At 41.7% G+C, this 72,089-nt stretch overlaps 1 protein-coding gene and 2 pseudogenes across 1 annotated transcript; 2 read left to right on the top strand and 1 right to left on the bottom strand.

The window, feature by feature from the left end:
* Positions 1-31,525: 31,525 nt before the first annotated feature.
* On the top strand, positions 31,526-71,195 carry Bbs5 (Bardet-Biedl syndrome 5). Its single transcript, XM_045148076.1, has 12 exons — positions 31,526-31,674; positions 35,390-35,472; positions 40,104-40,169; positions 41,015-41,064; positions 41,192-41,319; positions 45,696-45,831; positions 48,208-48,303; positions 65,490-65,552; positions 69,465-69,599; positions 70,094-70,177; positions 70,699-70,722; positions 70,872-71,195. Exons 1-12 carry the CDS (start codon positions 31,616-31,618, stop codon positions 70,971-70,973), a joined length of 1,026 nt encoding a protein of 341 aa, XP_045004011.1. The 5' UTR covers positions 31,526-31,615; the 3' UTR covers positions 70,974-71,195.
* LOC101596602 lies at positions 33,286-34,829 on the bottom strand (annotated as a pseudogene).
* Positions 55,842-57,029, top strand: LOC123460084 (annotated as a pseudogene).
* Positions 71,196-72,089: the final 894 nt, after the last annotated feature.

Genomic DNA, 72,089 nt, shown 5'->3' with positions numbered 1-72,089 from the left:
GAGGCAGAAGGATTGCTGTGAGTTCAAGGCCATCCTGAGAGTACATAGTGAATTCCAGGTCAGCCTGGGCTAGAGTGAGACCTTACCTCCTCAAATAACAAAAAACTCAGTGTCAGAAATTTCATGCCAGGAACCAGACACATAGATCAAATTTATATTTCCTTTCCTTTCCTTTCCTTTTTTTTTTTTTTTGAATTTTCGTGATAGGGTCTCACTGTAGCCCAGGCTGACCTGGAATTCACTATGTACTCTCAGGATGGCCTTGAACTCACAGCAATCCTTCTGCCTCTGCCTCCCAAGTGCTGGGATTAAAGGCATGTGCCACCATCCTGGATCTTTTCTCCTTTTAAATTTGAATTTATTTGCAAGTGTGGGGAGGCACAACAAGCCTCTTACCACTGCAAATGAATACCAGATGCTTGGGCCACTTTTTGCATCCAGCTTGCTCGGAAATTGAACCTGGGCTGGTAAGCAAGCAAGCCCTTTCAACTGCTGAGCCATCTTTGCAGTTCCCATAATTTGGAGGGGCCATTTTTTTGAGGTAGGGTCTCACTCTAGCCCAGGCTGACTATGTAGTCTCAAGGTGGCCTTGAACTTATAGCAATCCTCCTACCTCTACCTCTAGAGTGCTAAGATTAAAGGCGTGCACCACCACGCCTGGCTTCCCATATATGACATTCTTATATTTTATTTATTTGAGACAGAGAGAGAAAGAAAGAAGTAGAGAGAGAGAGAGAGAGAATGGACGTGCCAGGGCCTCTAGCCATAGCAAACAAACTGTAGACACTTGTGTCACCTTGTGCATCTGGCTTACATGGATACTGGAGAATTGAACCTGGGTCCTTAAGCTTCGTATACATGTGCCTTAACCACTAAACCATCTCTCCAGCCCCTATACTTTTTCTTTTCTTTTCTTTTCTTTTCTTTTTTTTTTTTTTTAAGGTAGCATCTTGCTCAAACCCAGGCTGACCTGGAACTCACTATGCAGTCTCAGGGTGGCCTTAAACTCACAGCAATCCTCCTACCTCTGCCTCCAAGAGCTGGGATTAAAGGTGTGCGCCACCACGCCCAGCTACTGAGCCTTTTTACTGAAGAAAGAACTGTGTTATGTGAAGTCAGACCTCAACTCACTGAAGTAAAGCTTTGTAATAATTCAAGTTGGAAAGAAATCAAATGCCTGCGCAGAGAAGTGGTAAGCTTCTCCTCACTGGAAATCACTGAAAATGTTCAAGCAGATGTTAAATAACCATACATCAAGGTTATTGTCAGAGGAATTACTTCACTGAGTAGGAGATTGGTCTACTTAACCTCTAAGGTCTCTTCCAACTCGACCTCTTGTATTCTAAATGATCAATGATGGTGTAAATCATCGTCACCCTGTGTATCTTCAACTCCCTGCAATTGCTTCGCTGTACATATATCCGGAGCTCACAAAGTCCCCACAGACCCCCAATGCTCACTGCCCCCTACAACCCTCAAGCCTGTTTTAATGGTTTCCATTCAGGACTGGGGGAAGAAAGCAAGCAGCAGAGGAGAAAAGCTAAACATTGTGCAGGGAGTAGATAACTTCTAACAAGGATAGGGGATTTTGACCCTGGCCTACAGGGAGTGTGTGTGTGTTTTGGCGTTTCTTGGCTTGGAGTTTTGTTGTTTTTAATTTTGTTTGAATTTTATTTGTACTTGGGGTGTAGGGGACACAAGGGTTTCTTACCAGTGTAAACAAATGTCAGGTTTACATAAGTGGCCGGGGGTTGAACCTGGACTAGCAGGCTTTATAAGCAAGCACCTTTAACCATCAAGCTGTCTCCCCAGACCCTGTTTTTTTTTTTTTTCAACTTTATATATTTATTCATTTATTTTAAAATATTTTATTTTTATTTATTGGTTTGAGAGAGGGAAAGATGCAGAGTGAGAGAGAAAGAGACAGAGAGAGAGAGAAAGAATGGGCATGTCAGTGCTTCCAGCCACTGCATAAGCCACCACACCAGGTTGGGAATGTTTCTTTTTTTTTCGAGGTAGGGTCTCACTCTGGTCCAGGCTGACCTGGAATTCACTCTGTCATCTCAGGGTGGCCTTGTTTCTTGATTTAGATCTATTCCATTTGAAAAATGTAATTGTATTCTTGTGATCTTTACACTTTTCTGTATTGTGTTATAGTTCAATAAAAAGTCTTTCAGAGACAAGGAGAATGCCCAGTACAGAGGCTTCCTAACTATCTAGCAATGTAATTGCTAAACCTTGGCTTCATCCTCAGACCCCTTTCTTCCAGCTCAGATGTCTGTGTCACATACTAAAGACATCAACAAGCACACTCCAGTGGGGATTTGCCTTCAAACCTGGCTTAAAAACCCAGCCATGGGGCTGCAGAGATGGCTTAGCAGTTAAGGCACTAGCCTAGAACTTCAGAACTTGCATTCCTCCCACCTCAGTCTCTACAGCACAAACATCACAGATGTGTGCTTTTTTAAAAAAAAAATTTTGTGGGGCTGGAGAGATGGCTTAGTGGTTAAGTGCTTGCCTGTGAAGCCTAAGGACCCTGGTTCGAGGCTCGGTTCCCCAGGTCCCACGTTAGCCAGATGCACAAGGGGGTGCACGCATCTGGAGTTCGTTTGCAGAGGCTGGAAGCCCTGGAGCACCCTTCTCTCTCTCTCCCTCTATCTGTCTTTCTCTCTGTGTCTGTCGCTCTCAAATAAATAAATAATTTTTAAAAAATTGTGTGTGTTTTTATTTATTTATTTGAGAGAGAGAAAAAGGCAGAGAGAGAGAGAGAGAGAGAGAGCACCAGGGCTTCCAGCCACTGCAAATGAACTCCAGATGCATGTGCCATCTTGTGCATCTAGCTTTACATGGGTCCTGGAGAATCGAACCTGGGTCCTTTGGCTTTGCAGGCAAGCACTTTAACTGCTAAGCCATCTCTCCAGCCCACTTTTTTTTTGTCATTCCCATTTCAGTATATATATTTGTGTATATATATATATATATATATATATATATATATATATATATATATAATTTTTAAAAGATTTATTTATTTATTTAAGAGAGGGAGAGAGAGAAAGAGAAAGAATGGGTGTGCCAGGGCCTCCAGCCACTGCAAACGAACTCCAGACACATGCACCACCATGTGCATCTGGCTTACATAGGACCTGGAGAATTGAACCTGGGTCCCTAGGCTTCGCAGGCATGCACCTTAACCTCTAAGCCATCTCTTCAGCCCTCCCTTTATGTATTTGTTTGTTGTGTTTTGAGACAAAGTTCTGTACAGCCCCCAGATTGCCTTGAAATTCAAGATCCTCCTGCCTCTACCTCCTAAGTGCTAGACTGATCAAATAGGGCTCTGGTGGATGGCCCCTGCACCTGGGTAAGGAGGAAGGCCATGCCTTTTATATGTGGTTGTGTAAAATTATTATGTTTATATAGTACACTATTGTTTTCAATCTTATAAGCATGGACTTTATTATGTATTTTGGATATAAGCCCTTTATTGGATGTTTTAATTTTTTTTTCTCAGTCTTTGGACTTTAGGGATCCAGATTTCAACTATTTTGTTTTTCGTGTGTGTGTGTGTGTGTGTGTGTGTGTGTGTGTGTACATATGTGTATGGTGTGTGTGGAGTGCAGCAAGCTTCTGAGCTTCCTGGAAATTCTTCTGTTTCCAACCTCCACCTTGAGGTCAGCATATGAGGATTTTAGAAGCTGACCATGGAGTCTGGGTTTTTACATGAGGAATGGGGTTTGAACTTGGATACCCAAGCTTGAGCAAAAATGGCTTTATACATGGGAGTGAATACATCCCTGATACTGAAAACCTACAACAGGGGTAGTCATGAGCCCTAGGGGTGTGACATCTGCTGCTCTCTGGCTAAATGTATATACTATGCTCACCAAATTGCCCAGTCAGCACTTCTCTTAATGTTCATACCCATATATTAATGCTACTCTCACTTTTTTTTTAAATATTTTTTAATGTTTTATTTATTTTCTTTTTATTTTTTTTAAATTTATTTATTTATTTTATTTGAGAGCGACAGACACAGAGAGAAAGACAGATAGAGGGAGAGAGAGAGAGAGAATGGGTGCGCCAGGGCTTCCAGCCTCTGCAAACGAACTCCAGACACGTGCGCCCCATTGTGCATCTGGCTAACGTGGGACCCGGGGAACCGAGCCTCGAACCGAGGTCCTTAGGCTTCACAGGCACGCGCTTAACCTCTAAGCCATCTCTCCAGCCCCCTTAATGTTTTATTTATTTATTTGAGAGCGACAGAAACAGAAAGAAAGACAGATAGAGGGAGAGAGAGAGAATGGGCACGCCAGGGCTTCCAGCCTCTGCAAACGAACTCCAGACGCGTGCGCCCCCTTGTGCATCTGGCTAACGTGGGACCTGGCGAACCGAGCCTCGAACCGAGGTCCTTAGGCTTCACAGGCACGCGCTTAACCGCTAAGCCATCTCTCCAGCCCATACTCTCACTTTTGATTAGAGAAGCTTCTCTTTTCAGATGGCAGTGACCTTGGGATGACTCAGAAGGTACCATGATGCTAAGTAGAAGTGACAGAAGAGTGCTCAGCACTGAAATATCTCTATCCCACCTTCCAAGGCTCAGAAGAGGTGGCGGAAAGAATGTAAGAGCCAAAGGAAGGGTAGGACTCCTTACAACGTGCTCCCTCCAGACACAAAATGGCCTGGATATCCATGACCTCACAGTGCCTGACACTACCTACACAAGACCATCATAATAGGAGGAAAAGATGATGACATCAAAATAAAAGAGAGACTGATTGAGAGGGGGAGGGGATATGATGGAGAATGGAGTTGCAAAGGGGAAAGTGGGGGAGGGAGAGCATTACCATGGGATATTGTCTACAATTATGGAAATTTAATTGCTTTATACACAGAGCTACCTCCCAGTCCCATCAATTTTCTTTTTTTCTTTCTTTTCTTTTATTTTTATTTACGGATATGAGAAAAAAAGAGGAAGACAGAGAGAGAAGGAGGGAGGGAGGTAGAAAAAGAATGTGTGCTCCAGGGCCTCTAGCTACTGAAAATGAACTCCAGATGCATGTGTCATCCTGTATATCTGGCTTAAGGTGAATACTGGGAAATCAAAATTGGATCTCAAAACTGTGTCCTTTGGCTTTGATAGCAAGCACTTTAACCACTAAGCCATCTCTCCACCCTCTTAATTTTTTTTTTAATTTTTTTTAAATTTATTTATTTGAGAGCGACAGACAGAGAGAGAAAGACAGATAGAGGGAGAGAGAGAGAATGGGCGCGCCAGGGCTTCCAGCCTCTGCAAATGAGCTCCAGATGCGTGCGCCCCCTTGTGCATCTGGCTAACGTGGGACCTGGGGAACCGAGCCTCGAACCGGGGTCCTTAGGCTTCATAGGCAAGCGCTTAACCGCTAAGCCATCTCTCCAGCCCTTTTTTTTTTTAATTTTTTTTTTAAATTTATTTATTTGAGAGCAACAGACAGAGAGAGAAAGACAGATAGAGGTTAATTTTTATTTATTCACAGGTAGAGAGAGAAAAAGAGAGAATATGGGTGTGGCAGGACCTCTAGCTACTGCAAATAAACTCTAGATGCATGCACCACTTTGTATATATGGCTTTTATGTGGGTACTGTGGAATTGAACCCAGATCATTAGGCTTTGCAGGCAAGTGCCTTAACCACTCTGCAATCTCTCCAACCCCCCACTGATTTTATTTTCTTTTATTTATTTGAGAGAGTGAGAGAGAAAGAGGTTTTTTCAAGGTAGGGTTTCACTCTAGCTCAGGCTGACCTGGAATGGCTTTTTTTTTTTTTTTTTTCCAGGTCAGGGCTCAGTCTAGCCCAGGCTAACCTGGAACTCACTATATTGTCTCAGGTTGGCCTCAAACTCATAGCTATCCTCTTACCTCTGCCTTCTGAGTGCCAAGATTCAAGATGTGCACCACCATGCCCAGACTAGCTCAACTTTTAAACTTTTTAAATTTAATAAAATCCAACTTTCCAATGTTTTCTTTCACATATAATATTTTTGGTGTTGCCCTTAAAAGTTCATCATCTTAAGCAGGGTGTGCTGGTGCATGCCTTTAATCCCTTTAATCCCAGCACTTTGGAGGTAGAGGTAGGAGGATTGCTATGAGTTGGAGGCCATCTTGAGACTACATAGTGAGTTCCAGGTCAGCCTGGGCTAGAGCGAGGCCTACACCCTGAAAGCTGTGGCACTCATGCGCGCGCACACACACACACACACAAATTCCCTAATGATTATATATTATTGATATGATTTGGTGTCTATGGTAGAGCAATAATTCTCTGCTATATTTTTTTTTGTCTCTGCTATTTTTTTTTCTTAATTTACCTATTTATTTGCAAGCAAAGGAGAGAGAGCATGAGTATATCAGGGCCTCTTTACACTGCAAACAAACTCCAGATGCAAGTGCCACTTTGTGCATCTGACTTTATGTGAGGGTACTGGGGAACCCAACCCAGGCCGTCAGGCCCTACAAGCAAGTGCCTCTAGCCACAGAGCCCCCTCCGTCCCCTGCCATGCTTTGTTGTTGTTTGTTTTGCTTTTCAAAGTAGGGTCCCACTCTATGCCAGGCTGACTTGGAATTTACTATGTAGTCTTAGGCTGGCCTCCAATGGGTAGTGGTCCTCCTACCTCTGCCTCCTGAGTGTTAGGAGCAAAGGCATGGGCCACCACACCTGGCTTGAAGTTAGTTTGTAATTTAGTGTTGGGCCACATTTATAGCTGTCCTCGGCCACATGCTAGGATATTCCAAGTCTAAAATCTAGACAGTGTTAACCTTATGAATGTCCCCAATGCAGCAGATAATTAGATGCAATCTTGTCAGTGTGGTGGGACTATAACTTTATGAGAATTTTTTTTATTACTTTTTTTCAAGGTAGGGTTTCACTTCAGTATATAGTCTCAGGGTGGCCTTGAACTCACAGTGATCCTACTACCTCTGCCTCCCGAGTGCTGGGATTAAAGGCGTGCGCGACCACACCCGGCAAGAATTTTTTTTTTAATTATTTGTTTATTTTTTGTTTCATTTGAGGTAGGGTCTTGCTCTAGCATGGGCTGACCTGGAATTCAGTATGCTGGCTCAGGTTGGCCTCAAACTCATAGTGAGCCTCCTACCTCAGTGTCCCAGTCAGGTTAGCATTACTGGTAGAAATCACTCAGCCAAGAGCAGCTTGTGGGAAAAAGAAGTTTATTTTGGCTACAGGCTCGAGGGGGAAGCTCCATGATGGCAGGGGGAAATGACAGCATGAGCAGAAAGTGGACAATAGCAACAGGAGGGTGTGCCAAACACTGGCAAGGGGAAACTGGCTATAAGACCGGTAAGCCTGCCCCAACAATACACTGCCTCCAGGAGGCGTTAATTCCCAAATATCCATCATCTGAGAACCCAGCACTCAGAACACCTAAGTTTATGGGGGACACCTGAATCTAACTCCCACCCTCAGCCTCTCAAGTACTGGATTAGAGGCATGTGTGCCACCACACCCAGGGAGGATTTTATTTTAATTTTCTGTTTATTTTTTAAAATATTTTATTTATATCTATTTGAGAGAGAGAGAGAGATACAGAAATAGGCAGGTAGAAAGAGAGAGAGAATGAGCATGCCAGGGCTTCCAGCCACTGCAAAGAATTCCAGATGCATATGCCCTCTTGTGCATCTGGCCTACGTGGGTCCTAGAGAATCAAACCTGGGTCCTTTGGCTTTGCAGGCAAGTGCCTCAACTGCTAAGCCGTCTCTCCAGCCCCTTAATTTTCTGTTTCTTTATGTACATATACTTAGTTTTGCCTAACGCCTTCCCTTCACCTTTCATTTTTGTTTTTGTTTTTCAAGGTAGAGTCTCACTCTAGTCCAGACTGACCTGGAATTCACTATGTACTCTCAGGATGGCCTCAAACTCATGATGATCCTTCTACTTCTGCCTCCTGAGTGCTAGGATTAAAGGCGTGCACCACCATGCCTGGCTATTCTCTTTTTTGTTGTTGTTTTGTTTTTTCTTAGTTTTTTCAAGGTAGGGTTTTGCTCTAGCCCAGGCTGACCTGGAATTTGCTTGTAGTCTCAGGCTGGCCTCGAACTCACACTAGTACTTTAGCATCCAGAGTGCTGGGATTAAAGGCATGTGCCGCCATGCCCTGCCTCTGCTATTCTTTACCTCTGCTTAATAAATAAAGAAACCTAGACTCCCCAAGGAGTCTGAACTCAGCATGCAGGGTCTGGATGATCAAAACACAGTGCTCTTCCCACTGGACACCTCCGCGGTACTGTCTATCCCAGCTGGTTTTCTCTGCCTTTATATCCTTTTTTTTTTTTTACCAGAACATCACATAAATTTATTTCAGATGTAACAGTAATGTTAAAATTGACAAGTCTGGGCTGGAGAAATGGCTTAGCGGTTAAGCGCTTGCCTGTGAAGCCTAAGGACCCCGGTTTGAGGCTCGGTTCCCCAGGTCCCACGTTAGCCAGATGCACAAGGGGGCGCACGCGTCTGGAGTTCGTTTGCAGAGGCTGGAAGCCCTGGTGCGCCCGTTCTCTCTCTCTCCCTCTATCTGTCTTTCTCTCTGTGTCTGTCGCTCTCAAATAAATAAATAAATAAATTTAAAGAAAAAAAATTGACAAGTTTAATTCTGAACTGCACCAAATAAATGTAGCCATTTAAGTATTTTTAAAGTTTTCCCTCCAAAAACTGAGGGAGGTTTTGTTTTCCACCACCATATACCACTGTTTCCCAATAGTTCTGTTATTGGAGGACTTTCAATTAATGAGCAAACTACTTTGAGATACTTCAGAACTCTTTTCCTTTCCTCAAATGAAAACTAATCTGGACAAATTATATATTGCATAGATTTCTCTATAGTCTTTTCTTTAGAACCCAAATGCAAATACCATATAGTATAATTTTAACCTATTTGCCCCACAGTAAAAACTATTTGTCCTGAAAAATATGACAGATGTAGCCTTCCAGTTAATAGAACTACTGTGGTTTTTTTTAATTTTTTTTTTTGTTCATTATTTATTTATTTATTTGAGAGCGAGAAAGGCAGAGAGAGAGAGAGAGAGAGAGAGAGAGAGAGAGAGAGAACGGGCATGCCAGGGCCTCCAACCACTGCAAATGAACTCCAGACACATGCACCCTCTTGTGCATCTGGCTAACGTGGGACCTGGGGAATCGAGCCTCAAACCGGGGTCCTTAGGCTTCACAGGCAAGCACTTAACCGCTAAGCCATCTCTCCAGTCCGAACTACTGTTTTACCTCAAAGATTTTTTTTAAATTTTTATTAACATTTTCCATGATTATAAAATATACCCCATGGTAATGCCCTCCCTCCCCACTTTCCCCTTTGAAATTCCATTCTCCATCATATTACCTCCCCATTACAATCATTGTAATTACATATATACAATATCAACCTATTAAGTATCCTCCTCCCTTCCTTTCTCTTCCCTTTATGTCTCCTTTTTAGCTTACTGGCCTCTGCTACTAAGTATTTTCATTCTCACGCAGAAGCCCAATCATCTGTAGCTAGGATCCACATATGAGAGAGAACATGTGGCGCTTGGCTTTCTGGGCCTGGGTTACCTGACTTAGTATAATCCATTCCAGGTCCATCCATTTTTCTGCAAATTTCATAACTTCATTTTTCTTTACCGCTGAGTAGAACTCCATTGTATAAATGTGCCACATCTTCATTATCCACTCATCAGTTGTACCTCAAAGATTTTTATCATTTACCAAAAAACAAAAATATGGGCCAGGAGTCTTTACTGACTCATAGGATCCTATATGGAGCAATGGCCAGCCTCTACCTCTTCTACACCGGCCTCTTCTGTAAGAGGATGGAATTATTTAATAATACAAGTGTGATGAAGGATAACTGACCTTTACACACACCTAAAATTTAGGGTAAATCACTGAGTACTGTGGAGAAAGAAAATGTAGTGATAGGGAGCCTACACACTCAATTCAAACTTTAATATTTTCCTACCTTTAAATAACATGTACTTAACTGTCATGAGGCAGCTATTTGGTTTTCAATAACCACATTTAGGGATACATTCATTGGAGTATTTTAAATAGCCCAGGTGAAATGATTATAGGAATAGGGGCAGTGTCATCTCAGAAAATTTATCAAAATCTGTTTTGATAGCTGGAAGTTTACAAAATGGCTGACTTCTTAAAACTAATTATGCTTTCTGTAACTTTTAAGCACTCTTCTCTTGGCAAGATCGCTTATTTGTGAATGTAAAAGAATTTAAACACTAAATTTTTCTAAGCTTAGATTTCAACTGTTTATGAAACTGATATCCAAGAAACCAGCATGTCCTTTCTACATTTTCACTACTTTAAGATTAGAACTCTACAAACTCATTTATCAATCATACTCCCTTTTCTATATTGTTCTTGGCACTCAAGCCTCTAAAAAGTTCATTTTACTCTATACTTTCACATTCTCAAATAAAAACTTAAGGTTATAAAGTGTGCACAAACATTTTGTAAACTTTTTCTCACTTAACCTATTTGGAAATGAGACTTTTATACCACAATTTTACATAAGAGGACAAATATTGTGAGTCAAATATTTTTAAAGTTCAAATGACAGAAAACTCAAGCTCTGTGTACAGTTATAAAGTGTAATGAGAACATTTCTTGAGCTATAGACAACCACTGACAATCTAAACCACTAATGACTGGAGATGTGACAATGGGAAGAAAATATAAGTATTTCATGTGTCACTCATCCTACAAAACACTATCAGTCTGTCAAAGCCACTCCCTACGTACCAGAAAATGATCTGGCATAAACTAGACCTATCAGTAGAGGAGGCCACAGTGATATTTGTATCAACACTTTATACATCTACCTGCCCAAGAATAGAAGCAATTTTTTTTAAAGATTTTTATTGATTTATTTGAGAGTGACAGAGAGAGAAAGAGGCAGATAGAGAGTGAGAGAGAGAATGGGCGCGCCAGGGCTTCCAGCCTCTGCAAACGAACTCCAGACGCGTGCACCCCCTTGTGCATCTGGCTAATGTGGGACCCGGGGAACCAAGCCTCGAACCGGGGTCCTTAGGCTTCACAGGCAAGCGCTTAACCGCTACGCCTTCTCTCCAGCCCTAGAAGCAATTTTTTAAAGATTCCTCTTATTTCAAATTTAAGCTTAACATTGTAGGCACAGAGTGTAAGCAAATCTGGGATGTTCTCCACCAGATAAGCAATAGTATAGCTATGTAATTTTCAAAACTACTGTCTAGAAATTCTTTCATATATTATCAAATGCTCAGTAGCCATACTTTTCACAGCCTGAATTAATTGACATTAAATACAATTATTGTGCCACAAGTCCATCTAAGCTTCTTATGTACTTTTAAAATATGTCCAAGAGAAAACACCTGCTTCAGATTTATTTAGGGGGATTAACCTATAAGGACCTAACTCCATTTTTTAAAATTTCACTATTATTGGGGCTACTGGAGGAAAAAAATTAATAAGAAACTTCTTTAGGTCAGTTAAACTCCTTATCTCTAGCTGGGAAATTATAACAAAATTAACCTCACCAGCTCACACTCTAAAAGTTAAATGCCTTTAGTAATAATGAATGGCAAGAAAAAGAAACCTGACAGAAAGCAGACCACTCATTAATAAAAATGCAGTTTAACTCAAATACTTGACCAAAGTGTGACGATACCTACCCAAACTGCCTCACCCATCAGCAAGTAGAGAAAAATGCTTTAAAAACCTAAATAAGCTTAGCATTTCTTACAAGGATAACAATGGTCCAACTCTGGACAGAGTGCTCAGAAGGACTAAAGGCAGAGTGAAGGCAATGTCTGGCGACCCCACCAAAGCACTAGCTACTCCAGTTCTCCTTGCTTTGGTTTTCTCTGCCTTTATATCCTTTCTGCTTTGTCTTTTTATTTTGTTTCATTTCATTTTGTTTCGTTTCATTGTTTTGGTTCAGGTTTTTTTATTTTTTTGAGGCAAGGTCCCTCATGTAGCTCATGACTTCAACTCATCATGTATCTGTGGATGGCCTTGAACTTCTCATTCTCCTGTCTCTACATCCCAAGTGTTGGGATTGCCGAAATGCACCTCCATGCCCAGCTGCTACTGTTATTTTTCTTAATTTTATTTATTTATTTGAGAGTGGCCGACAGATAGAGAGAGAATGGGCGAGCCAGGGCCTCCAGCCACAGGTAATGAACTCCAGGTGCATGCACCACCTTGTGCATCTGGCTTACGTGGGTCCTAGGCTTTTCCCACAGGCACTTTAACGGTCAAGCCATCTCTCCAGACCCCCAGTGTTGTTTTTAAATGTTGTTTCAGGCTAGAGAAATGGCTCAGCACTTAAAGGGTGCTTGCTTGAAAACCTGACATCTTGGGGTCAATTCCCCAGTACCCATGTAAAGCCAGGGGCACAAAGTGGCACATGTGTTTGGAGTTTGTTTGCACTGTCAGGAGGCCCTGGCATGCCCATTCTCTTTCTCTCCTTCTTTTCTCATCTTTTGAATAAATAAGTAAAAATAAATCAATAAAATACACCTTAAAGTTGTTATTTCAACTAGTGTGAATGTGGTTTTTTCAGAAGAAATGGAAACTTCCGGAGAGGGCAGGGGGATGAAGGAAGCTGGTCCAAAGTTTATCCCAGCAGCCTTTAGAGTTCACTCTCAGGTGATGGAATCAAGCATTGGTGGGGGAGGTCCCAGAACCCATGGAGAACATGTTAGAAAGGCGGAGCCCACCAGACATGGTAACTTATGCCTATAATCTTAGCTCTTGGTAGAGTGCAGGAGGACAGACAAGAGTACAAGATTTGCCCAGCCAATGAATTCTAGGCCAGACAAGGCTCCTGATCATCTGAGGAAAATGTCAAATAATTCCAGAAAACATGTATGAAAGCACTAGCTTAGATCCTGGGCACAGTAGGTACTCAGTCAAGTTTCTGAACTTAATGTTTGATTAATGTAGTTAATAGTAATTTTTGCAATCGAATAGGCAATCCACAGTCACCTGGTTTAATAGCTCTTTTCTAAGAGCTGGCCACAGGATGTCACTATTGTTCTAGGGAAAACATTTAACAAACCTACCCACCGTTCACCTATTTTTATGAAGTCGTTTTGAAAGGACTAAGTGATGTCCATGAGAGAAGGAAGATTCAGGATGTCAGGAAGGGCACTAGATACTTATCCCAGAGTCTGGTAGGCTTTAGAAATATTTTTAAATATATTTTATTTATTTATTTGACAAAAAGAGGCAAAGAGAGAGAGAGAGGAATGGAGAGAGAGAGGGAGAGAATAGGCACACTAGGGCCTGTAGCCACTGCAGTGAACTCCAGATGCATGGGCCCACCTTGTGCATCTGGCTTATGTGGGTCCTGGAGAATCAAACCAGGATCCTTTGGCTTTGCAGGCAAATACCTTAACCACTAAGCCATCTCTCCAGCCCTTTGAAAATATTTTCATTAATTTGTTTTCAAGCGGGGAGAGAGAAGACAGAGAGAGAATAGGCCTCTTGTCAATGCAAACTAACTCCAGACACATGCACCATTTTGCATCTGGCTTTATATGGATACTAGGGAATCGAACCCAGGCCATCAAGCTTTGCAAGCAAGTGCCTTTAACTGCTGAGCCATCTCTTCAGCCCCCTTGTGGGCTGTTTTTTTTTGTTTGTTTGTTTGTTTGTTTGTTTTCTCCTGAGGTGGGGTCTCACTCTAGCCCAGGCCAACCTGGAATTCACTATGTAGTCTCAGGGTGGCCTTGAACTCATGGTGATCCTCCTACCTCTGTCTCCCAAGTACTAAAATTACAAGTGTGCATCACCACATTCCCCCCTTTTTAATTTTATTTATTTATTATGGGAAAGAGTGAGGGTGACACACAGAGAAAGAGAGAGAGAGAGAGAGAGAGAGAGAATCGGCATGCCAGGGTCTCTCACCACTGCAATCGAGCTCCAGATGTGTGCACCACTTTGTGCGCATGCATGACCTTTTGTGCATGTGTCACTTTGTGCATCTGGCTTACATGAGTACTGGGAAAATGAACCTGAGTCCTTGGGCTTCACAGGCAAGTGCCTAAACTACTAAGCCATCTCATGCTAAGCCCTTTTAAAAACTTTTTAAAGCACGCTTCGTGTTTAGAAACATTCCAACCATGATATCCATGAGAGTCTTTACCCATTTATCAACATCTGTTATGTGATAAATACTGTGCAAATCACAGTATGCACAAGAGCTGCTCATGTTCACAAAGTGTTCTGTCATTAGGCCCCGGCTTAGAGTAGCAATAGAATAGGTATGAAATATAGACTACTACAGAGAACCTGGTCACCCCAAAGAGCTTATAGCAATAACTCATTGTGAGAAATGCTATAATAATTCCAAATATGAGGAATACTAGGAGTATGCTCAGCTATTACTGCTAAACTGATTGTCAAACAAACATCTTCCTCCCTTTATTTTTTTTTGGTTTTTCAAGGTAAGGTCTATGTAGTCTCAGGGTGGCCTCGAACTCACAGTGATCCTCTTACATCTGCCTCCTGAGTACTGGGATTAAAGGTGTGTGCCATCACGCCCAGCTAAAAAGGAGTGAGATCCTACCTTGAAAAAACAAAATAAATAAATAAATAAAATAAAATAAAATACCATTTATTTACAAGCAGAGAGAGATAGAGAAAAAAGAGACAGAGAGAATAAGCATTCCAGGCCTCTAGCAGCTGCAAACAAATTCTAGATACATGTGCCACTTTGTACACCTGGCCATAGATGGATACTAAGGAACTGAACTCAGGTCCTGAGGCTTAGCAGGCAAGTACCTTAACCACGGAGCCATCTCTCTAGCCCTGAAAACTATCTTTAACTGGGGGCTAGAGAGATGGCTCAGTGATTAAGGTGTTTGCCTACAAAGCCCAAGGACCTGGGTTTGATTCTCCAGTACCCACATAAAACCAGATGCACAATGTGGCACATGTGTCTGGAGTTCATTTGCAGAGGTTAGAGGCCCTGGGACACCCATTCATTTATTTTTGCTCTCTCTCTCTGTCTCACTCTCTGCCTCTCTCTCTCTCAAATAAATAAATTAATTAAATTTGGGCTTTTTCCAAATATAAAAATATTTTTAAAATTTATTTATTTGAGAGAGAGAGAAAAAGAGGCAGATAGAGGGAGAGAGAGAATGTACACACCAGGGCCTCCAGCTACAGCAAAGGAACTCCAGACGCATGCGCCCCTTGTGCATCTGGCTAATGTGGGTCCTGGGGAATCAAACCTAGGTCCTTTGGCTTTGCAGGCAAGTGCCTTAAACACTAAGCCATTTCTCCAGCCCTTAAAAAATATTTTTATGACTTCCGGTTAAGATGGCAGCGTAGGTACCACGCCAAAGCAGCCTAGGGGGGAAAAAGACCAAAAAAACTCAGCAAAATACACGTTTTTACTAAAAAGTGAGGTGTATAGGAAATTGAGGCGGCAGCAGAGAAGTAGAAGAGTTATAGAGCATCCAGAGCCTGCACAGGCGGGAACAGCGGCTCCAGCGGCTCAGGCAGCTCGGCCAAACGCAGCAGCCGCGGCGCAGCAGAAAACCGCCAGACCAGCTCGAGCCGCAGGAAAATCCAGGTGCGGGATTTTCCCCTCACACCGCACTCTCCGCAACTCGGGACACGTGAGGGGAGAGCGGCAGCGAGCAGGGGAGGAGCAGACCACGAGGTAGAACACGTGGAGCAGCGAGACAACCAGAGCAGCCGCGGCTCCCTCCCCTCCCCCACTGCCTGAGCCCAGCTCCAGCGAACACAGCAGTGGCCCGGGACCAGCCACGCCAACTTGGGCTGACAGCGGGACCCAAGCAGGAGCAGAGTTCAGCAGCAACTTCAGCGGCTCCAGCACCGGTACCAGCGGCCCCAGCAGCAGCGGACCCAGGAGCGGCAGCGGCGGCAGATCCCGCAGCAGCGGCTTCGGGGGGAACAGCGGCGGGGGTCATGGCAGCGGCAGCTTCAGCAGCGGTGGTGGCTCCAGCAGTGGCAGCTATAGGAGCAGCAGAGGCAGCAGCAGCAGCTCGGTTTGCCCCGTAGGAAAAGCAAGTGCCCAGCTCCAGAAATCAGAACAGCAGCCCGACGACCCAGGCAGCAACTTGACTGAGACCAAAATCACCCAAGGTAACTGGGATTGCACCAGGGAAGGGTCTCACTTGGTCACAAGCTGACTTGGATCCCTCAACAGACCAGAAATCTAAACCTCTTTGTTGATAGAAGATCTGGTCATTATAATAACCTACTCTTGCATACATACTCGGGGCTGTTTTTGATTGAATGTGTACAGTGTTTAGTTAAATTTTAGAATCTACCTATATTTTATTCCACTCAGCCTGCTTGAATACTCCTATAGCAGGGAATCTCAACCCCTAAGAACATCTTTGTAGATACTCTGAGAGTCTTAAGAGCCACACCTAATACCTTAAGGTCCTACCCTGAAAATATATTACATCAAATCAATTGATACAGCTAAGAATACACAGCTAGCTAGAAAATCCAAGCATTAACTTAATCCAAGATGCAAAAATATATACATTATAACACAAGAAACACTAAAAAGCAAGATGATATAAGTCCACCTAAAAGTATTAATGCATCAGAAATGTCCTCCAGAGAGAAAGAGTTAGAGGAAATGCCTGAGAAAGAGTTCAAAAGAATAATTTTAAATATGTTCAAAGAGGTCAAAGAACACATGAAAACAATCAAGGAAGAAATCAAAGAGGAAATCAAAGAGGAAATCAAAGGAATCAAAGAAGAGGCAGGACACCAATTTAATGAAATAAAGAAGGCAATACAAGACATAAATAGGGAAATAGAAATAATAAAGAAAAACCAGTCAGAATTACTAGCAATGAAGAACACAGTTAATGAAATAAAAAACTGTAGAAAATCTCACCAGTAGGATGGATGAGGGAGAAGACAGAATATCTAAGCTAGAAGACCAGGTGGCAGACCTAATGCAGTCCAACAAAGAGAAAGACAAACTTATAGAAAAGTATGAGTGGGAATTTCAAGATATTCGGGACACTATGAAAAGATCCAATATAAGAATTCAGGGCATAGTAGAAGGAGAAGAACTCCACTCCAGAGGCATAGTAGGCATCTTCAACAAAATCATAGAGGAAAATTTCCCCCAAATTGGGAAAGAGGTGCCAATACAGATACAGAAAGCCTTTAGAACCCCAGCCAGACAAAACCCAGAAAGAACCTCCCCTCGCCATATTATAATCAAACTTCCAAACACACAAACCAAAGAAAAATTATTGAAAGCAGTTAGAGAGAAAAATCAAGTTACCTACAAAAGCAAGCCCATCAGGATTACAGCAGATTATTCAACACAAACTTTTAAAGCCAGAAGGGCTTGGAGTGATATATTCCAAGTTCTGAAAGATAACAACTGTCAACCAAGGTTACTTTATCCTGCAAAGTTATCCATTCAAATAGATGGAGAAATAAAGACATTCCATGACAAAAGCAGGTTAAAGGAGTATTTGAAGACAAAACCAGCTCTACAGAAAATACTTGATAGAATCCTCCATGCTGAACAAAAGGAAAAGCACACATATAAGGAACCTAGAAAAAACAACCTATACTCAAATACCAGTTAACAGAAGAGAGCACAGGTAGAACCAGTAACACACACACACACACACAAAAATGGCAAACATAAATACACACCTTTCAATAATATCTCTTAATATCAATGGTCTCAATGCCCCAACGAAAAGACATAGATTTGCAGGCTGGGTTAAAAAGCAGGATCCTACAATTTGTTGTCTCCAAGAAACTCACCTTTCTACAAAAGATAGACACTATCTTAGGGTGAAAGGTTGGAAGACGGTGTTTCAAGCAAATGGGCCTAGAAAACAAGCAGGGGTTGCGATCCTAATATCAGACAGGGTAGACTTTAGTCCGACGTTAGTCAAGAAAGATAAGGAAGGTCACTTTATATTGATTAAGGGCACACTCCAACAGGAGGACATTACAATCCTAAACATATATGCACCTAACATGGGGGCTCCCAAATTCGTCAAACAAACACTATTAGAACTAAGGTCACAGATAACACCAAACACAGTGGTGGTGGGTGACTTTAACACCCCACTCTCATCAATTGACAGGTCATCCAGGGAAAGAATAAACAGAGAGGCATCTGGACTAAATGAGGTCATAGAAGGAATGGACCTAACAGATATATACAGGACATTTCATCCAAAGGCTGCAGAATATACATTCTTTTCAGCAGCACATGGAACATTCTCTAAAATAGACCATATATTAGGACACAAAGCAAATCTTAACAAATTCAGGAAAATTGAAATAATTCCTTGCATTCTATCTGACCACAATGGAATTAAACTACAAATCAGTAGCAAGAAAGGCTATAGAGCATACACAAAATCATGGAAACTAAACAATACACTACTAAATGATGAGTGGGTCAATGAAGAAATCAAAAAGGAAATCAAAAAATTTATAGAGTCAAATGATAATGAGAACACAACATACCAAAATCTCTGGGACACAATGAAGGCAGTTCTAAGAGGTAAATTTATAGCCTTAAGTGCCTATATTAAGAAATTAGAAAGGTCGCAAGTAAACGACCTAATGCTTCGCCTTAAAGCCTTGGAAAAAGAAGAACAAGGCAAACCAAAAATCAGTAGACAGGAAGAAATAATAAAGATTAGGGCAGAAATTAATGAAATAGAAACAAAAAGAACAATCCAAAGAATCAATGAAGCAAAGAGTTGGTTCTTTGAAAGGATAAAGAAGATTGATAAACCCTTAGCAAATCTGACCAAAAGAAAGAGAGAAGAGACACAAATTAGTAAAATCAGAGATGAACAAGGTAACATCACAACAGATTCCAGAGAAATTCAAAAAATCATAGGGACATACTATAAAAGCATATACTCCACAAAGTATGAAAATCTGAAAGAAATGGATGATTTCCTTGATCTATATGACCTACCTAAATTAAATCAAAATGAGATTAATCACTTAAATAGACCTATAACAAACATGGAGATTCGAACAGTTATCAATAATCTCCCAACTAAAAAAAGCCCAGGCCCGGATGGATTCACTGCTGAATTTTACCAGACTTTTAAGGAAGAGCTAACACCATTGCTTCTTAAGCTTTTCCAGGAAATAGAAAAAGAAGGAATTCTACCAAACTCCTTCTATGAGGCCAGCATCACCCTGATACCAAAACCAGGCAAAGATAGAACAAAAAAAGAAAATTACAGACCAATCTCCCTCATGAACATAGATGCAAAAATTCTCAACAAAATATTGGCAAACAGAATACAAGGGTATATCAAAAAGATCATTCACCCTGACCAAGTAGGCTTTATCCCAGAGATGCAGGGATGGTTCAACATACGCAAATCTATAAATGTAATACATTAGATAAACGGGTTGAAGGACAAAAATCACATGATCATCTCATTAGATGCAGAGAAAGCATTTGACAAAATCCAACATCCCTTCATGATAAAAGTCCTACAGAGACTGGGAATAGAAGGAACATATCTCAATATAATTATGGCTATTTATGACAAGCCTACAGCCAACATATTACTAAATGGGGAAAAACTGGAAGCTTTTCCACTAAAATCAGGAACAAGACAAGGGTGTCCACTGTCCCCACTTTTATTTAATATAGTTTTGGAAGTCTTAGCCATAGCAATAAGGCAAGAGACACACATAAAAGGGATACAAATTGGAAAGGAAGAAATCAAGTTATCATTATTTGCAGATGACATGATTCTATACATAAAGGACCCTAGAGACTCTACTAGCAAGCTGTTAGAGCTGATCAAAACCTACAGCAATGTAGCAGGATACAAAATAAATACACAGAAATCAGTAGCCTTCATATATGCTAACAACAAACACACAGAGGATGAAATCAGAGAATCACTCCCATTCAAAATTGCATCAAAAAAAATAAAATACCTTGGAATAAACCTAACCAAGGAAGTAAAGAATCTATACAATGAGAACTTTAAAACCCTCAAGCGAGAAATTGCAGAAGACACTAGAAAGTGGAGAAACATCCCTTGTTCCTGGATTGGAAGAATCAATATTGTGAAAATGGCAATCTTACCTAAAGCAATCTACACATTTAATGCAATCCCTATCAAAATTCCAAAGGCTTTCTTCATGGAAATAGAAAAAACAATCCAAAAATTCATTTGGAATCACAAAAAACCTCGAATATCTAAAATAATACTGAGCAACAAAAAAGAGGCTGGTGGTATCACCATACCTGATTTTAACCTATACTACAGAGCCATAGTAACAAAAACAGCATGGTACTGGCACAAAAACAGATATGTAGATCAGTGGAACAGAATAGAGGACCCAGATGTAAGCCCAAGTAGCTATAGCCACCTGATATTCGATAAAAATGCCAAAAATACTCATTGGAGAAGAGACAGCCTCTTCAGCAAATGGTGTTTTGAAAACTGGATAAATATCTGCAGAAGAATGAAAATAGATTCTTCTGTCTCGCCATGCACAAGAATTAAGTTCAAATGGATTAAAGACCTTAACATCAGACCGGAAACTTTGAAACTGCTAGAGGAAAAAGTAGGGGAAACCCTTCAACATATTGGTCTTGGCAAAGACTTTCTGAATACAACCCCAATTGCTCAGGCAATAAAACCACAGATTAACCACTGGGACCTAATGAAATTACAAAGATTTTGCACCACAAAGGACACAGTGAAAAAAGCAAAGAGGCAACCTACAGAATGGGAAAAAATCTTCGCCAGCTATATATCTGATAGAGGATTAATATCTAGGATATACAAAGAACTCAAAAAGTTAAATAATAAGGAATCAAACAAGCCAATCAAAAAATGGGCTATGGAGCTAAATAGAGAGTTCTCAAAGGAAGAAATACGAATGGCATATAAGCATCTAAAAAAATGTTCTACGTCACTAGTCATCAGGGAAATGCAGATTAAAACTACATTGAGATTCCATCTCACTCCTGTCAGATTGGCCACCATCATGAAAACAAATGATCATAAATGTTGGCGGGGATGTGGAAAAAAAGGAACCCTTCTTCACTGCTGGTGGGAATGCAATGTGGTCCAGCCATTGTGGAAAACAGTGTGGAGGTTCCTAAAACAGCTAGAGATTGATCTACCATATGACCCAGCTATAGCGCTCCTAGGCATATATCCAAAGGACTCATCTCATTTCCTTAGAAGTACATGCTCAACCATGTTTATTGCTGCTCAATTTATAATAGCTGGGAAATGGAACCAGCCTAGATGTCCCTCAACAGATGAGTGGATAATGAAGATGTGGTACATTTATACAATGGAGTTCTACTCAGCGGTAAAGAAAAATGAAGTTATGAAATTTGCAGAAAAATGGATGGACCTGGAAAGTATTATACTAAGTCAGGTAACCCAGGCCCAGAAAGCCAAGCGCCACATGTTCTCTCTCATATGTGGATCCTAGCTACAGATGACTGGGCTTCTGCGTGAGAATGAAAATACTTAGTAGCAGAGGCCAGTAAGTTGAAAAGGAGACATAAAGGGTGGAGAAAGGAAGGAAGGAGGATACTTAATAGGTTGATATTGTATATATGTAATTACAATGATTGTAATGGGGAGGTAATATGATGGAGAATGGAATTTCAAACGGGAAAGTGTGGGGGTGGGGAGGGAGGGAATTACCATGGGATATATTTTATAATCATGGAAAATGTTAATAAAAATTTAAAAAAAAAAAATATTTTTATGGGCTGGAGAGATGGCTTAGCGGTTAAGCGCTGGCCTGTGAAGCCTAAGGACCCCGGTTCGAGGCTCGGTTCCCCAGGTCCCACGTTAGCCAGATGCACAAGGAGGCACACGCGTCTGGAGTTCGTTTGCAGAGGCTGGAAGCCCTGGTGCGCCCATTCTCTCTCTCCCTCTGTCTGTCTTTCTCTCTGAGTCTGTCGCTCTCAAATAAATAAATAAATAAAAATATTTTTATATTCGAGGGCTGGAGAGATGGCTTAGTGGTTAAAAAAAAAAAAAAAGGCACTTGCCTGCAAAGCCAAAGGACTTTGGTTCGATTCCCCAGGACCCACGTAAGCCAGATGCACAAGGGGGCGCGTGCATCTGGAATTCATCTGCAGTGGCTGGAGGCCCTGGCGTGCCCATTCTCTCTCTCCCTCTTTCTCTGTCAAATAAATAAATAAAAATAAAATATATTTTTAAAATACATTAAAAAATAGACTAAAGCCAGGCATGGTGGAACACACTTTTAATCCCAGCATTTGGGAGGCAGAAGCAGGAAGATTGCCGTGAGTTCAAGGCCACCCTGAGACTACATTGTGAATTTCAGATCAGCCTGAGCTACTGCAAGACTCTACCTTGAAAAACAAAAAACAAACCAAACAAAGGGCAAGGGCTGGAGAGATGTCTTGTCAGTTAAGGCACTTGCCTGCGAAGCCTGAGGACCCACGTTCAACTCTTCAGCTCCCAGAGAAGCCAAACACAAAAGGTGATGCAAGCACAAGGTCACACATGCGCACAGGCGATGCACACACCTGGAGTTCAATTACAGTGGCTGGAGGCTCTGGCATGCCAATCCTCTCTCATTATCCCTCTCAAAAAAGGCCAGTCTGTTGGGCTTGCCTCAAAATAAATAAATAAATAAATAAATAGACTAAACTCAGAACTACAAATGCAATGTTTGTTTTTCCATATACAGAATCTCTCTCAATATATACATGATATAATACATGAAAAAGACATAATAAACTCCATCTTTTTTGTTTTTTTGTTTGTTTGTTTTTCAAGGTAGGGTGTCACTCTAGCCCAGCCTTACCTGAAACTCACTCTGTGGTTTCAGGGTGGCCTGGAACTCACAACGATCCTCCTACCTCTGCCTCCCAAGTGCTGGGATTAAAGGCATGTGCCACCATGCCCGGCTAGAAATGTTTGTTTAAAATGATGAGTTTAGCTGGGCATGGTGGCACATGCCTTTAATCCCAGCTCGGGAGACAGAGGTAGGAGGATCACTGTGAGTTCAATAACTTACAGAGTGAATTCCAGGTCAGCATGAGCTACAGTGAGACCCTACCTTGAAAAACCAAAAATAAAAAGGTTTCTGAGATAAATAGTGTTCACACCAATATCTACAAATAACTTAAAAATGGAAGTTAGATGTCCACAACCACTCAAATGGCCTTCGGATAAGTTTAGATATTTCTATCCCCCATCCCACATGCTCATGCAAGCAACCCTAATCAGACTCAGCCAGTGGGACACACAAAAAAGACATATAAGACAAGAAAGTCAGTGGGCTTGGTGGCTCATGCCTTTAATCCCAGCACTTGGGAGGCAGAGGTAGGAGGATCGCTGTGAGTTCCAGGCCAGGCTGGGACTACAGAGTGAGCAAGACTCTACCTCGAAAAACAACAACAAAGACATGAAAGTAGGAAAGAGACTCCTTGGGAAGAATGGGTTCAGCAGGAATAGAAGGGAGAAAAGAGAGGGTAATAGGGGGTGAATATGATCAAAATACATTGTATATATGTATGAAATGTGAAAATTTTTAAAATGGAAAAGTAAACTTTTAGTTCTGGAAAAAAAATCTATTTCTGTTTCATCACCCCCCCAAGGATATTTAGCAGCCTTCCAGAAAGCTTTTTTTTTTTTTTAATGCTGTTCAGGCTTTTCTTAGTATAGATGGTATTAGTTTACAAAATAAAGTTTCTTTCTTTTTTTAATTTATTTATGTTCACAAGGGGAGAGAGAAAGAATGGGCATACCAGGGCCTCTAGTTACTGCAAACGAAATCCAGACACATGCACCGCCTTGTACATCTGGATTACAGAGGTATTGAGGAATCAAACCTGTGTCCTTTGCTTTGCAGAAAAGTACCTTAACCACTAAGCAATCTCTCCAGCCCACAAACATGGATTTTCTTTTTTTTTTTTTTTTGTTCATTTTTTATTAATTTATTTGAGAGTAATAGAGAGAGAGAGAGAAAGAGACAGAGAGAGAGAGATTGAGAATGGGCGCGTCAGGGCTTCCAGCCACTGCAAATGAACTCCAGATGCGTGCGCCCCCTTGTGCATCTGGCTAACGTGGGTCCTGGAGAACTGAGCCTTGAACCGGGGTCCTTAGGCTTCACAGGCAAGCGCTTAACCGCTAAGCCATCTCTCCAGCCCGCAAACATGGATTTTCTAAGCTTTACTGTCTATGCTATAATCAGTAGATACCAAAACTTCAAAGAAATAGAAGACTTTTTCTTCTTTCTATAATTCTCCCTAATTTTAAAAACTTAACCTGATAGTTAATGTACTGTAAATAGTTCTAACATCATCCGTTTATTTTTGTGTTTTTGATTTGCATGAAAAGATAATATCAATTGAGCTCATTCTATTCATAATGTTGATGTTTAATGCTGTGAGGAGTTGCGCTTTTACCAGCTCATTGAGCATTAAGGCTCAATTTGAGTATACAAATCATGTAGAAAGACAAAATAATAACCTAACACTGTTGCTATGTGCTGTTAATGAACACTATTAAAGTAACTGGGCACCATAGTAAATCTACTCTAGAGACATGATTTGAAAATGTAAAATGTCTTTATAAAAATGAGTAACAATGGAATAGAAATAACAAAAGACATGTTCTTTATTCTTTTTTAGCTAGAAAATACACAGAAGTAGTAACATATACTGGCTTAAAACAAGCCATACTCTGCGTAACACAACAGTACCGCAGCCAATGATTGCACTTGGTCTTGGTAGGGTGGCTGCCATAGAAATGCCTATCATCCCACCACGGCTCAGGGAAATTTTGCGGAAGAGAGGGCGGAAAGAATGTCAGAACCACATGTTGGGGCATGATATGCAGAGACATTTATTGTAACAATGACTGTGGGCTAACTCCACAATGCACGACCCATATACATCAACAAAGAGGGACCATTGGGGAGGGGGTAGGTCAAGGATGAGCCTAATAATGGTACCAAACTGCCTGTATTTCCTGAATAGAAAACTAATAAAAAAAAAAATCCAATCAAAAAAAAAAAATAAATGCCTATTACATTGTCAGTAAAGGTCAACATAGAAAAGTCAGCCCATTTTCTTTTTTTCTTTCTTTCTTTTTTTTTAATTTTTAAATTTTTATTAACATTTTCCATGATTATAAAAAAAATCCCATGGTAATTCCCTCCCTCCCCACCCCCACAATTTCCCCTTTGAAATTCCATTCTCCATCATATTACCTCCCCATTACAATCATTGTACTTACAAATATACAATATCAACCTATTAAGTATCCTATTTATTTATTTTTATTAACAACTTCCATGATTATAAAAAACACCCCATGGTAATACCCTCCCTCCCCCCCCCCCCCGCATTCCCCTTTGAAACTCCACTCTCCATCATACCCCCTCTCCATCTCAATCAGTCTCTCTTACTTTTGATGTCATGATCTTTTCCTCCTCTTATGATGGTCTTATGCAGGTAGTGTCAGGAACTGTGAGGCCATGGATATCCAGGCCATTTTGTGTCTGGAAGGAACGTGTTTTATGGTGTCCTGACCTTCCTTTGGCTCTTACATTTTTTCCGCCACCTCTTCAGCATTAGACCCTGAGCCTTGGAAGGTGTGATACAGATACTTTAGTACTGAACACTGCAGTCATTCCTTCCATCACCATGATACCTTCTGAGTTGTCCTAAGGTCACTACCATCTGAAAAGAGACGATTCTCTACCAAAAGTGAGAGTAGCATTAATAGAAGAGTGTGAACATTAACAGAAGTGCTTACTGGGCAATTTGATAAGCATAGTATATACATTTGGCCAGACAACAGCAGACATTACACCCCTAGGGCTCATGACTACCCCTGTTTTAAGTTGTCAATATCAGGGATATATTCCCCCCCACACACACAGAGTGGGCCTCCAGTCCAATTAGAGGGCAGTTGATTTCCCCCATAACAGACGTGCCACTGTTGCACCCGTTAGGTCATTTGACCTGGCTGGCCAGATATAAGGCTTGCAGTGTCCACTGTTGAGTATCTTTGCTGGTGAGTTCTCTTTCTCCCATTGAACTGCATGCAGAATGGCTTCTTCCAGCTTTCTGTCAGCTAGTCTACATGGAGGAGGTTCTCAGCTAGGATCCAACAGGATTTCTCAGTGGTCTTGCAGCCCAATTATATGGAGTCTTCAGCAATAGGGTCTTACCATCTATTCCTGGTGGGAAACCAAGGGCCTCAAGTCTGCCCATTTTCAAATGGAGGCTGGCATAATACTATCAATGCAAATTTACAATATAACTTGATGGTCTGAATAGACAGGGAGAGAAAATGTATACAGGCAGAGAAGAAAGAAAAGAAGGGCCCAAGACATGTACTGTTAGTGAAGGTTGAATGTTTGGCCATTGGTAAATAGGGATCTGTCAGGCTATAATTCTGAGATGATGTGGCTTGAAAAGAACAAGGAAGAGAATAATTATACAGGGAATTCTGCCTTTTAAGGGTTAGAGAAGGGCTGGGGAGATTGCTCAGTGGTTAGATAGTGCTTGTTTACAAAACCTGTAAGCCTGGTTCAATTTCCCAACCACCCACATAAAGATGGACTGGTATTTATTTGCAGCAGCAACAGGCCCTGGTGTGCATACACACACACACACACACACACACACACACACACACACACACAGAAATAAGGAAAAAATAAAGGCTAGAAAAGAAGCTAGGTGTGGTGGTATACACCTGTAATTCCACCACTGGGAAAGCTATAGCAGGAGGAAGACAAATATGAGGCCAGCCTTATAAAGCAAGACCCTGGGCTGGAGAGATGGCTTAGCGATTAAGCGCTTGCCTGTGAAGCCTAAGGACCCCGGTTCGAGGCTCGGTTCCCCAGGTCCCACGTTAGCCAGATGCACAAGGGGGCGCACGCGTCTGGAGTTCGTATGCAGAGGCTGGAAGCCCTGGCGCGTCCATTCTCTCTCTCTCCCTCTATCTGTCTTTCTCTCTGTGTCTGTCACTCTCAAATAAATAAATAAAAATTTAAAAAAAAATAAAGCAAGACCCTGTCCCCACCCCTCGCACGCACAAATACATGCATACATATATACATACAGTGAGTAGAACAGAAGTGATTCATTTAGGATTCATGGATTTATTTCAGTTTACCCAGATTGGAAACCAATGGCGCTGTTGACAATTGGAAGAAAAGAGGTCTCATTCTTCCCATCTCTCCTAGCTATACAGCACAGGGGCCACAGCCACCACGAAAGCTACTCTTCTTCATGTCTCTACCTGACCCTCCACTGCCCCTCACACACCTGGGGTTCGAGTCCCCAGTGCCCATGTAAAGCCAGATGCAAAGTGGTATGTGCATCTGGAGTTCATTTGCAGCTTCAAAAGGCCCTGATCTGTCCAAATTCTCTCTCTCTCTCTCCCTCCCTCTCTCTCTCTCTCTCTCTCTCTCTCCCTCTCTCAATCTCTCTCTCTTCTATCTCTCTCTGCTTGCAAATAAATAAATAAATAATATATTTTTTTAAAGGGAACATAATTTTATAACAAAGCACATTTTATTTTTCTTTCTGGGTTTTTCTAGATAGTGTCTCACTCTAACCCAGGCTGAACAGGAATTCACAACATAGTCTCAGGGTAGTCACCACACCTGGCCTTTCTTGTTTTTATTAACAAGGCACATTTTAATTTTTTAAAATTTATTTATTTATTTACTTTTCTGGGTTTTTCAAGGTAGGGTTTCACTCTAGCCCAGGCTGACTTAGAATTCACTATGTAGTCTCAGGGTAGCCTTGAACTCACAGCAATCCTCCTACCTCTGCCTCCCAAGTGCTGGGGTGAACGGCATGCACCACCACACCCAGCTTTATTTTTATTTTTTAATTTAGTTTTTATTTTATTTTATTTTTTTGTTTTGATTTTTTGAGGCAGGGTCTCCCTCTAGTACAGGGTAACCTGGATTTCACTGTGGAGTCTCAGGGTGGCCTCAAACTCATGGCAATAGTCCTACCTCTACCTCTGCCTCCCAAGTGCTAGGGTTAAAGGTGTTCACCACCACTCCCAGCTTTAATTTAATTTTTTAAATTTATTTGACAGAAAGAGAGGGAGGGAGGGAGGGAGGGAGGGCGAGAAAGGAGCATGCCAGGGCCTGCAGCCATTGTAAATGAACTCCAGACGCATGTGTCACTTTGTACATCTGGCTTACATGGGTCCTGGGAAATTGAACCTGGATCTTTTGGCTTCTCAGGCAAGTGCCTTAACCACTAAGCCATCTCTCCAGCCCTATTTTTATTTTTTAAATATTTTATTTATTTTTAATTTTTTGTCAATTTTTATTTATTTGAGAGTGACAGACAGAGAGAGAGAGAGAGAGACAGATGGATAGAGAATGGGTGCACCAGGGCCTCCAGCCACTGCAAATGAACTCCAGATGCATGTGCCCCCTTGTGCATCTGGCTTACATGGGACTTGGGGAATCGAGCCTCGAACTGGGGTCCTTAGGCTTCACAGGCAAGCACTTAACCACTAAGACATTTCTCCAGCCCAAACATTTTATTTATTTAAGAAAGAGAGAGAGAATGGGTCCTGATGAATTAAACTCAAGTCATTAGGCTTTGTACCTTAGCCACTAAGCCATCTCTCCCGTCCCATTTTTTTTTTTTTTTTTTTTTGAGGTAGGGTTTCACTGTAGTCCAGGCTAACCTGGAATTCACTATGTAGTCTCAGAATGGACTTGAAATCATGATGATCCTCCTAGCTCTACCTCTGGAGTGCTGGGATTAAAGGTGTGTGCCACCACACCAGCTCAGTTCCACGTTTTTTTTATTATTATTATTATTATTATTATTATTATTATTATTATTACTTTGGTTTTTCAAGATAGGGTCTCACTTTACTTCAGGATGACCTGGAATTCACTGTGTAGTCTCAGGGTGGCCTTGAACTCAAGGTGGTCCTCCTACCTCTGCCTCCTGAGTGCTGGGATTCCACATTTTTATTTTTTAAATTTATTTATTTGAGAAAGGGGGAGAGAGGGTATGGACATGCCAGAGCCTCTTACTGCTGCAAATGAGCTCCAGAAGCTTGCATCACTTTTTTTGTGCATCTGGCTTTATGTGGGTACTGGGGAATCAAACCCAGGTCAGCAGGCTTTGCAAGCAAACACTTTTAACCACTAAGGCATCTCTCTAGCCTACAAGGCACATTTTTCTTTTCTTTCTTTCTTTCTTTTTTTTTTTTTTGTAACTCAAAAATTTTATTTATTGCCAGGCATGGTGGCACACACCTTTAATGCCAGTATTCAGGAGGCAGAGGTAGGAGAATTGCTGTGAGTTCAAGGCCATCCTGAGACTACATAGTGAATTTCAGGTCAGCCTGGACTAGAGTGAGACCCTACCTCGAACCCACCCCTCCCCACAAAAAAATATTGACTTATCTATTTATTTGATGGAGAGAAAGAGGCAGATACAGAGAGAACGGGTGGACTAGGGCCTCCAACCACTGCAAATGAACTCCAGATGCTTGTGCCACCTGTACATCTGGCCTACATGGGTACTGGGGAGTCAAACCTAGGTTCTTAGGCTTTGAAGGAAAACACCTTAACCACTAAGCTACCTCTCTATCACCACATTTTTTTCTTAACAATGTATATTAATTTCTGGTGAAGTTATTCAGAGATTGAGAATTTCCAAGTTTTATTCAGCAGTACATTCCTTTCTCAAGGAAATAAGAAGTCATTATTCCTTAGTGTTGCCTCTGTAATATTCCAGAATGCAATCCATAAGAACATCATGTACATCAACCATAATGTTTCATTGTATTTTGCATAAATTTGATGTCATTAAATGCATTTCTGTGAGTCCATGTGTTTGTGTGTAATGCCATGCAAATACTCTGCCAGCCCCATTGCATATTTATAAAAACAGTTTTTATAGTTTTGTTTTGTTTTCGAGGCAGGGTCTCACTCTGAGGTCTTTTTGTTGTTGTTTTTGTTTGTTTTTGTTTTTTTGAGGCCTAGCCCAGGCTGACCAGGAATTCACTATGTAGTCTCAGGGTGGCCTTGAATTCATGGCGATCCTTCTACCTCTGCCTCCTGAGGCTGGGATTAAAGGTGTATGCCATCATGCCTGGCCTTTTATAGTTTTTTTTTTTAATTTATTTGTGGGGGGGGGTGTATTCCAGGGCCTCAGCCACTGCAAATGAACTTGAGACACACGCATCACCTTGTTGTGATCTGGTTTACATAGGACGTGGGGAATTGAAAATTGGGTCCTTTGGCTTTGCAGGCAAGCACCTTTACTACTAAACTATCTCTCCAGCCCTTATAGTTTTTACTTATTTATTTATTTCTGGGGAGGAGGCAGAGAAAGAAAGAGAATCAGTGTGCTAAGGCAAACTGCCACTGCAAATGAACTCCAGATGGTGCCACCTTGTGCATCTGGCTTTATGTGGGTATTGAGGAATTGAACCTGGGTTCTTAGGCCTCACAGTCAAAAGCTTTAACCATGTTCAGCTCCTTTTTAATTTTTTTCTCGTTCTTTCTATTTTTTCTCCCAAGGTAGGTTCTCACTCTTAATTCCAGGCTGACCTGGAACTCACTCTGGAGTCCCAGATTGGCCTTGACCTCACAGGGATCCTCCTATGTCTGTGTCCCCAGTGCTGTGATTAAAGGCATACCAGGCATGGATTCTTATATCTGCTTCCACTATGCCTAATCTAAATAAAAACATTTTAAAATATTTTCAAGCAGAGAAAGAGAATGAGTTCCGCCAGGGACCCAGCTGCTGCAAGCACACTCCAGATGCATGCACAACTTTGTGGCTCTGGCTTTATGTGGGAAGGGGAAGGGAAGAGAAGGAAGGAAGGAAGGGCTAGAGAGATGGCTCAGCGGTTAAGGTGTCTACCTACAAAGCCTAAGAACCCGAGTTCCATTCCCTAGCACTCACACAACGCCATTTATATAAGGTGGCACATGCTTCTGGAATTCGTTTGCTATCTGCCTCTCTCTCTCAAAATAAATAAATAAAATATTTTTAAAAGAATATTTATTAGACCCACTCTTTGCAAGTAGGCATCTAGAGAGGTCAACTAGATGGATCAGGTGCCTGCTGCCCTTTGTTGGCTCGCCAGAGTTGCCGTGTGAAGTGGACAAGTGACAAGGAGCCAGGCTTGCACGCACTGTTCTCGGCAAGCATTGCTGTGGGCCTGCAGACCACTCTTTAGGAAGCCTACGTCCACGAGGTGGAGCCCGGACAGATCAGGCGAGACCCAGGAAAGAAATTCAGCTTTCAGTCTGAATCTGGCTGGTGTGGGGAAATAGCGGGAAGGGCATCATGGCTAACGATCTGCTTGGAAGCCAGGGAGACAGCCCAGAGGACAAACACCCTCCCCGCCGCTCTCCTCAAACCCGCTCCACCACCGGAAAGGTCCTCCGGGAAAAGCGCGCGTGCTTCTTCGAGGAAGCTTGAGTCCCTGCGCCCGCCGTAGACGTCGTGGCAGCTGCGGCGCGTTGCCTTGGAGTCGGCGAGACGCCGCAGGGCCTCCACGGCGGAGAGTGCCAGCTCGGGGCCTGGGACACCATGTCAGTGCTGGACGTGCTTTGGGAGGACCGGGACGTCCGCTTCGATGTGTCCTCTCAGTGAGTGTCGATCCGGCGGCCTGCGGGGCGCGCGGACGTTTGCGCCGGTCACCCGCGCCCCGGCTGGGCTGCTGCGGCCCTCCGGAGGCCGGCGCCGCGGTGGGCACGCGGCCCCGTGACCCCGCGCCGGTCCCCGGCGACCCCGACCCTGGTCTTTCCCGAATGTGAACCCGAGCTAGGCCGGGGCCCCCATCCTGGGCCGTCCAGTGCTCTCGGGGGAACGTGGGGCGGAACGCCGGGTTCCGGAAAGCGGGGTGCTGGAGCTAGGTCAGCGCGCACCCTTGAATGCACGGCTGCAGATGCGGAGCTCCAGTGTACGAGATGAGGGGCGTGGGCGCGCGCATTCCCCACAGTTCCGTGATGAGCCTCATCTGTTCATCTATTGCACCCACTAGGAGAAAGCCTACTTTTGGAGTTTTTCAACAAAAGCTGTTTGGGGTTTTTTTGTTTGTTTGTTTGTTTGTTTTGCTTGTTTGTTTGTTTGTTGCGGGGTGGGGAGGGGAGGAAATGGACTTTAAAATGATTAGAAACCTTTTTGCCTAAAAGTCCAGGAAAAGAAAAAAGAAAAAGCAGTTTGTTGTAATAAGTTCTAGGATTAATGTTATTGAGCCTTTTAGCCACCTCCTGTGTGTCTTTATCAAGGATGCACAGGAGAATGAAGTACTCTTGTCTTAGGCTTTGTGGTAGCTGGATACCTGACTAACATGGTTTTATCATCAGGTCCTTTGGGAAGTTGGGGAGGGACTGAATTTGTAAAATGACAAGCCATAGTAACATATTGCACACGTTATGTGGCTTTTTCAGTACTTGGAGGGCTCTTAATCCAAACAAAACCCCAGGTTGTTAATCACTTATCAAATGCTTTCCATATGCTGCTGGCTATATTAATAGCCAGAGATACAAAAATAATAGGGGGGGGGGGCGCTGGAGAGATGGCTTAGTGGTAAAGTGCTTGCCCGTGAAGCCTAAGAACTCGGGTTCAAGCTCGATTCCCCAGGACCCACGTTAGCCAGATGCACAGATGCACGCATCTGGAGTTCATTTGCAGTGGCTGGAAGCACTGGTGTGCCCATTTTTTCTCTCTCCCTCCCCCCAACTCCTCCTCGCTGTCTGTCGCTCTCAAATAAATAAATTTTTAAAAAATAGGGATTAGCTGACAGGATTGCTGAAGCCAGCAGCCGGTATCCGAAGCTTGGAGGGCCATGTCACAGTAAACCCCACCTTGCGAGGAGTTTGTTACTGAGGCAGAAGTTTGATGTGTTCCCCGTGCTGGCCTTGAACTTTTGATCTCTTGTGTTCTACCTGTGTCCCCCAAGTTCTGGGATTAAAGGAGTGTGCCACCAAAAAAAAAAAAAAGAAAGAAACATAAGGACCCAGGTTCAATTCTCCAGGTCCCATGTAAGCCAGATGTACATAGTGGGACATGTGTCTGGAGTCATGCCCATTCTCCCTCTATTTGAAAAGTGAATAAAAATCCATATAAAACAAATATTCAAATAGTTTCCATAGGAACACAGATAAGTGTGACCCCATTGCCTAACCTTCCATACTGCTGCATCTGTGCCAGCCCTACCCTTACAAAGACATTTCAAAACTAGCAGTCATTAAGTGGACCCCCCAAATCCCTTAATTCAAGCTACACTCGCAGTTAAGAGCTACAAGAATGGTATCTACACATTGATACTAGTGGAAGCACAGGCTGCCAGGTGACGGTCCATCCCACTCTCCTGAGCCCCAGACATGGGCAGAGTGCTGACGTCCTGCTCCTCCACTTCAGGCGGGAAGCCATGCTTCTGAACTTGCTTCATGAGTTGCCACATTGGTCGTGACATCACATAATAAAGAGTAGGCTTCTGGAATCCATTGAAAGTAGAAGCAGCAGCAACAGTGTATGCGCCCATGTTTTCAAAGAGCATCCAATCACCCACATGCATTTCAGGAAAGTTATAGTGCTCAACGATCTGATCAAGGCCATCACATGTTGGTCCCCAAATGCTGGAGCAATAATACTTCTCATCTGGTTTGGGTCTCTTCTGTAGCAGGGGCTTCACATGTGCATGATCATAAAGGATGCAATTAAATGATCCATATACTCCATCATTCACGTAATACATGTCGATTTGCTCATTCAATTCATCTTCATCATCAGAGCCAGTCTGCTCCTTCAGCACAGTTTTTTTTGGCAATGATATTGACTGCAAGCGTGAAAGCTGATGCAACGTAGTATCTGCCCAGCTCTGCTATGCTTCTCACACCACAGTCTGATGGAAAGTACTTATCCAGCGCTGGGTTGATCACACTGGTGATCTCTTCAAGTTTAAGCTTCACATCCTCAGATCCAGGAGAACCACCACCAATATCAAGCAGATACATGCTGAAACCAATCTCAGCTCCCATGTTGAAGACACAACAGGCATCAGACACTGCTTGAACAAACGTCTCAGGATCCGTACAGCCACTCCCTACATGGAAGCTGACACCAATGACATCAATATTTAGCTCTTTTGCCCGTTCCAAGAGAAGTCTGCTGGTTTTGAGTGTGGCACCAAATTTAACACTGAGGCGACAGACTGCTTTGGAATCATCAGTGGCAATTCTCAAAACCAACCATGCCTTTGGGTGCACTCTAGCGACTTTCATCAACTCAACTTCACTATCAAAAGTCATCATCTGGACTCCAGTACTGGCAGCATACTTAATTTGAGACACTTGTTTAAGGGATTTGCATAGATAATCCTCTCTGGAGGTACCCCAAGACTCTGCACCAACTGTATTTCAGTCTTGCTTGCACAGTCGAATCCTGTCCCAATGGCAGCTAGGGTGTTCACCATGGCTCTGCTATCATTACATTTGACTGCATAAAAGGGAATAACGCGAGGAAGAGCTTTTAACCACCTTAGATGTTTCTTTAGAATGTCTCCAAGGTCCGCAACATAAAAAACATCCTTATCATCAGAAGAAGAAACTTCATTAATTTTTTGGTCCAGAATGTCCTTGGCAGTAAAGCTTTTATCAAGAATGTGGCAGTCAATCTCTTCCTTATTAAAGTTGTTCATGGTTTCTCAATGTGCCTATGGAAACTAAGAGATGGAGTTAAGGAAATTATTTCCAGCTTCTCAAAGGTAATTATCTGGGAATTTCAAACTTTGCGTCCTTGGAGCAGCAGTGGAAATGCTCTCCACCAGGCCGGGGCGCCGCGGGCCGGCCTCCTGGACATGCCGCCCGTGCTCGCGCCGGAGCCTGAGGAGCGCTCGGCCGCCCGCCGCCGCCTCGCTCCCGCCCGCCGGAGACGCCAGCCGGCCCGAGGTGGCGCTGAGCTGCTGGCTGAGGGCGACCGGCGGTAGCGGTGGGGACGGTGGCAGCCGCCAGCGACTGACCCTCATTACATTTTCTTCCCAGTCAAACCAATCTTCTCACTTCTTGTTCCTTTCTTCTTCCTGACTTTTAATCATGGGCTTCTTTCCCTTTTTATTACCCAAATCTAGCTCTTCCTCCTAGCTCTGGCTGACTCCAAGTGGTCCTGGTCCTCCAGGCACCACCAGTCTCTAGGTTCTAGAGACTCTTAAAGACATTATCTTCAAAAGCTTGAGCGCTTGGTACTGTCATCATCTATGCTGTTGGCTGTTTTATATGCATATGTCTCTTCCCTTCCAAAATAGAATTGTGAGCAGGTACAGTTGTAGTCATAGCAGTATAATTTCTGTGTTTATTTTAGACAAATGAAAACAAGACCTGGAGAAGTCCTTATTGATTGTTTAGATTCAATTGAAGACACCAAAGGAAATAATGGGGATAGAGGTAAATATATTTCTATTTTATATTTATGGTTTAATTAATAACTGTTGATTTATATTAGCTAAGGAATATATGAAAAAGCATCATATATAATTGTGCAAATAGAGTTACTCCACAGGATGTTCTCAAACTTAAGTGAAAGGGTAAGTATTAAACCTGTCACCAAGGACTAGAGATTCTCCCCTCAACTTCAGCCCATCTTAAGTCCTGGTTCTGGCATCAGTTTTATCCAATGCCACTGTTTTTTGGTTTTTTTTTTCTATTTTCTTTTATAAATGCCACTGTTATAACTCCAGGAACCCTGTTTGTAAGAGTCATGTGGGCTGGAGAGATGGCTTAGTGGTTAAGGCCCTTGTTGTGAAGCCAAGGGATCTAGGTTTGCTTCCCCAGCACCCACATAAGCCAGATGCACAAGGGAGCACATGTGTCTGGATTTCTTTTGCAGTGGCGACAGGCCCTGGTGTGCCCATTCTCTCTCTGTCTCTTCTCTCCTCTCTCTCACTCTCTGCTTACAAATAAATTAAAATAAAATAAAATTATTAAAGAAAAGAGTCATGTAACAGTTCCCAGCCTGAGATCTGTCTCCTCAAAGAAATGGGGTAGTGAACACGAACATTCACAATTGTGGTATGTGGAGTCATGCTTCACTGATAAATCTAGGAGCAATGCAGTCACCTCAGATTGACATCTAGAGGTGGTCTGTGGGGAGAAACTTAGTGCTCTGTTATGAAGCCTGATTGTAGGTCAAGTACTAGAATGCCCATGAGACCACTTTCACTATTGCTGAGAATCAGCCTGGCTGGATTCTCGAGTCCCTCCAAAACCAAATTTGCCCAAGGGACGAACTTAGAGCAGCTTCCTTGGAGTCAGCAATCAGTGTGCAATCAACAGGTCTTGAAAAGATGAGGCGTGGTAGCTTAATGTACCCTAGAAAATTCTTTGGGGGAGAAGGAAGTTTAGGAAGGAGGAGGAGAGGAGCAGGCTTCATTCACATGAGAGGGGGGTCAGTGACCCTTACGGCAGATGTGCTCACTGCAGCCTTTTGGGAGGCTGATTGCTAAGACTGCCTTCTGGAGTGCTCTGGCATTGTCCATGAGCAGCCCTTCTCTGTGAGAAGAACCTGGCATCACCACTAGCTGTAAGCAGTCTCTCTTAGTGGCTAGAGACCATCCTTAAAAGAATGCTTAGATCATATTTCTGAAATGATCCTGGTATCAGTCAAACCTAGTGACTGACAAGCAGCAAACAAAAAGTCTTGGTTTGGTGTCTTGGACTGAAGTAATAATTACACTGTCATGATAGCTATATCTTGCTCAAATCTGAGTTCTACAGGTTGCAGGAATGCTTTTGTGACAGTCCATACCCTGTACAAATAGACAGTGCAAGTAATAGGGCATTCTTGATTCACCAAGTATTCACTGAGTGCAGAATCCTGCCTCAGTACTTTGGAGTATGGGGATGTAGCTCAGTTGGTAGTGAGCTTGCCTAGCATGCACAAAGCCCTAAGTTTCAGATCCAGCACTGCATAAACCCAGTGTGTGATGGCATCTGCCTATAACCCCAGCATTTGGTGGTAGAAGCAGGAAGATCAGAAGTTCGAGGTCAGCCCAGGCTACAGGAGATTCTTTCTCATTAAAAATATATATATAGGGCTGGAGAGATGGCCTAGTGGTTAAGCACTTGCCTGTGAAACCTAAGGACCCCGGTTTGAGGCTCGATTCCCCAGGACCCACGTTAGCCAGATGCACAAGGGGGTGCATGCATCTGGAGTTCATTTGCAGTGGCTGGAAGCCCAGGCATGCCCACTCTCTCTCTCTCTGTGTCACTTTAAAATAAATAAATAAAAATAAACCTATATATATATATAAAAAATAGGGAAAAAGAATGTATATATGATGGGGGCTGGGTGTGGTGGTGCATGCCTTTAATCCCAGCACTCAGGAGGCAAAGGTAAGAGGATTGCCATGAGTTCGAGGTCACCTTGAGACTACATAGTGAATTCCAGGCCAGCCTGGGCTACAGTGAGACCCTACCTTGACAAACTAAAAAATAAATAAAATAATAGGAAACCAGGCATTGTGATGCATACCTTTAATCCCAGCACTTGGGAGGCAGAGGTAGGAGATCACTGTGAGTTCCAGGCCACCTTGAGACTACATAGTGAATTTCAGGTCAGCCTGGGCTAGAGTGACACCCTACCTCAAACAAACAAACAAAAAATACACACACACACACACACACACACATATATATATTTGCAGGACAGGAGAGTTTTCTCAGTGGTTTAAACACTTGCTTGCAAAGCTGATGGCCTGGGTTCAGTTCCCCAGTACCCACATAAAGCCACATGCACAAAGTGGCACATGCATTTGGAGTTTATTTGCAGTTCCACAAGGCCCTGGCATACCCATTCTCATTCACTCATTCTCTCCCTCCTCTGCTCACAAACATACTCATACAGACATACATATATAATTTTTTAAAATAGAACCAGAAGTGATAGTGCACACCTTTAATTCCAGCACTCAGAAGGCAGAGATAGGAGTTTAAGACCAACCTAGGACTATTGAGTGAGTTCTAGGTCACAGGTCATACTGGGCTAGAGTGAGACCCTACCTCAAAAAAAAAAAAGAAAAAAGAAAAAGAAAAAGAAAAAGCTCACCTGATGTATGGTGCACACCTTTAATTCCAGAACTCAGGAGGCAGAGGTAGGAGTCTGAGACTATATAGTGAATTCCAGGTTAGCCTGAGCTAGAGTGAGACCCTACCTCTGAAAACTACAATAAATAATAATGAAATATCCTCTCCATAAGTTCCCATCACAGTACCTTAACTGTTCAATAAATAACTGTATGGATGCACATTCCCCAGAAACATTTGTTTAAATGAAAATTTCCAGTAGTATGCAGAGCTCCTGGCTTATAAAGAGGTAGAAAAGGGAGGGAATCCTGCTTTCCAACCTTCTACCTCTGTTCCTTTCTGCAGTTTGAAAATAACTAGTGAATACATAACCTCATTAAGGATCCCTTATTTTAAAACTGTTAAGTACCTCAGAAGATTAGCACATTTAATCCATTTTCGTTCTAATACCCTGCCATGAAATTTTATCAGGTTGTCTTTGTGCACTGTAGCTGTGTGAGAATGAAGTAGGAGCAGGAATGTTTCAATGTTCGGGAGAATAGGAGAAACAGGACAGCTTGGAGAACAGAAAAGGCCAGGGCTGGGGTGCTGGGCTTAGAACTGTTGGTTGCTGTAGTCCACCTTATGTTAGCTAGGGGGTGATGTCCACCCTCTGCTCATGCCATTGTTTTCCCCTGCCATCGTGAAGCTTCCCCTCCAGCCTGTAAGCCAAAATAAACCTCTTTTTCCCAGAAGCTACTCTTGGTTGGGTGATTTCTACCAGCAATGCGACCCAGACTGCAACAACACATAACCACATAATACCAATAATTAACACATAGTTGAGAATAGTTGTACTAATATTATTTTTTGTGTTTGAGATTTTGGGTTTTTTTCAAGGTAAGTTCTTGCTCTAGCCCAAGCTGACCTGGAATCCATTATGTAGTTTCAGACTGTCCTTGAACTCACAGCAATCCTCTTATCTTGGTTTCCCAAGTGCTGGGTTTAAAGACATGTGTCACTATACCCAGCAGTTTTTTTTTTGTTTGTTTTGTTTTTAGAGTCTCATGTAATTTGAATGAGGATACCTTGAATTTACTGTATGTACAAGGATAACCTTGGATCGACCCTCCTGACTCCCATCTCCCAATGTTAGGATCACAGACATGTGCCACCATGCCTACTTCTTTTATTCAGTGCTGAGGATTAAACCCAGGGCTTAGTACAGGCTAAGTAAGATATCTGTCTACTAAGCTTCATCTCCAGTCCACCCTACTTATTCTTAGTTGGACATATATGATAAAGTTGAGACTCTAGAATACCTTTTAGCAAGACAAAAGAACATGGGGCTCAAGCGATGGCTTAGCGGTTAAGACACATGGCCTGCAAAGCCTAAGGACCCAGATTTGATTCCCCAGATCCCATGTAAGCCATATACACATGGTGGGAGCATGTATCTGGAGTTGATTTACAGTGGCTAGAGGCCCTGGCATGCCCATTTTCTTTCTCTTTCTCTGTATTTGCTTCTCTCTCTCTCTCTCCCTCTCCCCTTCCCTCCCTCCCTCAAATAAATAAATAAAAATAAAGGGGGCTGGAGAGCTGGCTTAAGGGTTAAGGTGCTTGCCTGCAAAGCCAAAGGACCCAGGTTTGATTCCTCAGGATCCACATAAAGCCAGATGCACAAGGTAGCATATGCATGCAATGGCTAGAGGCTTTGGCACACCCATTCTCACTCTTTCTCTATCTGCTTCTCTCTCTCTCTCAAATAAATAAAAATAAAATATTTTAAAAAATAAAAACCAACATGTAGTTTTTTTTCCTCATCTAGTTTGAGTCAAGACAATGAACATCTGCATCCCTTCTACTGCCCTCAGGTTTTATTATAGCATAGAGACATTCACAAAACAACCATAGGTTTTGGTGCTGTTACTGAGCCAGAAGTTCCATGTCTACTTCATTCTATCCTGTGAAATGTGTCCTCACTTAAGCTGACTAGTTCTTTTGTTTGCTTCTAGGTAGACTCTTAGTAACAAATTTAAGAATTATCTGGCACTCTTTGGCACTACCCAGAGTCAATCTTTGTAAGTATCTTTCTTTGGTAAAATGCTGAGGACAAAAAATTCCTTTTTCAGGAAAGCTGGAATATAGACTTTGATGCATAATAATAACAGCAACAACTTACAGGACAGAGCATGCAGCTCAGTGTTAGAGCATTCAGCCATAATGCTCAAGATTCTGGATTTGATCCCCAATGCTATTAAAAAAAAAAAGAAAGAAAGAAAGGAAAAAAACCTAAGCTACAGAATTAAATATATGGAAGTATGAAACTGAAAAATAAAACCTTCCGGAATCCTAGATTAACCACAAGGCTACATTGTAATGCAGAAGAAGTGATCGTTTTTTTTACTTTTATTTATTTATTTATTTATTTATTTATTTATTTATTTATTTATTTATTTTTGAGGTAGGGTCTTGCTCTGTAGACCAGGCTGAGGAGTATTTTTGCATGTTCAAAGAAGCATAATTAACTCTAATTCTTTTAATTGTTTAATTAAAATTTGTAATTATTTTTTGAGTATACCAGGCTGGCCTTGAACTCATTATGAAGTCAAGGATGACCTTGGAATTGCAGTTCTTCTGCCTTTACCTCTAAAGTGCTAAGATTACAGGCATACCCTGCTATACCTACTTTATGCAGTACTGGAGATCAAACCCAGGGCTTTTGCATGTAAGGCAAGCACTCTACCAACTGAGCTACACCCCCAGCTCCAACTTGTAAATTTTCTGTATTTTTTTTAAAGTTGTATTTCTGCACTTGTTTAAATTTCTAAAACTGTTTAAAGTTCTTTATTTTTTTACAATAGTATTTTTTTCTCAGTTAACTATATATATCATGTTCCTTAAATTCTTTGGTTTTGAATTTTAGCTATCGGTTACAACTGCATATTGAATTTTACAACAAGAACTGCTAACTCTGTAAGTCTGAAAAATCTTATTGAAACGTATATAGTAAAGAAACATTGGATATTCAAAATTAATGTGTTTTCACTTTAAATGAAAAATTGCTCTTTAATTCTGAAATTTAAAAAAATTGTCCTTGCAGAAATTACGAGGTCAAACTGAAGCTCTTTATATACTAACAAAATGTAATGCTACTCGCTTTGAATTTATATTTACAAATTTGGTTCCTGGAAGCCCTAGACTTTTTACTTCAGTGATTGCAGTACACAGGTATAGTAACACCTTATGGGTTATCGAATACGTTTTTAAGTCTATGACATTGAGATTTAATAAATAATGGACTGGAGGGATTGTTTAGTGGTTAGGGCATTTGCCTGCAAAGCCAAAGGACCCATGGTCAGTTCCCCAGGACCCACGTGAGCCAGATGCACAAGATGGCACATTCACCTAGAATTCGTTTGCAGTGGCTGGAGGCCCTGGCCTGCCCATTCTCTCCTTCTGTCTCTAATTCTGCCTCTCTCTCTTTCTCTCCTAAATAAATAAAATTTTTAAAAAAGATTTAGTAGGTAAAATTTAGAAATATAACAATATCCCCCTCCATGCTTTTTCTATTTTTTTATTTTTAGTTATTTATTTAAGAAAGTGAGAGAGGGAAAGAGGCAGGCAGACACACATACACACAGAATGGGCATGCCAGGGCCTCCAGCCGCTGCAAACGAACTCCAGATGCATGCACCACCTTGTGCATCTGGCTTATGTAGGCCCTGGAAAATCGAACTGAGGTCCTTTGGCTTTGCAGGCAAGTGCCTTAATCACTAAGCTATCTCTCTAGCCCCTTATTTTATTTTTATTTATTATTATTGTTATGTTTTTCAAGGTAGGGTTTCACTCTAGCTCAGGCTGACCTGGAATTCACTATGTAGTCTCAGGGTGGCCTCAAACTTACAGCTATCCTCCTACCTCTGCCTCAAGAGTGCTGGGATTAAAGGTGTGTGCCACCACACCCAACTTTATTATCATTTAATAAGCACTTTGAAGGAATTTTTAAAACATGTAAGACAGTAGGCATGGTGGTACACACCTATAATCTCAGCACTATGGAATGTAAAGCAGGAGGATTGGAAATGCTAGGCTAGCCTGAACTATATAAACAAATTTCTTGGGCTGGAATGTCATCTCATTGGTTAAAGTGTCTTGCTTGCAGAGCCCGACAGTCCTGGCTTAATTCTCCAGTACCTACATAAAGCCAGGTGCACAATGTAGTACATGTATTTTAAGTTTGTTTGCAATGGCTCTCTCAGTCTCTTTCTCAAATAAATGATAAATATTTTTAAACATTTATTTATGCAAGAGAGAGAATAGGTGCACCAAGGCCTCCAGCCACTGTAAACGAACTCCAGATACATGTGCCACCATGTGCATCTGGCTTATGTGGGATCTGGGTAATTGAATGTGGGTCCTTAGGCTTCACAGGCAAGCACCTTAACCATCAAGCCATCTTCCCAGTGCTAAATAAATATATATTTTTTTAAGTTAAGAATTTCTAAACTGGATGTGGTGGAGCATGCCTTTAATCCCAGCACTCGGGAGACAGAGGTAGGAGGATCGCCATGAGTTCAAAGCTACCCTGAGACTACATAGTGAATTCTGGGTCAGCCTGGGCCAGAGTGAGACCCTACCTCGAAGAAAAAAAAACAAACAAAAAAAAAGTTCTATTGAATTAGCTACTGAGATAAGTAAAGTTAAAACGAACATAATTCTAATAATGATTAATGAGTTAAAAACCATTTTAAGGTAGGCATGGTGGTACATGCCTTTAATCCCAGCACTCGGGAGGGAGAGGATCACCATGAGTTTGAGGCCACCCTGAGAATACAGAATGAATCCAGGTCAGCCTGGCCTAGAGTGAGACCCTACCTTGAAAAACTTAAAAAAAAAAAAAATTATTGAGAGAAAAAATGGGCAAGCTAGGACCTCTGGCAACTGCAAACAAACTCCAGATGCATGTGCTATCTTGTGCATCTGTGGGTACTGGGGAATTGAACCGGGTCCTTAGGCTTTTCAGACAAGTGCCTTACCTGTTAAGCCATCTCTAGCCCCTTCAAATTCTTTTTTAAATGTGCTATATGTGGGAACCAAGCAGATGGCTCAGTGAGTAAAGCACTTGCCATGTAAGCATGAGAACCTCAGTTCAGATCCTCAAGTATCCATGTAAGATGCTGCGTGTAGTGAAGTACAACTGTAACCCCACAGCTGGGAAGACAGCAACAAGTAATCCCTGAGGCTCACTGCCAGTTAGTCTAGCCAAATCAGTGAACCCCAGGTTCAGTAAGAAACCTTGTTTCAAAAATAAGATTGACAGGCTGGAGAAATGGATTAGTAGTTAAGGCACTTGCCTGCAAAGCCTAACAACCCAGGTTTGATTACCCAGTACCAACTTAAACCAGATGTACAAAGAGGTGCGTGCATTTGGAGTTTGTTTGCAGTAGCTGAAGACCCTGGCAAACCATTCTCTGTCTCTCCTCTCTCTATCTCCCTCTGTATGCAAATAAGTAAAAATAAAAAATAAGTCAGCCTGGACCAGAGTGAGACCCTACCTCAAAAAATCAATCAATAAATAAATAAAAATAAGGTTAAGAGCAATTGAGGAAAACACCTACTGTCAACCTCTGGCCTCTACACACTTGGGCACCTGAACACAACTGTTCCCACGCACATGCACACCATACATAAGTAGTTCTGTATTTTCTACTGGTCATATATTGATAATAGCACCAAAGGAAATTAAGATTTGTAGACAGAATATTCAAGCCCTACTGTTTCACAACTTAACATATTAGAATCCTAAATAGGATAAAAATCATATGGATTTATTTTCTCTTCCTTTCTTCCTCCTCCACTCCATCTCTCCCCTATATCCTCTTTGGAATTGGTATAGAGTGATTCTATTTTTTCTATACATATGTACAAAGAAATCTGACAGCTTTGACTAAAATACAGAAATGAAGATGGAATAGGCTACTGAAATGATGGAGTAATACTACACTAAAATGACACAGTCTACAAAGTAATTATAATTGCCAGCTGGGCATGGTGGCACATACTTTTAATCCCAGCACATGGGAAGCAGAGGTAGGAAGATGCTGTGAGTTCAAGGCTAGCCTGAGACTACATAGTGATTTCCAGGTCAGCCTGGTCTAAAGTAAGACCCTATCTTGCAGAAAAAAAAAACAAAAGAAAAATTACAATCACCAACCATATTAAAAAGGGCTGGAATGATGGTCAGTGGCTAAAGGCAACTACTTGCAAAGTCTGACAGCCTGGGTTTGATTCCCCAGTTACTCATGTAAAGCTAGCCCCACAAAATGGTATATGTATCTGGAGGTTTCTCTGTCTGTCTGTCTCTCTCTCTAAGTAAATATTTTTGTTTTTTTACAAAGTAGGCTCTTACTCTATCCCAGGCTGACCTGGAATTCACTATGTAGTCTCAGAATGGTCTCGAACTCATGGCAATCCTCCTAACTATGCCTCCTGAGTGCTAGGATTAAAGGCATGTGCCACCAAGCCTAGCTAAAATAATATATACATACACACACACACATACTTCTCAAGGTAGGGTCTCTAGTTCAAGCTGACCTGGAATCCAGGCTGTAGTCTCAGGATGGCCTTGAACTCATGACAGTCCTCCTGCCTTTGCCTCCCAAGTGCTGGGATTAAAGGCGTGTGCCCCCATGCCCGGCTAAATATATATATTTTTAGCCAGACGTGGTGGTGTGGATTCCGGATCAGCCTGGGCTAGAGTGAGACCTTACCTTGAAAAACCAATAAATAAAAAATATATATATTTAGCCAGGCATGGGAAATTTTTTTTCATTTATTTATCTGAGAAGGAGAAAGAAAGAGGCAGATAGAGAATGGGCACGTCAGATCCTCCAGCCACTGCAAACGAACTCCAGATGTATGCACTCCCTTGTGCATCTGGCTTGCATGGGTCCTGGGGAGTTGAACCTGGGTCCTTTGGCTTTTCAGGCAAATGCCTTAACAGTTAAGTGATCTCTCCAGCACCCCCCTCTTTAAAAAAAAAAAAAAAAAAAAGAGAAGGATTTGTTTCAGCTTACAGTTCCAGAGTTCACCATGGCACAGAAGGTCTGGTAGGACGGAGCAGAAGTGGAGATGATCACATCTCACAAGAGTCAGAAAGCAGAGACTGAACCTAAAAAATATTTTTTATAAAAGAAAAGATTTCTTTGTTTTGTTTGGGGGGGGGTGTTTATTTGGGATTTTGTTTGTTTTCTGAGACCAGATCTCACTCTGTAGCCCAGGAGTGTCTGGAGGCTACTGTAGTCTGAGCTGGCCTAGAACTAGCAGCACATCTTTGGGCTTTGGCCTTCCAGGTGCTGGAATTCTGAGCATCAGCCATCACACCCCACTTGCTTTTGTTTCTTGAGGCAGGGTTTTGCTCTGTAACTGAGGCTGGCCTTGAATTCTCAATCCCCCATCCTCTATCTCCCAGGTGATTGGATTACAGGCATGTACCACCAAAACCATTTTTTAAATTTACCATAATGATTTGAGTGATGCAATACAGTATATGTCTTAGTAGAAAAGTACATTTTAAACTGATAATGGTCTTTTCTTTGTCATAGAGCATATGAAACTTCTAAAATGTATCGCGATTTTAAACTGAGAAGTGCAGTAATTCAGAACAAGCAACTGAGATTATTACCACAAGAACATTTGTATGATAAGATCAACGGAGTGTGGAATCTGTCCAGTGATCAGGTATTTGTACAATACTGCAAAGACATACTAAACCATTTTTTGTTTGCTCGTTTGCTTTTTCTGCTCACATAGGGTCTTACTGTAGCCCAGGCTGACCTGGAATTCACTGTGTAGTCTCAGGGTGGCCTTGAACGCTCTAGGATCCTTGTACCTCTGCCTCCCAAGTGCTGGGATTAGAGATATACACCACCACGCCCGGTTCCAAGATTTTTTTAACTGAGTCATAATACCAAAAAAATCCCCTCAAAAACCCATAAAGGCAAATAATAAACATTCATACTGCAAAAGATGGCATTGGACATAGCAAAGAAATACAGATTTAAAGCAATCAGGGCAGACATCAAACTTGTAGCTTCAAGTCCAACAACTCTAGTCAGTGACAAATCTCCAAGTCCGATAATTCTAAACAGCAACAGGTCTCTGGCATTACAATTCCACCCCTCCAGCTAGGCTACTCACAGTCCTAGAAAACATCATTGGGGCTGGGAGCTTTCCTTAGCAGCCATCTCGTGGTCCCGACATCTCCACTGGGTCTCCACTGCAATCCATGGTTCATTCTCATGGCCCCATGGGGTCTCCATGCAGGCATCCAGCAAACCTGCTTCACACTGTCCATGGCCATTTCCAAAACACAAGACTGTGTTACAAACTCAATGACCCTCTCTTTCCTGCATTTCTTATACTCCACAATACCAGGTAGGGTGCCAATTTGTTAATCCAGGGAGAATAAAGCAGACTTTGAAGAACAGGACAGTGCTTCAACACTCAGGCCCCTTTTAAAAAGTCTACATTCTTCCTGATGCCCCAGTGCAGGTCAGCTGGCCGAAGCTTAAAGGCTGTAGTCTCTCAATTGCAGTTGGACGGGCAGGAGTTCACACAAAGATTTTTCTTTCTGTGCCATATCCCTCTGCTCACATCAGTTCATTTATACGCAAAGCAACCCTACACAGCTTCTCAAGATACGGGCATAACAGCAAGTTTCCCACACAAACTGCTAGCCCAGTCCAAGCAAAGCTCTTTCTCACCCTTATAAGCCAAACCTCACAGTCCATAGTTCTTACTGCATTCAGGTCTTGCAACTCTGACCAGAATCGTCCATCAAGCTGTACTTACAGCACTGCAAGGCATCTCTTAGGCCAAGGTTTCAAATCCTTCCACATTCCTTTTGAAAATCAGCTCCAAAAGGCCATAGCCACACAGTCTAGCAGCAAATGACACAAGTCCTTGGCATACTTTACTGTTGCAGTCAGGTCCGCATTGCTGGTTGAAATCACCCAACCAGGACAGCTTGTGGGAAAAAGAGGTTTATTTTGGCTTACAGGCTCGAGGGTAAGCTTCACGATGGCAGGGGAAAACGACGACATGAGCAGAGGATGGGCATCACCCCCTGACCAACATAAGGTGGACCACAGCAAAGGAGAGTGTGCCAAACACTGGCATGGGGAAACTGGCTATAACACCCATAAGCCCGCCCCCAACAATACACTCCCTCCAGGAGGCATTAGTTCCCAAATCTCCATCAGCTGTGAACCTAGCATTCAGAACATCTAATTTTATGGGGGACACCTGAATCAAACCACCACAATGAGTCCAAGGAATTCTCCTGGCTCTGCCTCCCCAGAACTGAGATGACAAATGCACCACCACTCAAAAATGTTTTTGTATTGTTTTGTATATTGAGGTAGGGTTTCATTCTAGCCCAGGCTGGCCTGAAATTCACTATGTTGTCTCAGGGTAGCTTTAAACTCATGGCGATCCTCCTACCTCTGCCTCCCAACTGCTGGGATTAAAGGTATGCACTACCATGCCCAGTTCCAGGAATTTTAAAATATATATAATTTATTTGTGAGAGAGAGAGAGAGAGAGAGAATGGGCATGTCAGGGGAGGCCACTGCAAAGGAACTCCAGATACATTCACCCCTTGTGCATCTGCCTCACATGAGTCCTGGGGAATCAAACCGGGGTCTTTTGGCCTTGCAGGCAAATGCCTTAACTGCTAAGCCATCTCTCCAGCCCTCCAGGACTTTTTAAAATGGTAGGTCCTAGGGATTGAATTCAGGTTCTTATGCTTGCAGAGGAAACACTTTACTGATTTGAGCTATCTCCTCATAGAAAGCTTTCCACAAGGCCTCTAATGTTCAATGTTTTAACTGTACTGATGGTTTACTGCTTAATGACACCAGGGTGAAAGCTCTCAGTCAACTAATTATGATGCTTCCAGTGAACAGTGGAGTCACTGGCACTCCATCATACTCAACTGTAGTAGTATTCTGTTGCTATGATACTCAGAATTGTCCTAGTTTTTAGTTTAAAAAAAAAAAGACTAAGTATCCAACAAGTGATCATTGATTTGCCTCTCATTACTCTCTATTACAGGGAAATTTAGGAACTTTTTTTATTACCAATGTGAGAATCGTGTGGCATGCAAATATGAATGACAGTTTTAATGTCAGCATACCATATCTGCAGATTGTAAGTATATGCATTTTGTTACCTTATTACATATAAGAAATAACAGTTAATATGGTATTTGTAGTTAGTTAAGTTCTGGCAATTTTCCTTTTTATATGGCAGTTACTATCAGCTAAAAGCATACTTTTTTTTGTTTTGTTTCGAGGTAGCGTTTCACTACAGCTCAGGCTGACCTAGAACTCATCCTGTAGTTCCAGGGGCTGGCCTCAAACTCGCAGCAATATTCCTACTTCTGCCTCCTAAGGGCTGGGACTAAAGGTGTGTACCATCATGCCTGGCTAAAAACATATTTTTTGGGGTTTTTTGAGGTAAGGTCTTGCTCTAGCCCAGGCTGACCTCCTGGAATTCATTATATAGTCTCAGGGTGGCCTCAAACTCATGGCAATCCTCCTACCTTTACCTCCCAAGTGCTAGGATTAAAGGCATGCACCACTACGCCTGGCTATTGTTGGTTTGTTTTTTTCAAGGTAGGGTCTCACTGACCTGGAACTCACTCTGTAGTCTCAGGCTGGCCTCAAACTCAGCAGTTTCCTACTTCTGCCTCCCAAGTGTTGGGATTAAAGGCCTGCACCATCACACTTGGCTACCACATATATTTCTAAAGGCAGAACAATTCATTAATTTTCTGAGTGAATTGTTTCATTGTACTCATACACAGAATGCAATGTAAAGTAGATTCATACTGTGGATTTAATATAAAAAACAGCTGTGTGTGGTGGTGCAAGCTTTTAATCTCACTCAGGAGGCAGAGGTAGGAGGATCCCAGTGAGTTGAAGGTCATTCTGAGACTACATAGTGAATTCCAGGTCAGCCTAGGCTAGAGTGAAACCCTACCTCGAAAACAGCAGCAACAACAACAAAAAAAAACACAAGGATGATTTTTAGTGATAATACTTTTAACTAAAGTTCAATTATAACATTAAAATCCAGAATAAAGGGCTGGGGAGATTGCTTAGTAGTTAAAGATGCTTGTTAGCAAACCCTGATGGCCTGGATTTAATTCCCTAGTGCCCATGTGCAGCCATAGATGCACAAAGTGGTGTATGTGTCTGGAATTTATCTGAAATGGCAGGATTGTCTGGTACATCCATATTTTTTCTCTTTCTCAAATAAATAAATGAAATATCAATAAAAAGTCCAGGGGTCTGGAGAGATGGCTCAGCAGTTAAGGCACTTGCCTGCAAAGCCTAATGACCCAGGTCAGTTCCCCAGGACCCATGTAAGCCAGATGCACAAGGGGGCGTACACATCTGGAGTTCGTTTGCAGTGTCTGGAGGCCCTGGCATACCTACTCACTGGCTCGTTCTCCTCTCTTTCTCCTTATTTCTGTCTCTCAAATAAATACATAAATAAGCTGGGCTTGATGGCACATTCCACTAATCCCAGCACTTGGGAGGCAGAGGTAGGAGGATCGCTGAGAGTTCGAGGCCACTCTTAGAATACAGAGTAAATTCCAGGTCAGCCTGGACTAGAGTGAAACCCTACCTCGAAAAACCAAAAATAAAAAAAAGTTGCCAGGTATGGTGGTGCACGCCTTTAATCCCAGCACTCAGGAGGCACAGGCAGGAGGATCACCATGAGTTCAAGGCCACCCTGAGATGACATAGTGAAATCCTGGTCAGCCTGAGCTAGAGTAAGACCCTCCCTCAAAAAAAAAAATTAAAAAGTGAGCTTCAAAGATGACTTAGCAGTTAAGGTGTGTGCCTATAAACCCTAAGGACCCAAGTTCAATTCTCCAGGTCCTACATAAGCCAGATGCACAAGATGGCACATGCGTTTAGAGTTCTGTAGTGGCTAGAGGCCCTGGTGCACCCATTCTTTCTCCTTTTTCTCTCCCTCTTTCAAATAAAAATAAAATTAAAAATAAAAGGGCTGGAGGGATGCCTTAGTGGTTATTGTGCTTGCCTTCAAAGCCAGAGACCCAGATTCAATTCCCCAAGACCCACATTAGCCAGATACATAAGGGGTCGCATTCGTCTGGAGTTCTTTTTTAGTGGCTGGAAGTCCTGGTGCACTCATTCTCACTCTCCCTCTCTCTCCCCCTCCCCTCGGATTCTAATAAATAAAAAATAAAAATATTAAAAATAAAAAGAAAGCCCCGTGTGGTGGCACAGGCCTTTAATCCCAGCACTTGGGAGGCAGAGGTAGGTAGATCTCCATGAGTTCAAGGCCACCCTGAGATTACATAGTGAATTCCAGGTCAGCCTGAGTAATGAAAAATGAAATAAATAAATAAACTAGGAGGCTGGAGAAATGGCTCAGCAGTTAAGGCACTTTCCTGCAAAGCCTAACCACCCAAGTTTGATTTCCCAGTACCTATGTAAAGCCAGTTGCACAAGGTGACACATGCATCTGGAGTTCATTTGCTGTGGCTAGAGGCCCTGGTGCACTTATTCTCATATTATCATTCTCTCATTCTCATTATCTTTCCCCCTTCCTCTCTCCCTCCCCCCTCCTCTGTCTCTCAAGCAAAAAAAAATTAATAAAAAAGCTATTTCCCTGGCCATGTAAAACAGCTTATGTTGCATGAGTCAATTTATGAGATTCTCAAATAAGCTCAAATCCAGAACAGGCTGTCGATAGATGGCTATCAAAACTCAAGAAGCCCAAGCTCACACTCCCGTTGCTGACAGCCTGTAGAACTTCTAGACTAGGGCCACAGTGGGCACATTGGGGTGCATGCAGGTGGGGACAGGGCACCTCAGGAACGCTCTGGGCCGCCAGGGCCCCAGAGGAAGTTGAAGCCCCCATGGTGCCCAAATTGTCCTGTGACAGCAACAAGTTCACCTCTGAGAGACAGGAGCAGGACGAGGGCGGCGCCCATCGCAGAGAAAGATCTGAGCATCTTCAAGGACTTCTGAAGGATGGCTGGCGAAGAACCAGTTTATGGCAGCCAAGGCAACATCCCTCCATTCTCACAGCTGGGAATGTTCTAAACCCACACAGAATCGGCTCTTAATTTCTTTGCAGAATGTTCCAGAGCTGCACAGAATAGTGTCTCTATTTCTCTGCAGAATGTTCTAGAACCACAGAGAATCATCTGTTTTTTTTTTTTCCTTTTAAAAATGTGTTTCTTTTCGCTGAGTGTGATTATGCAGCCTTTTATGCCAGCACTCAGAAGGCAGAAGTAGGAGGATCGCTGTGAGTTCAAGGCTAAGACTACCTAGTGAATTCCAGGTCAGCCTGGACTAGAGTGAGACCCTGCCTGGAACTGGAAAAACCAAAACAATTATTTTTTTTCAAATTGAAAAAATATAAAGTACCAAATAAGTAAAAAAATAAATTTTAATTGTTTTGCTGTTTGTTTTGTTTTGTTTTTAAAGGTAGGGTCTCTCTAGCTCAGGCTGACCTGGAATTCACTAGGTAGTCTGAAATTTAAATTTTTTTAATATCAAAACTCCAAAAATATTTATTTTTTATTTGTTTATGTTGGTTTTTCAAGGTAGGGTTCCACTCTAACCCAGGTGATCTGGATTTCACTACGTAGTCTCAGGGTGGCCTTGAACTCATGGCAATTGTCCACCTCTTCCTCCCGAGTGCTGGGATGAAAGGCATCTACCACCACACCTGGCTCACAAAAAAAACTTTTTTAAAAAATCCTGATTTTTGACCTTGCTGGACCCGACCTAGTGGAACACTTCCTCCTCCTGCATTGGGAGCCGTGGGGCATCCCCAAAGCAGCGGGCATGTGCAGAGCGGTGGTGGCCAGGCTCAGGCCAGGCTTGCTGCTCCTGGCGCTGCTCCTACCATGCAGATTTATTCCAAACAGCTGTTGTACCACTTTCAAGTAACTCCTCCCAGGATACTGCTGGTGCCTCAAATCCAATTAATACCACCAGCAGAGGAAATTAACAATGCCTTGCAATCAGCCCCTGGTCTCCTTGCCATCTCTCTCCTGAGACTCTGGGGCCAAGAAAGGTCCCTACTTCCCCATCTTCTAACCAAAACCCGAATGGCAACTGCAAGTCCAATGTGGCAAGGAAAAACAGGTCTGCATCACGCCTACTGATCCCACACAGTAGTGCATTCTGCAGAGAACTTCGAGATCCCAAATTTGATTGGCTCAAAGGAAGGGGTTGACAGGCTGAATGTCAACGTGAAATCTACTAGAGTTCTATGTACAAGATGAAGAGAGATGCCATCCAAAATTACGAGGGTATTTGCTTGAGTGTGGCTTAAGAAATATAGACCCTTTAAAATTCTACTTCAGGAATAGGTTTTTATCTAGAGAGAAGGATGGGGTGTGAAATGGAGATTCAGTTTTCATGTGGCTCATTCAAATCTGCAAGGCCATGAAACAGACAATATTAAAAGCTTCCATGATTCTATTTATATGTGTACGTTTGAAGGAATGACCAGATGTTAGCTGTAAGTCCTCAGTGTACCATTGCAGCATTGTTAATTTAATATGATAAAACTAGATAAAGTTTCATTGTTAACCTATTTCTGTTCTCTTTGGAAATGAACTGTGTCCCCACCTCCCTCTTCTTTTAGATTTGACATTTCTGTAGTAATTGACATGTGCCAGACAATGATGGATTGGAATCCTCACCCAAATCCAACCATCCTGAATAAAGCTTTACAAAGTCAAATGGTAGGTAGGCCTTTCCCATCACTTATAATCATCACTCGACAGGAGGCCCAGGTTCATTTAGCGAAATGGATTTCAGAGAGAACTGAATTGATTTCAACTAATTTCAAAATGCTGCTTTTATTTCTGCATATTTTGAGTACTTTTCACAATTTAGAGTATGGTCTGTAGTACAAGTAAAAATCACAGATCTTGAAATTTGAAAAGCAAATATGTGAAGGAGTCACGACTTTAAAAAAACTTGCGGGGGCGGGAGTGAAGGCTGAAAGCTAATTTGCATTAAATGCACAAAATTCTTACACTCTCTGTAAATACTTTTTTTAATGAAAAAAACAACAACAAAAATAATGGATCGGAATAGCCACATTTGGAGTACTTTCTGTTATCAGTTAATATTTTTCGGTAGTTTGAAGTTGGTCCTAAGCCTAAAACTGGGCTTGATTTCCCCAGTCAATTTTTTTTCAACGTTCTTGATACATATAAATCTTTTAAAATAGTCATTCCCGGAAACGGCTCTTGTTCGCATGGTCACACACTGCTGCTTACATGTTCCAGAATCTTAATACAGCCACAGTAGTATTGATAGCCAGGGTTAGCTTTCCGTCTTTAGGAACCTCCATGGAAACAATCTGAAGTACTGTGTGTGTGAATGAACGCTCCCTCTTGCCTCATACCTGACTGCTGCACATCTTCTTGGACTGTATATTGTGTATTTATGCTTTGATTCATAACAACTTCTCATGTTATGGAATTGATTTGCATTGAACACAAACTGTAAATAAAAGAAATAAATGGCTGAAAGCAAAAAAAAAAAAAATCCTGATTTTTTTTTTAAGAGAAAAAATAAGCACAAAAAACTTAAGTTTGTTCTTAAATGCAAAATAAACACCAAAAAATAATCTTTGATTTTTTGTTTGTTTGTTTGTTTTGAGGTAGGGTCTCACTAGTTCAAGCTGCCCTGGAATTCATTATATCATCTCAGGGTGTCCTGGAACTCATGGTGATTCTCTTACCTTTGCCTAGAATTAAAGGCATGTACTATCACGCCCTGCTTTTGATTTTTTTTTTCCTTAATTACCAAAAAGGCACCAAAAAAACTTTTTTAAAAATCTTGCAACTTTTAACTTAAATACCAATTAAGTGCAAAAAAATGATTTTTTTTCCTTAAATTAACAAACACCAAAAGAATAAAAGGTGGATTTGGTAAAAATAAAGAAAGCAATCCGAAGACACCTTGTCCACTCCTGGTTATTTGTGTGTGTGTGTGTGATTTTTTTGAGGTAGGGTCTCACTGTAGCCCAGGGTGACCTGGAATTCACTATGTAGTCTCAAGCTGGACTTGAACTCATGGTGATCCTCTTACCTTTGTGCCACCCTGCTCAGCTCCTGGGAAAACTGGATATAATGACGTGTTTCCCTCAAAGAGAAATTTTTTTAAAATATTAATGTTCTAGGGAAATCAAAAGACAAATTACTAAATAAAGTTCTTCCTTTCTGTACTTAAAGACGGACCTCTTCTAATTCACGACCTGTGTATAAAAATATTACTGATCATTATTATTTTAAATTTATTTTTATTTCATTTTATTTTTATTTATTTGTGAGAGGGAAAGAGGCTGAGGGAGAGAGAAAAAGAATGGATGCTCCAGGGCTTCCAGCCATCACAAAGGAACTCCAGATATATGCGTGGCATGTGGGTCTTAGGGAATCAAACCCGAGGTGCTTTGGCTTTGCAGGCAAATGCCTTAATCTCTAAGCCATCTCTCTAGCCCTGCTCATTATTATTTTTTATTATGATTAATTAAAGCTACCTTGCTGTGCGACCTGCAAGCACTAAACCACATACTTGTTGGGCAGCCGCAATTTTTGTTTTTTTTTTATTTGAAATGTCCCCTTCCAGCCACCATAGGGCACGGAGCCATAGCCTCTAATGGTCTCTCTATCCAATGGGTGGACATCCAATGCTGGTTCTGTTTCTGGATTTTTCCTGCCCAGTGTGTATTTTTTCCCCTTATTTGCTAATGCTTTGAAATCTTTGACTTGCCCCAAAAGGTTTTTTTAAAAAGTAAATATGAAAAAAAAAACAAGGAAACAATTATTGATGTTGTTCAGTGGTTTGGTATTATTATTTCTTTCTGGATCTTTCCTACCAAAAGTGCCTTTTTTGTTTTGTTTTGTTTTGTTTTGTTTTGTTTTGTTTTGTTTTGTTTGTTTTGTTTTTGGAGGTAAGGTCTTGCTCTAGTTCAGACTGACCTGGAATTCACTGTGTAGTCTCAGGTTGGCCTGGAAGTCATGGCAATTCTTGTACCTCTGAGTGCTGGGATTAAAGGCATATGCTAGCCACCAGGCTTTATTATTTTTTTTCCAAAAATGCTTTAAAATCTTTAATTTGCCAAAAAAACACAAAATTTTAAAGATTCTGCCAGGTGTGGTGGTGCACACCTTTAAGCTCTGCACTCAGGAAACAGAAGTAGAAAGATCACCATGTTTAAGGCCATCCTGAGATTACATAGTAAATTCCAGGTCAGCCTGGACCATAGTGAAACCCTACCTGGAAAAACTTAAAAAAAAAAAAAAATAGCCAGGCTGGTGGTGCAGACCTTTAATCTCAGTACTTGGGAGGCAGAGGTAGGAGGATCACCATTAGTTTGAGGCCACCCTGAGTTTACATAGTGAATTCCAGGTCAGCCTGGATCAGAATGAAACCCTACCTTGAAAAACTAAAAAAAAAAGCATTTTGTGAAGAGAGAAGTCAGGACGGTTGTGTGCGCGTCTCTGGCCTGCCCAGTCTCTTCACGTAGGACTCCGGAGAAGGAGATTCAGGGTTGAATCTCATCTCCTTCACTCTGGTTACAAATCACTTGAAATATTTGTTAGTCAACTTTGCTTAAGTGAGATTTTTTTTTTTTTTATCTTCAGCTACATTTTTCAGCTTTGTAAGGAACCTTAACTTCAAAGAAAATGGCTAGCAATGTTACCAACAAGACAGATCCTCGCTCTGTGTTTAATGTTTTTTGTTTTTTTGTTTTGATTTTTTGAGGTAGGGTCTTACTCTAGCCCAGGCTGACCTGGAATTCATTGTGGAGTCTCAGGGTTACCTCGAATTTACAGCAATCCTCCTATCTCTGCCTCCCGAGTGCTGGGATTAAAGGTGTGCGCCACCACGCCCGGCTAGGTCGTCGCTCTATGAATTCCCATGTATTGTTTGGGAATCTCAACACTCTTGTGGTCAAGAAGTCTGATGTGGAGGCAATCTTCTCAAAGTATGACAAAGGCTGCTCTGTTCATAGGGCTTTGCCTTTGTCCAGTATGTTGATGAGAGAAATGCCCGAGCTGCTGTAGCAGGAAAGGATGGAAGGATGATTGCTGGCCAGGTTTTAGAACTTAATCTGGCTGCAGAGCCAAAAGCAAACCGAAGAAAAGCAGGTGCGAAACGACCTGCAGCAGAGATGTACGGATCAGTACCAGAACACCCGTCTCTGTCCCCTGTACTCAGCCCTCCTTTGACTTGGATCATGACTTTCAACGTGATTATTATGACAGGATGTACAGATATCCAGCACGTGTTCCTCCTCCTCCTCGTGCTGGTGCTGTGGTGCCCTCTAAACGCCAGCGGGCATCCGGAAACACTTCACAAAGGGGCAAAAGTGGCTTTAATTCTAAGAGTGGACAGCGAGGATCTTCTTCTAAGTCTGGAAAGTTAAAAGGAGATGACCTTCAAGCCATTAAGAAGGAGCTTACCCAGATAAAACAAAAAGTGGATTCTCTACTGGAAAGCTTGGCAAAAAAAAAAAAAAAAAAATAGAAAAGGAACAGAGCAAACAAGCAGAGGTAAAGAATGAAAAGACCGATGAGGAGCAGACTAGCCCCTCTGTGAAGAAAGATGAGAGTAAAGTGAAGATGGAGTCTGAGGCGGGTGCAGATGACTGCTGAGGAGGGAGATCTGCTGGATGATGATGATGATGAAGATCAGGGAGAAGACCAGCTGGAATTGACCAAAGATGATGAAACACAGGCTGAGGAGGGAGAGGATGACTCTTACTTAAGCAGCTATCAGGCTTTAGAAATCTTACCGATTCTTTCTTTACCTAGGCGTGTGTCCAAGATCAAAATTACACCAGATTCACTCCCCTAGAATTCTTCAGCACATTTTCACTGCTGTTCTCCCTTTCCTTGTCCTGCCCACGTTCATTCATACTATACTGCCCAGTGCCAAGTTCCATTTCCTTTTTTTTTTTTTTTTTTTTTGGTTTTTCGAGGTAGGGTCTCACTCTGGCTCAGGCTGACCTGGAACTCACTAAGTAGTCTCAGGGTGGCCTTGAACTCACGGCCATCCTCCTACCTCTGCCTCCCGAGTGCTGGGATTAAAGGCGTGTGCCACCACGTCTGGCCCAAGTTCCATTTTCACTTCCTTTGATGCTCGAAGTAGTTGTGTTAAGTCTTACCCTGTAATTTTTGCTTTTGATACCTCTTTATGACTTAACAATGAAAAATGTATGGTTTTTATCAACTGTCTCCAAAATAATCTCTTGTTATGCAGGGAGTACAGTTCTTCCATTCATACATGGTTTCAATAGTTGCTTCCCTGACTGCAAAAGCATTCTCATTTACTTGTAGCATCAGAGCATCTTTGAGTTAGTGGTACATGTGTTACCTTCCCCATGTACTCTGGGGTTGAGTATTCAACACATATGTAACAGTGTGTTTTTTGAATGAGAGTTGGCATGTCAAAGGCATCCTTTAGAAAAATAGTTTAGTAGTGTTAACATTTGTTATCTAAAGTTGATACTCTAGGTTATTTTGTGAACATCTTGATGTTTGGGACCTTTTTCTCCCTCAATATAAATAGTCCTTATTAAACCAGGAATTTGGAGGAAAAAAAAAAGAAAGACTTAAAAAAATTTTATATATTTATACACATATATAAATTTCTTACATAATGTACTTTTTTCCCATTGTTTTTTTATTTCTTAGAATGTTCTAGAACCTGGCGGTTTTTTTAAATTATGCATTAGCTAATTTTGTATACTTTTTTCATTTATTTTTCTGGGTCTTTTCTCTATGTAATGTCCTTATTTATTTATTTATTTATGAATGGGCACACCAGGGCCTCCAGTCAATGCATAGGAACTCCAGATGCATGTGCCACCTGTGTACTTGGGAACTGGGGAATCAAACCTGTGTCCTCAGGCTTCACAGGCAAGCACCTTAATGCTGAGCTGTCTCTCCAGCCCTTATCTTACTCTTCTTGTCCCTCTTCCCTATCCTTTTTTCCTTGCATTTGTGTGCCAGTCTTATCTCTTGTAGGCTTACCAGGGAAATCACTGTAATCTGCACATTATGTGAACAGACACAGATATACTTGAATGTATGTGCATGTGCAAATGAGCTCAGGAAACTCCATCTGTACGTCAGTGTGAGCAATAAAGCTTTGTTCTCTGTGAAGACTCTCTCTCTCTCTCTCTCTCTCTCTCTCTCTCTCTCTCTCTGTCCCTCTCAAATAAATAAGTAAAATATTTTACCCAGCACTCAGGAGGTAGAGGTAGGAGGATCACTGTGATTTTGAGGCCACCCTGAGAATACCTAGTGAATTCCAGGTCAGCCTGGGCTGGAGTAGAGACCCTACCTTGAAAAACCAAAAGAGAAATAAAAAAGAAAGAAAGAAGGAAGAGAACAAGAAAGAAAGAAAATATTACAAGGTGGCAATTGATTAAAGATGCTTGCTTGCTTGCTTGAAAATCCAGTGAGCTTAATCACTCTTATTGTAGGATATACAAGTCCTGAGTTGGGCATATGGCTCAGTAGTTAAAGACACTTGCAAAGTCTGCTGGCCCAGTACAGTAACACATAAAGCCAGATGCATAAACCATGCCCAGCTAAAGTGATTTCTGAATTACTTTAAAACATCTATTCATGACTATGCATATAAATCATAGAATAACAAAATATCTGCAGGATAAGAAATGTATCTCAGTGACATGGTACCTGCTTGTATGTGCAAAGCCCTGGTTTGATCCCTAGCACTGAGAACAAAGCAAAACAGACAACAACTAAGACCCTAACTAAAAGCCGAGCATATCTGATTATTTATCAAGCACCTACTCTGTTCTCAGTTCTAGAAAAACAGTCCCCAAAATCATGAAGCAACCAAAAAAAAAAAAAAATCATGAACCAAGCAGTTCCTGCCATCAAGGAGCATTATGTCTCTTGGAGGAAAGCTACACACTAAACAGACAAGTACCTTTAAAAACTTTTTATATTTATTTGAGAGAGAGAGAATGGGCGTGTCAAGGTCTCCAGCCACTGCAAATGAATTCCAGACGCATGTACCACTTTGTGTATCTGGCTTATGTAGGTTCTGGGGAATCAAACTTGGGTCCTTTAGCTTTGCAAGCAAGTGCCTTAACCAGTAAGCCATCCCTCCAGCCCCCAGAAAACATTTTTTAATATTTTTATATATTTTTTTGCAAGCATGAATGAGAGGAGAGAGAATAGGCATGCCAAGGCCTCCAACCACTGCAAATGAACTCCAGATGCATGTGCCACTTTGTGTGTCTGGCTTCACATGGGTACTGGGGAATCAACCTTGTGTCCTTAGGCTTTGTGTGCAAGTGCCTTACCTGCTGAACTGTCTCTAAAATATTTCAAATACGGGGGGTGGGGGAGAGAGGGTATTACCGTGGGATATTTTTTATAATCATGGAAAATGTTAATAAAAATTGTGAAAAGAAAAAAATAACCCAGGCCCAGAAAGCCAAGTACCACATGTTCTCTCTCATATGTGGATCCTAGCTACAGATGATTGGGCTTCTGTGTGAGAATGAAAATACTTAGTAGCAGAGGCCAGTAAGTTAAAAAGGAGACATAAAGGGAAGAGAAAGGAAGAGAGGAGGGTATTGAATAGGTTGATATTGTATATATGTAAGTACAATGATTGAGATGGGAGGTAATATGATGGAGAATGGAATTTCAAAGGGGAAAGTGTGGGGGGGGAATTACCATGGGATTTTTTTATAATCATGGAAAATGCTAATAAAAATTTAAAAAATAATAATAATAAAATAAAAATAAAAATTTTTAAAAACAAAATATTTCAAATATTTTAAAGTATTTTTGTTTATGTATTTGTAAGCAGAGTAGAGAGAGAGACAAAAGCATTTGGTAGAAAAAAGATGATTTCTGGCCAGGTGTGGTGGTGCATGCCTATAATCGCTGTACTAATGGGAGGCAAAGGTAGGAGCATCGTTGTGAGTTCAAGGCCACCCTGAGACTACATAGTGAATTCCAGGTCACCCTGGGCTGGAGTGAGACCCTACCTCTGGGGGAGGGAAAAATGATTTCTGGCCCTCTAAAGCAATATATCATTTGCTTTGTTTGCATTTGTGGAGATCAGACCTAAGGTCTTGAGAAGCTGAGCAAGCACTCCCCACTGAGGTTTGTCTCTGTATCCAGGCAGAAATACAGACTGTAATCAAGGCTGCGAAGGTGTGACAGCATCTGCATAGGTGTTTGATACATTGGTGTATTGCTCCATTTTGATTTGGTTGGATTGGGATTTTTTAAATATTTTATTTACTTATTTTCACACACAGAGAAGAGAGGGAGAATGGGCACACCAGCCACTGTGAACAAAACTCCAAATGCATGCCTCACTTTGTGCATCTGGATTTTCGTGGGTTCTGGAAAACCAAACCCAGGTTGTTAGGCCTTGCAGGCAAGTGCCTTAACTGCTGAGACACCTCTCCAGACCTGTTTTTTGTTTTTGCTTTTTTATTTTTTGAAAGAGGGCTCACTCTGTAGCCCAGGCTGACTTGGAACTCATGTTGTAGTCCAGGCTACCTCAAACTTGCAGCAATCCTCTGCCTCAGCTTCCCAAGTGCTGGGGTTACAGGAGCGTGCCAGGCATTGCCATTTGATATGTCATGTCTCTGTGCTATAGCTCACCTAACCTAACCTCTATTTTGCCGAGTAGTTCCTGAGTAGTAAACACTGTGTTTTCTGTTCTTCAAATAGAATACTTGAGCTAGGCATGGTGGCACACGCCTTTAATCCCAGCACTCAGGAGGCAGAGGTTGGAGGATTTCTGGGAGTTCAAGGCCACCCTGAGACTACATAGTAAATTCCAGGTCAGCCTGGGCTACAGTGGAACCCTACCTCCAAAAACCAGAAAAAAAAAAAAAAAAGAAGACTTTTTGTTACTTAAGAATAGACTTGCCAAATCTGGCTTCTGGAATGAATTCAGCTTGGCCCAGACAGCTTGCAATCTGATATCATCACAGCTTGTCACTGCAAGAGTCATTCTCTAACTTCAGCCCTGTGTCTCAGCCACTGCCCTGACTACTCATGGAAGTGCATGTCTGTGTGCACGTGCTCCTGCGTCCTTGCCACTTCTGACACACCATCCTGTGTCATCTTGTTAGATTACCTTTTGATGACAGCCAGGATGCCAGTGTTTTGTGGTTCTGAACTGGGCCTGTATAACTCCTAGTGGGATGTTAACTAGTTGGAAGAAAAGGATTTTTTTTGTCGTTTTTTTTTTTTTTAACTTTTTTTTTTTTTTAAGTTTTGTTTATTTGAGAGTGAGAGACAGAGAGAATGGGCTCGTCAGGGCCTCCAGCCACTGCAAACAAGGTCCAGATGCATGTGCCGCCTTGTGCATCTAGCTTACATGGGTCCTGGGGAATCAAGCCAGGGTCCTTTGGCTAACAGCTAAGCCATCCCTCCAGCCCAAGGATGGGTTTTTATAAGAATTACTACTAAAGCCCTTTTCTCTGTTCTCTCTATCAACTCCCATCTGTTTGTATGATGTGCCATTCCATGCCACAGATGGCCCACCTCTGGTCTTTTGCTCTGCTGGTATAAAATTAACTCCTCCATGGCTCTCCACTTTCAAACCAACAAGTTTCTGTGTCTCTTTCTGCAGGCCTTACCTGCTATTGTGTGTCCCTCTTCTTTCACCCAGGTTACTAGAGCCCCCGCCCCTCTCCTGCTGATCTGTCTTAACCCTCCAGTTACATTTAACAGTTAATGCTAGTGACATATGACTGTCCCAGCTTTCTTTGATACACAGTGATTATAAACTTATTTTTAAAAGTGTTATAAGCTTATTTAAAAAAGTAAATGGGAGCTGGAGAGATGGCTTAACAGTTAAGTGCTTGCCTGTGAAGCCTATGGACCCTGGTTCGAGGCTCAATTCCTCAGGACCCACATTAGCCAGATGCACAAGAGGGAGCACGTGTCTGGAGTTTGTTTGCAGTAGCTGGAAGCCCTGGCATGCCCATTCTTTCTCTCTCTCTCTCTCTCTCTCTGTCTCTCGCTCTCTGCCTCTTTTTCTCTGTGTCTGTCATTCTCAAACAAATACATAAAAATAAACAATAAAATAAAATAAAAAGCAAATGGGAGCCAAGTGTGGTGGTGCATGCTTTTAATCCTAGCACTTGGGAAGCAGAGGTAGGAGGACCTCTGAGAGTTCGAGGCCACCTTGAGACCACATAGTGAATTCCAGGACAGCTTGAGCTAGAATGAGATACTACCTTGATAAAACAAAATAAATAAATCCCAGCACTTGGGAGGCAGAGGTAGGAGGATCACCGTGAGTTTGAGGCCACCCTGAGACTACATAGTGAATTCCATGTCAGCCTGGACTAGAGTGAAACCCTACCTTGAAAAACCAAATAAATAAATAACTAAATAAGGGGCTAGAGAGATGATTGAGTGGTTGAGGCATTTGCCTGCAAAGCCAAAGGACCCAGTTCAATTCCCCAGGACCCACATAAAGCCAGATGCACAACATGGCGCATGCATCTGGAGTTCATTTGCAGTAACTAGAGGCCCTAGCATGCCCATTCTCCTTCACTTTATCTGCTTCTTTCTTTCTCAAATTTTTTTTAATGTTTTAAAAAAAATAAAAAATAGGGATGGAGAGATGGCTTAGCGGTTAAGCACTTGCCTGCGAAGCCTAAGGAGCCCAGTTCGAGGCTCAATTCCCCAGGTCCCATTTTAGCAAGATGCACGAGGGGGCACACGCATCGAGTTCATTTGCAGTGGCTAGAGGCCCTGGCACGCCCATTCTCTCCCTCTCTCTCTCTTTCCCTCTCTCTCTCTCTCTCTATCTCCATCTCTCGCTCTCTGACTCTCTGTCTGTCCCTCTCAAATAAATAAATAAATAATAAACAAAAAAATTAAAAAATAAAATAAAATAAAAATAAACAAATAGGGCTGAAGAGATGGCTCAGTAGTTAAAGGCACTTGTGTGCAAAGCCTAACAGCCTGGGCTCAATTCCCCAGTACCCACATAAAGCCAAATGCATAAAGTGATGCATGCATCTGGCATTCATTTGCAGTGGCAGGAGGCCCTTCCCCCCTCCCCACCACCTTTTTTTCTCTGTTTCTCAAATAAATTAATTAAGCCAGACATGGTGGGCTAGAGTGAGACCCTACTTTGAAAAACCAAGAAAGAAAAAAGAAATAAGTTAATTAAATTATTTTTTGGAGAAGGCTGGAGAGATGACTTAGCAGTTAAGGCACTCGCCTGAAAAGCCTAAGGATCCAGGTTCAATTCTCCAGGTCCCACATACGCATAAGATGCATAAGATGGCGTTTGCATATGGAGTTCATTTGCAGTGGCTAGAGGCCCTGGCACGTCCATTCTCTCCCTCTCCCCGACCCCCAATCTCTAATAAATAAATCTTTAAGAATATTTTAAAAGGCTGGAGAGATGCCTTAGCAGTTAAGGTGCTTGCATCCAGCCATTGCAAACAAACTCCAGATACATGTGCCACGTTGTACATCTAGCTTACATGGGTCCTAGGGAATTGAACCTGGGTCCTTTGGCTTTGCAGGCAAGCGCCTTAAATGCTAAGCCATCTCTCCAGCCCTAAAATATATTTTTAATATTTTTTATTTTATTTTTTATGCACCACCATGCCAGGTTTATTTATTTAGTTAGTTTTTTTTAAATATTTATTTATTTGAAAGAGAGAAAGAGGCCCAGAGAGGGAGACAAAAAATGGGTGTTTTTGTAATCATGGAAATGTTAATAAAAATTTTTAAAAAATGGGTATGCAAGGGTCTCTAGCCACTGCAAACGAACTCCAGATGCATGCGCCCCCCCCCCCCTTGTGCATCTGGCTTACATGGTTATTGGGGAATTGAACCAGGATCCTTTGGCTTTGCAGGCAAATGCCTTAACTGCTAAGCCCTCTCTCTAGCCCTTATTTTTTTTTTTTGGTTTTTCGAGGTAGGGTCTCACTCTAGCCCAGACTGACCTGGAATTCACCATGGAGTCTCAGGGTGGCCTCGAACTTATGGCAATCCTCCTACTTCTACCTCCCAAGTGCTGGGATTAAAGGCGTGTGCCACCACGCCTGGCTTTCTAGCCCTTATTTTTATTTATATATACCAGGCTATCTGTTATAGACATGAATGGGTGGGTGGATGGATAGATGGATGGATAAATGAATTAATTAATTAATTAATTAATGTTCTTTTTTAATTTAGCCATAGGTGATGTGAGAAACAGAGGGTACATGTGAATTTTAAATAAAAAACACTGGCTCCCCATACCTGGAAGATTGTAGACCTTTTGTGTAAAATATTTAGAAAAGCTGTTGACTCTCTGAAAGTATGGGCTATTTTAGTTGGAGGCTGAGGCAAGATGATTGCCATTGAGTTCAAAGCCACCCTGAACTAGTGTGAGAGCCTGTCTCAAAAAATAAACTTGTATTAAAAAATCGCTGTCAGTGACCTTGGGACGACTCAGAAGGAATTATAGTGCTGGAAAGAAGTGACTGGAGTACTGAGTAACATCTCGATCATACCTTCCAAGGCTCAGGGTCTAATGCGGAAGAGGTGGTGGAAAGAATGTAGGAGCCAAAGGAAGGGTAGGACTCCTTACAACGTGCTCCCTCCAGACATAAAATGGCCTAGATATCCATGACCTCATAGTGCCTGACACTACCTACACAAGACCATAATAAGAGGAGGAAAAGATCATGATATCAAAATAAAAGAGAAACTGATTGAGATGGGTAGGGGATATGATGGAGAATGGAATTTCAAAGGGGAAAGTGGGAGGAGGGGGAGGGTATTACCATAGGATATATTTTTTAATTATTTATTTATTTGTTTGAGAGCGACAGACACAGAGAGAAAGACAGATGGAGAGAGAGAGAATGGGCGCGCCAGTGCTTCCAGCCTCTGCAAATGAACTCCAGACACGTGCACCCCCTTGTGCATCTGGCTAACGTGGGACCTGGGGAACCGAGCCTCGAACCAGGGTCCTTAGGCTTCACAGGCAAGCGCTTAACCGCTAAGCCATCTCTCCAGCCCTACCATAGGATATTTTTTATAATCATGGAATGTTAATAAAAATTGAGAAAAAAAAAATCACTGTCAGAGCCGGGCATGGTGGCACACGCCTTTAATCCCAGCACTCAGGAGGCAGAAGTAGGAGGATTACCATGAGTTCGAGGCCACCCTCAGACTACATAGTGAATTCCAGGTCAGCCTGTGCTAGAGTGAGACTGTACCTCAAAAAAAAAAATCACTATCAGATAATAAAATATACATTTTTTCTTTTTTATTTTATATTCAGCGTTCAATAAAGATTAGAGATTCAAAATTTGGTTTAGCTCTCGTCATTGAAAGTTCTCAGCAGGTAAGCTATTTTATGTTTTTATTAAACTTTAATAAGTTAATGGAGGGCAAAAAATGACATCAAAATAGAAATAATGGCCAGGCGTGGTGGTGTACACCTTTAATCCTAGCACTTGGGAGGTAGAGGTAGAAGGATCACTCTGGGCTTAAGGCCAGTCTGAGACTACATAGTGAATTGTAGGTTAGCCTAAACTAGAGTGAGGCCCTACCTCAAAAAACCAAAAAAAAAAAAAAAAAAAAGACTAGTTGGAAATAAGGAGTTTATTGGAAAGGGAATGGGGGGGCAACAAAAGAAAGTAGTAGGAGAGGATTATGATTAAAATACATTATTTCAGGTCTGGGATGACGGCTCAGTGGTTAAAGGCTGCCAATCAAGATTCAACTCCCCAGCCAACCATGTAAAGCCAGACCCAAAATGTGGCACAAGTGCCTGGCATTCATTTGCTGGAGCAAAAGACCTTGGCATGCCTACACACATAAAAAGCATAATAAATAAATAAATAACTTCTAAAAACTACATTATGTACATGTACAAAATTGCCAATAAAGAAGTTTAAAAGTACTTTGATAAATTTTAGTTACTATCTATTAGGTTTTTAGTTTTATTTATATACCAGTTTACATCCAAAATATTTATTTTTATTTTATAGGTTTTTCAAGGTGGGTCTCACTCTAAGCTGCACATTCTGCTGATCTGTTTGTTGGACAAGTGTGATTGATTATTATCATCATGTTCACCACTTTATTAGGAGTGACAGAACCAAGTCACTGTGCTACATGCTGTGCATGTATTATCTCAAGCTGTGAGATAATCAAAGATGGTCAATCTCCACTCTGTGTAACCATTACTATTTCCCCTATTTTACCAAAGAAAGTGAGGCCTAGAGAAGTTAGGAACCATGTCATGGTTGGTCTCACTTCTGATAGGTGGCGGTGGCTACATTTTCACTTCAGGTCTGACTGATTCACAGACTTTGAAAAACATCTAGTCTGAGATTTTTATATTCTCACACAGATTATGCTGTCACTAATTAGCTGTGCACTCATTATGCTATGTTTTTATTTTACTTATTTCAGAGAAAAACAGAGTATGGGTGGGCTCCAGGGCCTCCTGATAACTGCAAAAAAAAAAAAAAAAAACCAACAACAAACCTTCAAATGCATGTACCACTTTGTGCATCTGGCTTTACATGGATACTGGAGAATTGAGCCCATATCCTCAGGCTTTCTAAGCAAAGCCTTTAACCACTGATCCATTTCTCCAGCCCTAAGATACTTTTTTTTTTTTTTTTGAGGTAGTGTCTCATTCTAGTCCAGGCTGATTTGGAATTCATTATTATGTAGTCTCTGGGTGGCCTCGAACTCATGGCAATCCTCCTACTTCTGCCTCCTGAGTGCTGGGATTAAAGGTGTGTGCCACCATGTCTGGCTAAAATGCTTTTTTTTTTTACATATACTTTTTTTTTTTTCTTGAGACAGACTCTCACTATGTAGTCCTGCCTGGCTTTGAACATGCTATGTATACCAGGTTGGCCTTGAACTGGTAGGATCCTTCTACCTCTGCCTCAGTCAAGCACCACTATGTCAGGCTAAAATATTCTTTTATTTCTATTTATTTATTTTCAAGTAAAGAGATACAAAGAAACAGAGAGAGAGAGAATATGGGCATGCCAGTACCTCTTGCTGCTGTAAACGAATTCCAGATGCATGTACCACCTTGTGCATCTGGCTTTACTGTGGGCACTAGGGAATCAGACCCAGTCCTTAGGCTTTGCAGGCAAGCACCTTAACCACTTAACCATCTTTCCAGCTCCTAAAATACATTCTTTTTGTATGCTTGTGTGTTTGTTTTGAGGTAGGGTCTTGCTCTAGCTCCGGGTGACATGAAATTCACTATGTAGGCTAAGGGTGGCTTCGAACTCACAGTGATACCTCTGCCTCACAAGTGCTGGGATTAAAGGCATGTGCCACCACACCCAGCTAAAATACATTCCTTTTTTTAAACATTTTTAATTTAATTTAATTTTTTTTTCCAAGTAGAGTCTCACTCTAGCCCAGGTTGACCTGAAATTTATTATGTATTCTCAGGGTGGCCTCAAATTCATGGCAATCCACCTACCTCAGGCTCGCCACACCCGGCTCTAAAATACATTCTTAAAGTGATTTATAACAAGCCAAATTCTAGTTAGTTTCAGCCCACTGCTCCCTTATTGTATACTCAATAAACTATTTGTTTAAAAGAGTAAGTTATAGGGCTGGAAAGATGGCTTAGTGGTTAAGCGCTTTCCTGTGAAGCCTGAAGACCCTGGTTTTGAGGCTCCATTCCCCAGGACCCACATTAGCCAGATGCACAAGGGGGTGGGCGCATGTGTCTGGAGTTCGTTTGCAGTGGCTAGAGGCTCTGGTGTGCCATATTCTCTCTCTCTCTCTCTCTCTCTCTCTCTCTTCCTCATTCTCTCTCTGTCTGTCACTCTCAAATAAAAATAAACAACAAAAAAAGTAAGTTATAGGGCTAGAAAGATTGCTCAGCGGTTAAGGCCTTCAAGGCCTAACAACCAGGATTTGATTCCCTAGTACCCACTAAAGCAAGATACACTAAGTGGTGCAAGCATGTGGAGGTTTTTTGCAGCAGCTGGAGACCCTGGTGCCCAGTCTTTCTCTCAAATAAATAGGAATATCCTATTGTTTATTTATTTACTTATGTATGTATGTGAGGGAGAAAGGGGCAGGTAGAGAGAGAGCAGGGCGGGAGGGGGGGTGGGCATGCCAGGGCCTCTAGCCACTGCAAACAAACTTCAGACACATGTGCCACTCTGTGCATCTGGCTTTACATGAGTCCTGGGGAATTCAACTCAGGTCCTTAGGCTTTGCAAGCAAGTGCCTTGACTGCTGAGCCTCTCTCCAGCCCTAGAATATTTTTTTAGTGAGTTATACCAGGTGTGGTGCCTCACACCTTTAATCCCAACACTTGAGATTTAGAGTGAGACCCTACCTCGAAAAGCAGCAAATAAGTCAATAAGCCAATAAGTAAATATAAATAAATAAAATCACTTCCAAATTTAAAACTTAATGTCCAATGGCCTATTGCTGCTGTTTACAAAGTATCTACAGTGTTCCTGGAACTGTACCAAGTGTCAGATATACCTTGTCTTGTTTAATGCAACAACTCAATAACCTTAAGGTTTAAAATTTGCGGGTTAGGCCGAGCGTTGTGGTTTATGCCTTTAATCCCAGAACTCAGGAGGCAGAGGCAGGAGGATCCCTGAGAGTCCAAGGCTAGCCTAGGACTACATAATGAGACCCTACCTCAAAAAAGAAAAAAGTAATAAATGAGGCTTAGAAGCCAGATGCAGTGTCTCATGGCTTTCATCCTATACTTTGGAGGCTGAGGTATGTGGATCACCTTAAACTGAAGACCAGCTAGGCCTACAGAGTGAATTCCAGGTAGACTTAAGCTATAAGACCCTGCCTCAAAACCAAAACCAAAAAGACTTTAAAAAGTTAAGGAAATATATTTTCCAACATCTCACAGCCTTGTAAATTATCTCTATAATCAGAATTTGAACCCAAAAGTATGTGCTCTTAACCCAAAACATATATATGTACACTATGCTACTTATTTTATTTGAGAGAAAAAGAGACAGAATAGGTGTGCAAGAGCCTTCAGCTGCTGCACATGAACTCCAGAAACATGCACCACCTTGTTCATCTGGCTTGTGTGGGTCCTGGGGAATTGAACCTGGGTCCTTTGGCTTTGCAGGCAAGCAATGTAACCACTAAGCCATCCCTCCAGCCCTATGCTACTTAATTTTTTAAGACCTCTACCAACCTATAATGGCTAAGTTTCTTATATCCTGTAAATACCATTCCTCAGGTTTGTTTTTATTGTTTTCTTTTTCTTTTTTTTCTGTAGAGTGGAGGATATGTTCTTGGTTTTAAGATAGATCCTGTGGAAAAACTACAGGAATCAGTTAAGGAGATTAATTCACTTCACAAAGTCTATTCTGCCAGTCCTATATTCGGAGTGAATTATGAAATGGAAGAAAAGGTAATTTGTTCAGTATCTGAAATACAGAGTTTGTAAACTTTTTGCTACCTATAAAATTTAGATATAAACTCATCGTGTACAGTTCAACTTAAAACCAGAAATACAGAGGCTTTACTCAAGTGAGCATGACCTTAGACTGGAGCATCTCTAACCGATGACTACTGTCTGTCTTCTGGTTGGTTACCTCATCTTTCATTCCTCTGTATGTGGCCTTCTAGGTGAGCAGCCTACTCATAAGTGTGTGTGTGCAAGGCTCATCTGAAGTAGTCAAGACTGTCTGCCACCAAATATTTTGATGATCAACTTCAGGTTTAATTAATTTCAATTCTCAAGTTAGCTTTAAAATGAGAATGTAAATTATACAGTGAACTTTGTAAGACTTGAGTGGTTCTAATTGTTATTCTTATAAATGCTTACACCTCTCAGTATATTTTTCTAAAGTGATTTGTTTAATTAATATTGTCTCTGAAGCATTTTGGCATCTTAATTTTTAGCCACAGCCCCTTGAAGCTCTGACAGTTGAACAAGTTCAAGATGATGTAGAAATAGACGCTGATGATCACACAGATGCTTTTGTGGTGAGCATCAAAAAGAACTATTAGATTTCTTGTGATTTGTATCTGAGTCATGTTTAATTAAATAGCAATATAACTGTGTAAAACTTGAGACTTTTTTCAAGGTAGGATTTTGCTCGAGCCCAGGCTGACCTGGAATTCACTGTAGTCTCAGGGTGGTCTTGAACTCATATCTCTTCCTCCCAAGTGCTGGGATTAAAGGCGTGCGCCACCATGCCCGGCTGATGATTTTTTTTTTTTTTAATACTATCCCTTCTCTTTAAGCACCTCCCCTCCCCCATCCTGGTAGCTTTCTAACTTACTGGACTCTTCTAACTGGTTTTTATTTTGTCTTGGGTTGTTTTATTTCATTTTGTTTTGCTGTACTTTGCTTTCTGAGGCAGGGCCTCACATAGCCCAGACTGACATAGAACTCACTGTGGCCAAGGCTGACTACAAATTATTCTGCAAATGAATTACTTGCTCATTAAGCCACTAATAATTTTATGTGAAGTATTTAAAATATAATTTTCTTTGCTTTATAGGCTTATTTTGCTGATGGCAATAAGGTAAGAAATTTTACCTACAGTTTTTTTTAAGTTTCTATATTCCAATATTTAGCAATCACTAACTTATGTGAAACATATTTTTTGTTCTTTTTTTTTCCTCTTCCTTGCCCACCATCTATTCCCATCTCATCCTCTTACCTTCTTAAAAGCAACAAGATCGTGAACCTGTATTTTCAGAAGAACTGGGGCTTGCAATAGAGAAATTGAAGGATGGATTCACTCTACAGGGACTTTGGGAAGTAATGAGTTGATCTTGAGTTGAGCTGGATTTCCACTTAAAAATCTCTCAAGAGTAAAAACAGTAGTTGCCTACTCTGAGAATAGTTTTTATATTTATACATTTTATATTTAAAGATTTTTAAGAGTTTTTTAATAATTAAGGAAAATACATTTTAAAAAACTGCCAGTTTTCTAAAAGTTAATATTTAAGATTGTAATGGAAATGTATCTAGTTTGTTTATTTTGTACCTAATGCTTGTAAAGTATTAGCTTCCATATATTCAATGGCTGTATCATATTGAGCTTAATAAAGATTTTATACAGTACCATGTAATGTTTTGAAAGTATTATTTAAAAGAATAAGACCTTTTCTTTTGTTTGTTTGTTTCTCGAGGTAGGGTCTCACTCTAGCTCAGAGGGACCTGGAGTTCACTATGTAGTCTCAGGGTGGCCTTGAACTCACGGCGATCCTCCTACCTCTGCCTCTCAAATGCTGGGATTAAAGGTGTGCATCACCACGTCCGGCAAGTCCATTCTTATAAACTAATCAAAATGATTCTTAATTATAAAAATGTGGTTTAAATATATTGTTACAAAGTTCCAAAGGTAAGCCAACTCTAATACAAATTACTCTTCTCAAACATACTATTTTTAAGGGATTTTTTAAAAAGTATTTTATGTACTTATTTAAGAGAAAGGAAAAATGGGCGTGCCAGGGCCTCTAGCTTGTGCCACCTTGTGCGTCTTTACATGGATGCTGGGGAATCAAACCTGAGGCCTTGGGCTTTGTTGGCAAGTGTTTTAACCACTAAGCCATCTCTCCAGACCTAAGGGATCTTTTTATTGTTGTGTTGTTTTGTTTTGTTTTTTGAGGTGGTGTCTCTCTCTGAAGCCCAGGCAGACCCAGAATTTACTATTTAATCTCAGAGTGGCCTCAAATTTACAGCGATCCTCCTATCTCTACCTCCCAAATTCTGGGATTAAATCAGATCATTTTTATAAAACTAAAAATTATAACTATAGTATATGTTAGTCTCTCTGTAATATTTTGGATGCTAGTATATAAATAATTTCATTATAGTTTTGGTAAGAGTATATTTATTTTATATTTATTTATTTATGTTTTTTTCAAGGTAGGGTCTCACTCT

The sequence above is a fragment of the Jaculus jaculus genome, chromosome 4 (genome assembly GCF_020740685.1).
Source record: "Jaculus jaculus isolate mJacJac1 chromosome 4, mJacJac1.mat.Y.cur, whole genome shotgun sequence".
NCBI lineage: Eukaryota > Metazoa > Chordata > Mammalia > Rodentia > Dipodidae > Jaculus > Jaculus jaculus.
This window is presented reverse-complemented; position numbering and strand designations above follow the sequence as displayed.

Excerpts from the sequence above, each read along its gene's own strand:
- Bbs5 (XM_045148076.1), top strand. The coding sequence starts at position 31,616 with ATGTCAGTGCTGGACGTGCTTTGGGAGGACCGGGACGTCCGCTTCGAT. Across the intron at positions 40,170-41,014 it reads ACTACCCAGAGTCAATCTTT|CTATCGGTTACAACTGCATA; the intron begins GTAAGTATCTTT and ends TTTGAATTTTAG. Across the intron at positions 41,320-45,695 it reads TCAGTGATTGCAGTACACAG|AGCATATGAAACTTCTAAAA; the intron begins GTATAGTAACAC and ends TCTTTGTCATAG.